This window comes from Sorghum bicolor, chromosome 8 (assembly GCF_000003195.3).
Source record: "Sorghum bicolor cultivar BTx623 chromosome 8, Sorghum_bicolor_NCBIv3, whole genome shotgun sequence".
Taxonomy (NCBI): Eukaryota; Viridiplantae; Streptophyta; class Magnoliopsida; order Poales; family Poaceae; genus Sorghum; species Sorghum bicolor.
The window spans coordinates 51,313,597-51,384,586 of record NC_012877.2 but is presented as its reverse complement, the minus strand read 5'-3'; the positions used below and the strand labels follow the sequence as shown (position 1 = coordinate 51,384,586).

Here is a 70,990-nt window from a genome sequence, read left to right as displayed (position 1 = left end):
ATGAAAATATGATGCATTAACCCCCAAGTCAGTACTTAACTAGCCACCTTAGAGTCCTTAACTGGGCATAAAGGATATGACCATGGCACACTAGATAATTTTCCCAAAACTTAGTTTAACACCTTGATCCTTATTAATTACCAAAATCCTTCATCAGACCGGTTTAGATTTTGTTTAGAACGTGCTTATGAACAGTAACTCGCTAAACCTTGCTCCGATGCCAGCTGTAACGGAACCGACCAAATTATAAGAGATTAAGCCTAATAGTGACCATTTGCATAGTCGAACTATCACGCTTAAGCCCATATAATCCCGGTAGTCCGTGAAATCTCGAAGGATTTCAAACCACACATCACATATACAGCCAAGATCGTAATAAGTTTAGCGGTCGCCATCCACAAGCACATCCAGATTACAACATTCATAAAATACATCGGAGTGCTTAATAGTTATTACAAACCAAGTTCTTCAAGTAGCGGAAGCTTCATAGTTCGAAAATACAACACACACGATAAGTCTGATACAGTGCCATAGTTCGGTCATTCCCACAAAAGCAAAAGAAGAGACGGAGTGACCATCGCCCTTGGTCTAGTCATCACCCATAGCTGGGTACAGACAGAGGATGCAATAACCATAGTACATTTGACCATCTGCAAAACAACATGGGAATAGAACCCTGAGTACGAGAAGGTACTCAGCTAGACTTACCCGTCATAAACTTAAAATAAAGACTCATCAAGGATCATGAAGGCTATTTAGTGGGGTAGCTGACAACCATTTTGCAAAGACCGCAAGGTTTTATTACCCGAACCTACATAATTCTTTTCTTCTTTTAATCTGCTCAAGTTGAAAGTATCATTGTCTATTATCTAGGTTTGCTCCTGTGCTATTACAAGCAAGTATGAGACTATGATAGTACCTCATCACAGCAGTCATAAACCCGTTTCATTATAACCCAAGTGTTCCATAGTCCTTACTACGAGGACGAAGCTCATGTCAAGTGCTCACTATCCAGGAGCGATGGCGATTCGAATCGATTTCTAACCAGCTGGCGAGGTATTCCCCACACAAACCACACTCACTGATCAAGCGAGCTACAGATCACCGTATTACACTATCCAGGACCAATTCGCGGGTTCGGCAGGCACCGCCAGTACCCGAGGACCGTTCCGGCGACTGAGGTATCCAAGGTATACCAAGGTTGCGCGCCGCGCCCTCGTCGTTCTCCTCAACCACCACCAATACAGCGCATGGCGGCTCGATTCCCGGCCCGGATAGTGTTCAGGCTTCGCGGTCGGAACGACTTATCCTTCCAGCTAAGTGTGGGGCATGCGTTCAACATGACAAGAGGGCCGTCAACGATCGGTCCTTAATCGACACAGGCAGGGGCACCATGGTCAACCCACCATAAGACCCTGCCCGGTCTCCAATTACATTCCACACTTGGTTATTTCTTTCCCCAAGCAACCACTGCTTAAACAAGCAGGTATCCACCTATATCTCGCAGGTGACAGGACATCACCCGACTTCTACCGGACTAAGCAAGCTAAGCATAGACTCCGCGCCTGTCTACATAGGACAAGGTAGATGAACGAGTAGGGATAACAAGGAGTACATATGCAGCAACGGTATCAGGCAACTCCTATCACTTAATATGCAATACAGTAGAACAGGTATAACACTTTATATAAGTTAGCGAGAATAGGGAGACTTAGAATGCTCCGGGGCTTGCCTTTCTCAAACGTGCTGGGTCGGTGATCCGGACACTCTTGCAATTCCTCTCCGGTTTCCTGTGCTTCCGGAGGTTCCTGCTCCTGTATCTCCTCGGGTTCCTCGGGTCCCACTTCGTTCTCCTGCGAGCCTGTATGATGCATATATGCTCATGAGTGGAGTGCGAGATGCCCGAGTGGATACTTATATGAGAGAGTACCAAAGGAGTCATGTTATGATGCATAGGTAATGCACTTGATCATGCTTATTACAAGGTAGTCAACATCATCCAAGAATAAACAATTGAATCAAACATGTATTACAATCTCTTCTATAATTATTTTTCAAATGAAATCAGCAACCTACATGATGCTTCAAAGATACACCAAACCCAACTTAGTCCATTCAACCCACATACACAACCATTCATAATTTTCTCTATTCATTTCTAAGCCCATTAAAAATCACATGCAATTCTGTTCATCAATAAATTCCAGAAAAATTACAGGAGACTACTAGCTAATCATAAAGTCTACTGTAAATTTTTCATAATTTTTGGTTACTTATTTTGAGCCACAAAAATCACAAGATTAATGGATAAGGCAAGTATAATCACCCTACTGTGATATAAGTGTCAAACAACAGATTTCATATTTTTACAATGTATCTAATATCATAAGAAATACCCACAAAATTTTCCAGATTTATTGCATGACCCATTTAATTATTAAAAATCATAAAGTACTGCCATGCAAGCATTTAAATTACCATAAATTCATTTATACACCAAATAATATGTAACAATATTTTCTCAGTGAGTAAACACACATGCAGAGCCAGCAAAACAAGTTTCACATTTTTTTGAGCCATATTTCATTTACTATGCATTTTCCAAGTTTAACAAAATCATGGATAAAATATATTCACACAGAAAAGTTGCTCCAACATGACATGCAATTACATCAAACTGTAGATCTGGAAATATAGAGCACACCAAAATTTATTTCATTCAATTTGGAGCTGTAGAACTCAAGATATAGATTTTACAAACTTTAAATCAATTTCTGGAAAACACTTTTTCAAGAAAACTGACGAAAAACGCTACGCTCACCCAGATCTACACCCACCGGGGTACCCCTGCGACTGACAGTGGGTCCCCGACCCCACCAGTCAGCGAGACCGAGAGGGAGCTCACCTCCGACGAGCGGATCTCGCCGGCGGTGAGGTCTCCGGCCACGGGGTGAGCACCAACGTGCTCCCCGCAGCAAGACGCACCCAGCGGTACCCTTGGATCGACCAGAGGACGGCCGGAACACCTCCGGCGAGCATGCATGGCGGCACGGCGGCGCTGCTCGCCGTGGCCAGGCTGCTCCGGCGCGGTAGAGCGTGCGCAAACGCCTCTCCGAGCTTCCTCACCTTCCTACCGACCTAGCGCAACAAAGAACGAGCGAAAAGACGCAGGGAAACGCTAGATCCGTCGCGGCGGAGTACTCCGGCGAGCTCGGGGTAACTCCGGCGAGCGATTCATGGCGCTCGACGGACTCTCACCTCGGTAGAACGTTCGCACGAGCTTACCCTAGCGACGGCGAGTGTCCTGGTGCTCTCGGCGTCGAGCTTGAGGCTCTGGTGTGGCCGGCGACGAGCGGCGGAGCTCTCTCCGGCAATGGCACGCGGAGGAGCGGCTGCTGCGGCGCGGTTTGAGCGGAGGAGGAAGGAGAAGGAGGGCGCGGGGGACAGAACGGGCGAAATGGTCTGGGAGCCAGCGCCGGCGTCCCGACTAGGGGGGTTGGAGGCCGGCCGCGGCGCGTCCAACGCCGGCGTACGGCCGCCACGTGGCCGGCGCCGGGTGGAGCGAGGCGCGTCCGCGCGCGGGAGAGAGGGGAGGGGGAGCGGGCCGCGCTGCCCAGCTGGGCCAGAAGGGAGGCGGGTCGGCCCAGCAGCGCCTGCCCCCTTTCCCTTTTTTTTTTGAAATTTCTTTTCTCCAAATTCTTTCTAAATTCATTTGGACCAATTTAAAATCATTTTCACCTCTTGCTCCCAAAAACAAAGTTGTTCCAAAACAAAAACTCTACCACTTTGCTTTAACAAGCAAGACCAAATTCCAAACAGAATTTGAATTACAAGTTAAAACTCAGCTCTAGGTTTTAAATAAATTCATTTTGGAAAAGTTTGTATAAACTCCATTTCTCAAATTCCATAGCTCCAAAAATTGCACAAAAATGTTCTTAATTCTTCTTACACCTAAAGCAACCTAATTTAAATATTTCACTATTTTAGAAACAAGTATCATATTTTTTTAACATATTTAAACTCATGAAGTGAAGCACATCAAATCATAATTTGAAAAGAGTGTCATGCTCATGATGCTTATGCTTGATGGAATGCTTATGCATGGCTTTGGTGAGACTAAGTGCATGCTTAACACCTAGGGTGTTACAGGCCGCGTGCGGGGCCGCCGGCGCGGCGTCCGGGAAATTAAACGGCGGCGCGGCTAGGCGGCGCATGCGTGGCGTCTAGGCGGCGCGCGCGCGGGGACGTCGCGCCGGGGCGGGGGAAGGAGGAGGCGGCTGCGGGGACGTCGCGCCGGGGCGGGGGAGGAGCGCGGGGCCGGAGGACGATGGCGGCGCGACGTACGGCAGGGCGAATACGAGGAGACGCGGCGGTGCTCTGCGAGAAGATCGAAGACGAGGAGACGCGGCGGCGATTAGGGCGTGGTGGAGGAGGAAGAAGGGCTCTGCCCTTTATAGGGCAGGGCACCTTTAGTCAAGGGTCGTGCCCCTGAACCGGGACTAAAGGTCTAGACCTTTAGTCCCGGTTCCAGCCTGGAACCGGGGCTAAAGACCCTTTAGTCCCGGTCGGGGGCACGACCCGGGACTAAATGTGTTTCATTCCCTTTACATTGCTAAATGCATTATAAATTAAACAAATCTGATAAAATTGTTCAAAAATACACATTAATTTTATTCTGCTCTACTCTTGAGTATAAAAATTCTTAACACAATTGCTTTTTAAATATTTCATATTATTCAAAATAAATATTATTCATAATGAATATTGTGTTAATGCAAAAATATAATGGCCAATTAAATTTTAAAAAATTGTTGGCTTTAGACAGATACTTTGTTTTTGGGTCATTTGGACGTTAAACTTTTGTTTCTTTAGTAATAATTATACAAATGCGCGACATTAATTCTATAAATTTGAAATTTAAATTTTCAAAAGTTGTAAGATATATTTTGGAACCCTGGATGGCCTCAAATGGAAAACTCATGAATACAAAGTTTGTTCCACTCATCAAGACCTACATTTTCTCTAATGGTCATATTTTCATTTGAAAAAGTTTAGACCACTCAATTTTGAAATTTGAAAGAATTCATAGCGAAACGCTAATTTTCAGAACCATGGATGGCCTCAAATGGAAAACTCATGAATACCAATATTGCTCCACTCATCAAGATCTACATTTCATATACAGACTATTTTTGCATTTGACAAAGTGCTGGCAAAGTGTAGTTCAAAATACACACTTCCCACGTATAGTTTCATATAGTTTGTGTGAGATTCAAGATTTGGTGAGTATTGTTTACATAAACTCTCCCAAATAGAAAAATGGTCTATATAAAAAGTTTGGATATTGATGAGCTCTAACAACTTGGTATTCAAAAGTTTTTCATTCCAAGTCATTTTCTCCGTCGTTTGACCAAGCCCGTCTTCGAAATTGAAAACATGTGCCTGGGACTCGATCAAATTTATCCGGATGAAAATATGATCCATGTATGAAATGTAGGTCTTGATGAGATCTAACAACTTTGTATTCAAAAGTTTTCCATCTGAAGTACTCAGATGGGTCATTTGACCAAGTTTGACCAAAGTCAAAATAGTGGGTTTCACAAACACACACTTTGACCGAGCCCTGGATGGCCTCAAATGGAAAACTCATGAATACAAATTTTGTTCCACCCATCAAGACCTACATTTTCTATAATGGTCACATTTTCATTTGAAAAATTTTGGACCACTCAATTTTAAAATTTGAAAGAATTCATAGCGAAACGCTAATTTTCAGAACCATGGATGGCCTCAAATGGAAAACTCATGAATACCAATATTGCTCCACTCATCAAGATCTACATTTCATATATAGACCATGTTGACACTGTTTTTGGGCACGTGTCCATGATCGGTAGAATGCAAGTTGGCAAGACAAGACTGTAGGGCTTGTCTATAAGATGAGTTGCCGATGAGGATGGTTGCCGATGAAGAGATAGCTGGATGTGGCTAAGTCCATGGGTGGTGATGTGCTCGTGCCGATTGCTAGTATTGATTGTTGCCGATGAGGGGTCTACCGTTGGCGTAGAAGGAAGACTTGGAGGTTACCAAGTGGTCCGTAGTGGTGTTCTAGCCTGTCACGGCAAGATAGTTTTGTGTTTTCCTTTGTTGTTTAAATCGTTTTGTACACAGATTCTGTCCAAATTTGGAATTCGAATTCTAGTCGTGTCTGGTTGTAGCTCTCAGAGCAGGGTATAAATGTAGACCCTAGGGCTTTGTAATCAGAGAATCAATCAACCAAACACACGTTTTACTCATATTCCAAGCACCTACTTTGTCGACGACTTCGTCATACTTTTTTCCTTTGACTACGAGTTCTTAGAAGTTCGTCGACTTAAGCTCGGCGTATTCTCAAGTTCCACGTGAATACCTCTTGGCCGTGGCATCCGGGCGCATCGCTGTTGTCAGGACCAAAGTATTCGAGTTATCACCCTTGCCGATAGTAAGGTCAAATCGGCTGGCACGCCTTAACGTTTAAATCGGGTATTAGCCCTTTATGTTTGTAGATCAGCTTTTGTATCAACACATCTTTTAGCACGCCCAGTGGGACAGATCAAGATCAACATGTCGACTTCTGAGTTTGATCAAGAGAATGTCATCCACGTGACGGAAGCCAATCTCAAGGATGAGCAGAAGCAAGCTATTGCTAAAGCCATGGAGGATTACAAGCAGCAATGCCTGAGCTCCTTCAGCATGAACAGGAGCGGCGAGGTGATCCAGAAGGATGCACTGCCGGCACCTCGGTAGGTTACTTTTGAAGCCAATCCTGGTAAACTTCAAGAGATGGTTGATAGTGCTATTAACCGTGCTTTGATTAACCAAGCTGGTGTACTGTCCAATACGGTTTTCAATGCCGTGGCTAGAACTTTCAAGGAAGGACAATTGCCACCAGATTATGTGGGCCCTTCTCATCATCAGCTAGGATCACCGGTGGTCATAGCTCCATCGGTTGCTACAGCCGCTGCGGGCCTGGAAATTCCTGTCCCTCCAAGCACTTTAGGAGTCACTAATGCACGATCTACGCCAATGACAAATCCACTGACTTCAGATGGGCAGATTAAACTCGCTACAGATCTGTTGGCATCGGTAATGTCGGGATCGATTCCTCTTCCTAACTGGTGGGGTTATGGTATGCCTCCAGAGTTAACACCGGGTACATCACAGACGACTGATGTGAGAGGCAAGGCTACTATGACATCGGCACCGCCAAGCATGCCGATGAATCAGAGTCCCCAGTATACCACAACTACTACTGCAAGACCTTACACTGGAAATTCTCAAGCTCTGGCGTTCCAGATGCCTAATGCATCGGCAGACTCAATGCTGATGCAACAGAGGTTTGTGACTCAGCCAGGGTATGTCAATCCAATGATCATGCCCAATTACCGGTCATCGGCAGGTCCTATGCCGATGGACGCTAATAATGGATGGCTTGGGCAGCAAGTCTTTCTACAAACACCCCAACAGAGTCATCAGGCCACAGGGTACCAGCAAGGCCAGATCTATCCCGGGTTCCAGAATCAGGGAATGCCCAACCAGCCGGTGAATTTTGGGCAGCAGATCGGCGGACAGCAGATTGGCGGGCAACAGCTTGGTGGTCCACATATTGGGGGCCAGATGATTAACCCGCTGTTCCATGGAGATCGTGCGCCGCATCGACACGTGGAAGCCTACCAGCAGGCGCCCGATCCGCAACCGCCTCATCGGCAAGAAGCCGATGCTTATTGGGCCGATAAGATCGCTGAAGTGAAGAGGGACCAATTTGGGATAAAACCCAAATTCAACACTTACTCTTATCGGACACCATATCCTCCCGCATATGATTTGATCCCGCTTCCAAATCGGTACAAGGTACCGGATTTTACTAAGTTTTCTAGGCAGGATGACACGTCAACCATGGAGCACGTCAACAGGTTCATCATCCAATGCGGGGAAGCTAGTAACAGGGATGAGTTAAGGGTTCGTTTATTCTCATCATCATTGTCTGGATCGGCTTTCACTTGGTTTATATCATTACCTCCCAACTCAGTGATTACCTGGGCCGATCTGGAGAAACAATTCCACAAGTACTTCTTTTCTGGGGTCCATGAGAAGAAGATCACCGATTTGGTTAAATTGAGGCAACGCAATGATGAATCGGTTGAAAGTTTTGTGCAGAGAATACGGGAAGTCAAGAACAAATGCTATAGCCTGGTTCTGGATGATCGGCAGCTAGCCGATTTGGCTTTCCAGGGTTTGTTGCCACACATCAGGGACAAGTATGCGTCTCAGGAGTTTGAAAGCTTAAGTCATTTGGTGCAGAGAATTTCTAACCAAGATATCAAGCCTTTCGAGCCCAAGAGAGCATGGAACAAAAAGGTGTCGTTCGTTGATGAAGCAACAAGCTCGGACTCTGATGAAGAACCAGTCATCGGCTTGGCAGAGTGGGCGAAAAACAAGAAGCAGATGTCTTGCCCTTTTGGGCATAAAGAGCCAGAGAAGTTCGCGTTTGATATCACTAAAGCCGATCGGATATTTGACTTTCTACTTCAGGAGGGTCAGATCAAACTATCGCCTAATCATGTGATCCCATCGGCTGAGGAGTTGAAGAAGATGAAGTATTGTAAATGGCACAATGCGACTTCTCACAGCACCAATGAGTGCAAAGTATTTAGGCAACAGCTGCAATCGGCTATAGAGTCAGGAAGGATCAAATTTGACAGCTCTAAAGCTCAGAAACCGATGAAAATTGATCAACATCCTTTCCCAACAAACATGCTAGATGCTAAGGGAAAGGCCAAGGTCTTGACGTCGGAGGCAGCTGAAAGAAGTGCATCCGTGGATCCTCAACATCAAATCACTACCGCCGATGCAAAAGGAAAAGGCCTAGTCCAGGAGGGAGTTAACTCAAGGAGGCCTCCCCGATCTGGTATTGTAATAACTCACAGAAGGCCTCGGGAGACTTGGCAGCAACGTGAAGATTGGTATCGGCGCCAGCAAGAGGACTATCACCGGGAAGAAGAAAGACGCCGGCAGGAGTGGAATCGGCATAGAGATCACTGGAATTGTCCGTTCTTCATTCATTGTTGGGAGGAGAATATCAAACTTCCCACTGTCGGAGATTGTCCTGAGTGCAACGGTTATGACCGGTACGACAGGTCTGATCGGCGCTATCATGATAATGGTAGGCAATTTAATGGGCCGATTAGAGGGAGGACATCCGTTCGTGATTGGCTGGGGGGCAGGCTCAGCGTGCATGACAGGCTTGGAGATCGTGTTGAGTATTTCCCCAGGAACCAGGAAGAACTTGAAAAGATGGCTAATTCACGGGTTCCCGATGAGTTCATATTTTGCGGGGATGCCAATACTTATCGAGTGGAATCAAAGGAAAATCGTCGTTCAGCGGTCAAGCAGCAGCAACTTCCTCCATGGTGTCCAGAAGGATTGACAGGACACAGAAAAGAAGACTGCAGCGCGAAAGGCAAGAAGAGTTAAGCAAGGGGGAGAACTCTAGGCAGTCTGGGGATCAGCAACAACCAGATCCTAAGGGGAAAGGTCCAACGGCAGATGTCAACATGGTCTTTATGTTGCCGATGGAGTTCCTTGTGCCATCCAGTGGTGATGAGTTGGAGTTTTCCGACCAGATAGCTCAGTTGGCTCTAGATCCGATGGCAGCCATCTTTGAGAAGCCTGACGATGATGAAAGACAACACCTTAAGGCTCTATTTGTCAAAGGAAGGGTTGATGGTCAGCCGATGACCAAGATTTTAATTAACGGTGGGGCTGCTATCAACATCATGCCTTATACAGTGTATCGGAAGCTTGGGAAAGGAGATCAGGACCTGACCAAGACCGATATGATGCTCAAAGACTTCGAGGGCAATGTGTCCCCAGTTAAAGGAGCTATCTGCGTAGAATTGACCATCGACAGCAAAACCTTGCCGACTACCTTCTTCGTGATCAGTGGAAAAGGTGCCTACAATCTGTTGCTGGGGAGAGATTGGATTCATGCCAATTGTTGCATCCCGTCTACAATGCACCAGTGTTTGGTCCAGTGGGTAGGTGACAAGATTGAGATTGTCCCGGGAGATTCTTCCTATGTTATTGCATCAGCAGAAGCAGACACCTATGAAAGGACTAGGTGTATTTCAGGAGAAACGTGGGAAAAGGATTTCCTCAAAGTTGCCGATTATGAAATACCACTGATCCAAGCAGTCGGTTCTGAAGATGGTTTTTAATGGATAGGTTCGCCGATGATGGAAAGTTAGGCCACGGGTTCACATCGGCCGATGATTTGGTAGAAGTAGATATAGGTAGTGGTGATAAGCCTAGACCTACTTTTATTAGTGCTAAGTGAAGTTCTGAGTGTAAGCAACAGTTAACTGATTTGTTGAAGGAATATAAAGATTGCTTTGCTTGGGATTATACTGAGATGCCTGGTTTGGACCGATCGATTGTTGAACATCGGTTGCCTATCAAGTCTGGATCTCGGCCACATCAGCAGCCAGCTCGCCGATGTAATCCTAATATTCTTCCTGACATCAAGGCCGAAATAACTAAACTTATTGAAGCCAAATTTATTCGGCAGTGTCGGTATGCCGAGTGGATTTCCAATGTTGTTCCGGTTTACAAGAAGAACGGGAAGCTTCGGGTCTGCATTGATTTCAGGAATCTTAACAAAGTTACACCGATGGATGGGTACCCAATGCCAGTTGTCGATCTGCTAGTTGACGCTGTGGCTGGGCATCGGATTATTAGCTTTATGGATGGCAATGCAGGATATAATCAAATATTCATGGCTGATGAAGATATTCCAAAGACCGCATTCAGGTGTCCTGGTCATGTTGGATTGTTTGAGTGGATAGTTATGACCTTCGGCTTAAATAATGCTGGTGCTACTTATCAAAGGGCCATGAATTTTATATTTCATGAGTTCATTGGCAAGCTGGTGGAAATTTACATTGATGATGTGGTGGTTAAGTCTGGGGACTTCACAAAGCATCTTGCCGATCTACGAAAGGTGTTGGAATGCACAAGGAAGCACGGTTTGAAAATGAATCCCAATAAGTGTGCATTTGGTGTATCGGCAGAGCAGTTTCTTGGTTTCATGGTGCATCAAAGGGGGATTGAAATCAGTCAAAGATCTATTGAAGCCATCAACAAAATAGTTGCCCCTACCAATAAGACTGAGCTCCAGTCCTTGATCGGCAAGGTAAATTTTATCAGGAGGTTTATATCTAATTTGTCTAGTAAAGTTCGTGCTTTCAGTCCTCTTCTTAAGCTAAAAGCCGATCAAGAATTTGTTTGGGGGAAAGAACAACAATTGGCTCTGGATGAAATCAAGAATTATTTAATAAATCCTCCAGTTCTAATTCCACCTCAGCAAGGGAAGCCCTTCAGATTGTATTTATCTACCGATGGGATGGTCATCGGTTCGGCTTTAATTCAAGAATTTGAAGAGAAAGAGCGTGTAATTTATTACTTAAGCAGGAGGTTGATTGATGCTGAGACTAGGTATTCGGCTATTGAGAAACTATGCTTGTGCTTGTATTTCTCTTGTATCAAGTTAAGGCATTACTTGTTATCGGCCGAATGCACTGTTATTTGCAAGGATGATGTGGTCCGGTACATGCTGTCCATGCCGATTATGAGTGGCCGGATCGGTAAATGGATTTTGGCGCTGTCAGAGTTCGATCTGCATTATGAATCGGCTAAGGCAGTTAAAGGGCAGATTATGGCTGATTTTGTAACTCAACATTGCGGTGCAGTAGAGGCTTTGGAAATTGTACCTTGGACGCTGTTCTTTGATGGATCCACATGTGACCGGGGGCAGGAATCGGTATAGTATTAATTTCCCCTCGGGGAAGGAAGTATGAGTTTTCCTTGCCGATTGCTACCACGTCGACGAATAATCAGGCTGAGTATCAAGCTTTAATAAAGGGATTAGAATTGTTCAGGGAAGTTCATGCTGATGCTGTTGAGGTCTTCGGGGATTATATGCTGGTTATAAATCAATTGGCTGGAAACTATGAATGCCGAAGTGAAGTTCTCATAACTTATTACGAGCGGAGTATGCAATTGTTAAAGGAATTCAAGGATTTCCGATTAGAGTATGTTCCTCGATTGCATAATGAAGAGGCCAATCGGTTGGCTCAGCATGCTTCGGGATATCAGCCTATGATTAATGCGATATCGGCAATTGGTGTCGATGATCGGAGAAAAGAAATTGCTGATTATTTGAAAGATCCATCTAAGAAAGTCGAAAGACGAGTTCGGTTTCAAGCAACCAAGTATGTGCTCCTCGAAGATGAATTGTATTATCAAACTATTGATGGGATTCTTCTCTGATGCTTAGGTGATGATGCAGCAAGGAGTTTGATGGGAGAAATCCATGAAGGGGTATGTGGAGCACATCAGTCGGCTTTCAAGATGAAGTGGATGATTAGGAGGAACGGGTATTATTGGCCGACCATACTTGAAGATTGCTTTAAATATTTCAAGGGATGTCAAGGATGTCAGAAATTTGGTAACGTTCAAAGAGCACCCGCATCGGCCATGAATCCCATTATCAAACCTTGGCCGTTCCGGGGATGGGCTATTGACTTAATCGGTCAGATTTATCCGCCATCTAGCAAAGGGCATAAGTTTATCTTGGTTGCCACCGATTATTTCACCAAATGGGTTGAGGCTATTCCTTTGAAGAAAGTTACCTCGGTTAACATGATTGATTTTGTGAAAGAGCACATTATTTACCGATTTGGGATCCCTCAAACAATTACTACCGATCAGGGTACTATGTTCACATCGGGGGAGTTTGATGAATTCGCAATCGGTATGGGAATTAAAGTGTTGAACTCTTCTCCTTACTATGCTCAAGCTAATGGGCAGGCCAAGGCATCTAACAAAGGAATTATTAAGCTTATTAAACGGAAGATTGAAGAAAATCCTAGAAGGTGGCACACGTTGCAAAATGAAGCTTTATGGTCATACCGGATGGCTTGTCATGGATCGACCAAGGTTTCACCCTATCAGTTGGTGTATGGGCAAGATGCAGTGTTACCTTGGGAGATTAAGGCTGGGTCTAGGAGGTTATCTTTTCAAGATCAGTTGGCTGCCGATGATTATGCTACTTTGATGACAGACGAGTTGGATGATCTAGCAGGACATCGGCTGAGGGCTTTGATGAGTATATAAGAGAATAAGAAAAGAGTTTCCAGATGGTATGATAAGAAGATAAAAGCTAAGGAGTCTGCCGATGGAGACTTAGTATGGAAATTAATTTTACCGATCGGGACTAAAAGTTCAAAGTTTGGGAAGTGGTCTCCCAATTGGGAGGGTCCCTATCGGATAAGTCGATCGGCTCCTGGTAATGCTTACATTTTAGAAACTCTTGAAGGGGTTGAATTTCCTAGAGCATTAAATAGCAAATATTTAAAGAAGTACTACCCCAGCATATGGGTCGATGCATAAAAGTTTAAATACCGATAACACTCCTATCGGTTGGATTAAAATGTGGTCGGACTTAATGTTTCAAAAGATGCCGATAACAGTCCTATCGGCTAGACTAAACATCAAGAAGGCTGGAAAGCAGGAAGAAGCGGGTATGTTGCCGATGAAGGGCTCACATGTTTAGCAGCGCTTGGATAGCCGATATGGCACGTAGGCGGATTTGGTTGGCTGCTTCTATCTCTTTGACGTCTTCATCGGCAGAACCTTCTATCGGCTTCAACTTCTTCTTCAACTGCAGTGCTTTGCGACCATGGGCATTTCGCTCTTGCTCGAAGAGCCTGATGGTCTCTGGCAGTTGACTCTCTTCCTGTTGGGCTTGGGATAGGGCATCCTCCACTTGCTTGAGTTCTGCCAACAGGGCTTCTCTTTTTGCCGACAGATCAGAGATCTTCTGCTTCAGTGCGTCTCCTGAGGACTTCAAGGAGCCGATGTTCTTGTGCTTCTCATCGGTCAGGAGCTTTTCTTTCATTATCTCCTCGGAAAGACGAGTCTGAGCGGCTCTGTCGGCAAGGCGCCGGGCAGCTCTCTGGTACTGCAGTTGACGGCTCTCCAGGTGTGCTGCTTGAAAGAGAACTTCTTCGGCATCGGCGGGGATTTAGCCTCTCAGGGTCTTGAATAATGCCTTGGCCGGATCAGAATCGTCGACTAGCTGGGCTGTGTCTTGGTGGAGGAGAGCTGATAATTCTTCCAGCTTTGCCCTGACTTCTGCCGATGTGATCCCAACTGCCCGAGAAGAGCTTGCTTCTTCACCCTCGTCTTCGGAGATGTCGATGGCGAAAGAGAACAAGCTGTCAGGAGAGTCCTGCTCCTAAAAAGGAAATAAAACGAGTTATTCTATGGTCAGGTATTGATAAATGATGCAAACAGAGGTTGGATAACTTACTTGTTTCAGGGCAATCTCCCGCATCTGACTTGAAGATGCCGATGGGGCCACGGGTTGATCGGCCAGAGTTGCCGATGGAACTATGTCAGCTGAAAAATTAACAGAAGTGGTTATGAGGCAGGAAAGACAAGTTCATCGGCAGTAATCTTATAAAAGTGTGTCACCTTGAGGAGGAGCAGTACTTGTCGGGATGGAAGAGACCACCGATGCTGTAATGGAACCCGCTGGATCGGTAGTTTGTTCATCCACATCAGCCGATGTATCTTCTGGCTGAGGTACTTCTGGTTGAGGTTCTTCTAGTTGGGGTTCTTCCACTTGTGGTGCTTCTTGCATTGGAGAGGGAGATGGTACTTGTTGTGTCTGTGTTTCTGGAGAAGAAGGATTCCACCGAGATTGGAGACACCAGAGGAGGAGGAGGAGTTGCTATTCTCTGGCGCTTTGTCTGTGCTCTGGTACTCTTAGTACCTTTTCTCTTCTGCTGGCTGGACTGGGGGCATCGGCACCTTTGCTTTTGGTCCTTGCCGATGCGCTGGAGTGCTGATACAGAAAGAAAGGCTCGTAAGTACAAGTTTGACAAATATAAGAATAAAATCGGTATAAAAATCGAAGGTATACCTTGAACGCCTGTGCCAAGGTAGAGGCAGCTACCGATGAGGACATCTGAGTCCTTTTGGTGGTAACTTTCTTGAGGCGAACACCTCGATGCATGATGGCGGCTAGGGTGGGAGCGTTGTTGCCGATTGAAGAGATTGGGCCTGATGGAAACAGGTCAATCCGCTTGCCACTCCTGCTAACCGATGGAGGAGTGTTGTCAACCTGCAAGATGATACAAAGGTGAATCACCGATGGAAATAAAATTGAGAAGATTGAAACATCGGTTTGAAGATACTTACAGTATTATCGGGAACTTCATACTCGGGGTCGATCATGCCGCGGTACGTAAGAGCCGATCTGCAGAACAGATGCTCTTTCCATTCTGCCCACCATTGCTTGTACGCCTGAGTGATGAAGGCGGCTGGAACCTACTCTGACAAATCTGCATCTGTATCGGCACTTGATGGCAGTTGGGCTACTCGGGTCCATTCAAGGAGGCTGGTGATGGTTTCCCTAGGTTTTATCACATCGGCATAACAGAGTGCAATCGGCAGCTGGCTGAAAGCTAATTGACGAGCTAGTGCCGATGGATTGTAAAATTCATAGGTCTGGACGGAGGTTTTCCCACTGCCAAAGAAATTCACTGGTATAGCTCTGGGAGTGATCAGTGCCATCATCACTTCATGATCCTTGTTGAGAGCGTCATTGAACGGATTGAAAACCAGAGGAAACATGGTGTCTGGGTCATCATAAGGCAACCATGCTCGCTCCTCTCTGGTCAAGCCTTCGTACAAAGTTTGGAAGAATCGGCTGACCTGATCTGGATTACCTCCTGTGCCAGGCAGAGCTATGGCAGCCTCACCGAAGTTTAGGGGAGGACGTGTTGCCGATTCTTCTTCATCCAGTTCATGGTCCTCGGCTATGTCCCTTGGGAAACGCTGTGCAAAAAGATCAAACTCGAGACGCTTGTGCATGTGGAGGCTGAGCCACATGTCGATGAACCATCAGGGACCTCCCAAGTTGCCGATGGGCTGGCCGAGTAGGAGTTTTCTGGTCACTTGGTGAAGGAGATGATAGGCTGCACCGAGTAGGTATCGGCCGAGGGGAAATCGGCCACCGTTAGCCAGTCTCTCTGCTGCCGATAGATAGACGGAGGTCGGGCCTGCCGATCGGCCACAGAATACGAACTTGTCCAGCCACATGTTCAGAAAGGTGGTTTGTTCCTTTATATCGACGGACCCCGTTTTGCGGTACTTCTGAATATACCCAGACCAGCCGCCGATGGAGCGGGTTTCTACCTTGGCACTAGGCGTGGTGTCAAAGAAATGGGTGCTATCGGCAGAAGATACATCTAGACCAGTGAGCATAACTACATCGGCAAGTGTAGGGGAAGCAGGGCCGTGGCCAAAGACGAAGGCATTGAGCGTGTACGACCAGAAGTATGATGCAGCTATCAGCAGTGATTCATTCTTATGCATATCGGCAATAGATAACCTGATGCATTGGTCTAGTTTTCTCTCGCCCCATCGGACTTCATTTGAGTGGCTGACCCTCAAGAACCAATCCTTCCATCCCACGGTGGGACTGGGCCAGGAACGGAAGGTATCCTTCCATAGATCCAAAGAGAAATTCTCGGCTCTAAAAGGGATCATGTTGGTTTCTGCGTTAATAAGGTCGGTTGGATCTGGATTCCCTAACGGACCAAGACATTGGAGGTGTGGTTGATCGGTGGGGATGACGATTTTGTTGGACAGATTCTAATGGTTTTGAAGGTAAAAAAATAAAGAAAGAAAAGAAGATGTTCAGTAAAACAGATTGCGGATGAACAGGGATGCGAGAAAAAGCACAAAAAGTGGAGTGAAGAATTGACCTCAGGAATGGAGAAGTTGATGGCCATCTCGCCACGAGGAGGATGATCGAGGGCTTCGAAGTTGGTGAAGAAGGACTTCGTCGGAGATCTTGGAGCTCTCGAACAGTGCCGCCGCCGGGAAAGTGGAGTTGGTGTTGTGGAATGATGGATGGGGAAGGAGTACCCGAGAAGGAACTATTTATAGGATAAAACAGGCAAGGGCAAATCTGACTTATCTCCTCGCCGTATCCGTGAAATCCGAGGGTACTCAGGTAGATATGGTAACTGTTCGCACGGTAATCAAGGGATTGTGCAGACGATTTGACAGGAAGCGGTCATTATCCATAGATATTTCACTGTGTGAGATCTTCTGGTTGGTCCATCGACAGCGCCTTGTAACGATCATATTACCGATGGGCGAATAAAGTGGAGATAGCCATTTGGCAGGATAAGGTATGGACGTCCATCGGCAAGTCCCTATAACGGTAATATTGCCGATGCGCGACTAAAGTGGAAATGTCCGTTTGGGGAGATCGAGGATTTCGAGGAATCTGCAGAGGAATAGGATCAGAGTTGTTCAGATTGAGGTTGTCGGTTACCAAATTGGGCGAATTGATTGCGGAAAGACATCATTACTGCGGAGAATTTCGGAGCATTAATGATTTCATACTCCGAAATTGGGGGCATGTGTTGACACCGTTTTTGGGCACGTGTCCATGATCGGTAGAATGCAGGTTGGCAAGACAAGACGGTAGGGCTTGGTCTACAAGATGAGTTGCCGATGAGGATGGTTGCCGATGAAGAGATAGCTGGATGTGGCTAAGTCCATGGGTGGTGATGTGCTCATGCCGATGGCTAGTATTGATCGTTGCCGATGAGGGGTCTACCGATGGCGTAGAAGGAAGACTTGGAGGTTACCAAGTGGTCCGTAGTGGTGTTCTAGCCTGTCACGGCAAGATAGTTTTGTGTTTTCCTTAGTTGTTTAAATCGTTTTGTACACGGATTCTGTCTAAATTTGGAATTCGAATTCTAGTCATGTCTGGTTCGGAGCAGGGTATAAATGTAGACCCTAGGGCTTTGTAATCAGAGAATCAATCAATCAAACACACGTTTTACTCATATTCCAAGCACCTACTTTTTCGACGACTTCGTCATACTTTTTCCTTTTACTACGAGTTCTTAGGAGTTCGTCGACTTAAGCTCGGAGTATTCTCAAGTTCCGCGTGAATACCTCTTGGCCGTGGCATCCGGGCGCATCGCTGTTGTCAGGACCAAAGTATTCGAGTTATCATCCTTGCCGATAGTAAGGTCAAATCGGCTCGCACGCCTTAACGTTTAAATCGGGTATTAGCCCTTTGTGTTTGCAGATCAGCTTTTGCATCAACAGACCATTTTTGCATTTGACAAAGTGCTGGCAAAGTGTAGTTCAAAATCCACACTTCCCACGTATAGTTTCATAAAGTTTGTGTGAGATTCAAGAATTGGTGAGTATTGTTTACATAAACTTTCCCAAATAGAAAAATGGTCTATATAAAAAGTTTGGATATTGATGAGCTCTAACAACTTGGTATTCAAAAGTTTTTCATTCCAAGTCATTTTCTCCGTCGTTTGACCAAAGCCCGTCTTCGAAATTGAAAACATGTGCCTGGGACTCGATCAAATTTATCCGGATGAAAATATGATCCAGGTATGAAATGTAGGTCTTGATGAGATCTAACAACTTTGTATTCAAAAGTTTTCCATTTGAAGTACTCAGATGGGTCATTTGACCAAGTTTGACCAAAGTCAAAATAGTGGGTTTCACAAACACACACTTTGACCGAGCCCTGGATGGCCTCAAATGGAAAACTCATGATTACAAATTTTGTTCCACCCATCAAGACCTACATTTTCTCTAATGGTCACATTTTCATTTGAAAAATTTTGGACCACTCAATTTTAAAATTTGAAAGAATTCATAGTGAAACGCTAATTTTCAGAACCATGGATGGCCTCAAATGGAAAACTCATGAATACCAATATTGCTCCACTCATCAAGATCTACATTTCATATATAGACCATTTTTGCATTTGACAAAGTGCTGGCAAAGTGTAGTTCAAAATCCACATCAAGATGTTACAATTATATTACACATAATGTTACAATTATATTACACAAGATGTCAAGTACAAATCACTACCATAATGCCCTTGGTTATGATCATTCCGTAACCATGGAGTGTCCTCTGCAGCGAGCATGATGCTTGGGTCTTTGGCCACACAAAAGGGTGGGATCCGTTCATCCTTTTCATAATCCTCTGACACGTCTGACTTGTCTTCAATTCCCACGATGTTTCTTTTCCCTGTAAGAACGATGTGTCGCTTTGGCTCGTTGGTGTTTTTCTCATCTTGTTTCCCTCTCTTAGGTTTTGTAGACATGTCTTACACATAGAACACCTGATTCACCTTAGTACCGAGGACGAATGGATCGTTTGTATATCCAATATTGTTGAGGTCCACTGTTGTCGTTCCGTACTCCTTATCAACTGATACCCCTCCTTTCATCTTCACCCATTGGCATCAGAATAAAGGGACTTTAAAATTATGTGCATAGTCTAGTTCCCAAATCTCCTTTATACGACCATAATATGTGTGTCTGTCCCCATTCGTGTCCGTGGCATCCACACGGACACCACTGTTTTGGTTGGTACTCTTTTTATCTTGTGATACAGTGTAAAATGTATTTCCATTTATCTCGTACCCTTTGTACGTGAGGACGTGCCACGCTGGTTGCCTAGCCAACAAATAAAGTTCATCTCCAATATCTTTATCACCCTGGCATTTTTTTCGCAACAGTCACCGAATGTTTCCATGTGATGACGTGTAACCCAAGTCTCATTCTTTCCAGGATTCTCGGACCGTACAAAATCCATGTGTTCCTCAATATAGGGTTCCACCACAATGGAGTTTCGAAGGACTATGTAGTGCGCTTTATTGAATAAATCATCACCCTGGCTGATATATGTTTTCTTTCCTAGTGTACCCTTTCCACCAAGTCTCCCCTCATACCTTGATTCAGGAAGACCAATCGGGTCAAGATCAGGAATAAAGTCCACACAGAACTCAATGACCTCCTCTATCCTGTATCCCTTGATGATGCTTCCTTCTGGCCGACCCCGCTGGTGAACATATTTTTTCAGTACACCCATAAATCTCTCTAAGGGAAACATGTTGTGTAGGAAGACAGGACCCAGAATATGAATCTCTTTGACCAGATGAACTAGGAGATGTGTCATGATATCAAAGAAAGATGGAGGAAACACCAACTCAAAGCTGACAAGACATTGAACCACATCGTTCTGTAGAGTAGCTAGATCAAGAGGATTGATTGCCTTCTGAGAAATTGCATTGAGGAATGCACACAACTTCACGGTGGCCAGACGTACATGTGGAGGTAGAATTCCTCTTAAGGCAACCGGAAGCAGTTGTGTCATAATCACGTGGCAGTCTTGCGATTTTAAGTTGACAAATTTTTTCTCTGGCACATTTATTATACGCTTTATGTTGGAGGAGAAACCAGATGGGACCTTGATGCTGCTTAGGCACTCAAACATGATTTCCTTCTCCTCATTGCTAAGAGTGTAGCTAGCAGGTCTTAAATACTGGCGTCCATCATCTGTCTGCTCTGGATGCAGGTTGTCACGTTCTTTCATGCGCTTTAAGTCCTCTCGAGCCTCAAGGGTATCCTTAGGCTTTCCAAACACACCCATAAACAATAGGAGATTGACACAAAGATTCTTCGTCAGGTGCATCACGTCGATGGAGTGGCGGACCTCAAGGTGTTTCCAATATGGTAGCTCCCAAAATATTGACTTTTTCTTCCACATTGGGGCACGCCCCGAAGCGTCTTTCGGAACAGGTTCGCTGCCTTCTCCCTTTCTAAACACTACTTTCAAATATTTGACCATCTCGAATACCTCTGCCCCATCTCGGTTGCCTGGCTTGGACCGGTGTTCTGCCGTACCTTTAAAATGTTTGCCTTTCTTTCTCAACTGGTGGTTCTTAGCAAGAAATCGACGATGGCCAAGGTACACGACCTTTCGGCATTTTTTCAAATAGATAGCTTGAAGGTCACCAAAGCAATGGGTGCAAGCATTATATCCCTTGTTTGTCTGTCCTGAAAGATTGCTTAGAGCTGGCCAATCATTGATTGTCACGAACAACAATGCTCGTAGGTCGAATGCTTCCTGTTTGTACTCATCCCACATACGCACACCTGGTTTGCTCCATAGAAGCTGGAGTTCCTCAACCAATGGCCTCAGGTAAGCATCGATGTCGTTGTCAGGTTGCTTCGGACCTTGGATGAGCACCGGCATCATAATAAACTTCCGCTTCATGCATAACCACGGAGGAAGGTTGTAGATACATAGAGTAACGGACCAAGTGCTATGACTAGAGCTCTGGTCCCCAAAAGGATTAAATCCATCAGTACTCAATGCGAACCTTAGGTTTCTTGCGTCCTCTGCAAAGTCCGGGAATTCTCTATCGATTCCTCTCCACTGAGAACCATCAGCAGGGTGTCTCAACATGTTGTCCACCTTACGGTCTTCTTTGTGCCATTGCAACAACTTTGCATGCTCCTTATTTTTGAACAAACATTTTAGGCGTGGAATTATTGGAGCATACCACATAACCTTGGCAGGGATTCTCTTTCTCGGACGTTCTTCATCCTCAACATCGCCAGGCAAACAAACAGGGCATTCATCTAATTTCTCGTGCTCGCCACGGTACAGGATGCAGTCATTAGGGCATGCATGTATCTTCTCGATTTGTAATCCCAAAGGGCAGATGATCTTTTTTGCTTCGTATGTAGTGGTGGGTAACTCATTAGGCTTCGAAAGCATCTTTTTTTGGATCTTCAGTAATTTTCCAAATGCCTTGTCAGAAATACAATTCTTTGCCTTCCACTGTAACAACTCCAGTGTCGTTCCTAGCTTTTTCTGTCCCTCTTCGGCCGACAGGTAGAGTAGCTTCTTGTGATCCTCTAGCATTAGGTCAAATTTAGCCTTCTCCTTTGCACTTTCGCAATCTCTCTGTACGTCGCGAATGACATCACCAAGAGCTCGTCATCATCAACGATACTGTTTCCTGCATCCCCGTCTTCTTCACCTTCGTCTTCTACTGCGAAGTCGCAGTATTGAGCAAAAACATCGTCAGGGTACGCTTGCTCTTCTTCACCTTCTTCCATCATAACCCCGGACTCTCCGTGTTTGGTCCAACAAATATAGTTTGGCATGAAACCATTCGTGAACAAGTGCAAGTGAATTTCTCTTGAGTTTGAAAATTCCTTCAAATTCTTACAAACGGCACATGGGCAGCACATAAAACCATCCCGCTTATTTTGCTCCGCCACTCTGCGGAATTCTCGCACGTCCTCAATAAACTCGTTGGAGCGGCGATCAGCATTGTACATCCAATGGCGTGCCATTATCTGCATTATCATGGAATTGTAATTTTTCTATTAAAAGCTATAATTTTATCAGTAAAGAAAATTAATTTCAAGAATTTTTAAAGTGAAAAACAATTTATTTAACAATTACAACAAAAATTATATTATTAATATTTTAAAATAAGAACATGAACATATTAAAGTAAAAAATATCTTATAATATCTATAATAGAACTTAACATGATTCGTGTATACATAGTAGTAATGATTTGTGTATACTAGTTAGCGGGCACACACTTAGCATCGTTCAAAAAAATTCAAACATGAGAAGACGATGATTGGAGAGATTGACAACATGAAATAATTAAAATAGACATATGTCCAAATGAAATTACATATGGTGGTGAGAAACATAGGAGGATGAAGCTAGCAACCTTTCAAACAAATCGACGACGGCGACGGCGTAGAAGCGTTGAAATGGATCGATCGCGGGAGATGAGAGCAATAACAAGAAAGAACAATGAAAGAACAAGCAAGAACAAAGGAGCTCAGGCTCGGGCAGGGAGAGGAAGAAGGGAGGAGGGTGATTCAATTTATAGCGGGGAGGGTTTCGTCCCGGTTGGTGTTGTCAACCGGGACTAAAAACCTACCTTTAGCCCCGATTGGTGCCAAAGACCGGGACAAAATGTTTAGTCCCGGTGTGTAGCATAAACCGAGGCTAAATGTAGGTCTTTAGTTCCGGTTCGTAACACACACCTGGACTAAAGGTCCCTCTCCGACAGCGCCTGACACCGGAGCCGTTGGGGAGGGACCGTTAGTCCCGGTTGGCTTCACCAACCAGGACTAAAGATCTCTTTTGTTTCGGGTGCCAAAAATATTGGGACTAAAGGTCATTTGGCATATCGACTCTAGTAGTGCCCGTCCGCGTGCAACCGGGAAAGATGGAGGACACGGTGAGCTGCTAGGTGGTAGCTGTGCTGTGGCTGGGGCGACAAGAGACACGGTGGTTGCTGCGCTCTGCACAACGCACGAAGGGGAAGCAAGCATGCTGTGGGGGGTGTGCAGCTATGGTTGACACCAGGGCCACTAGCACAATCGAGTTGGTGCCAAATTGCGATGGCGTCCAGCTCCTTCGCCTGCTGCTGCTCCAACCTCTCCATCGAGTTTATTTTCCAGGTTTGGCTGTTGCTCAAAAAACTGCTGATTTCCAGGTTTTCCAATGGACTGGAGCCAAATTGCTGCACCTCATCATAACTCTAGTGCGATCTCCAGTGCATCACCGGAGAGCATCAGTGTCACTTCTCTAGTGGCTTTCTTAGAGCAAGTATTATAAAAAGCTGGCTAAATCCCGAGGTGGATGAGAGAGAAGAAGCAGGTTGCAAGCTTACAGCCAACTTAGACACAGAAACCAAGAAACTCTGTGAGAGAGATAAGTGGGGCCATATATTAATAGTGAATAGCTAACTATTGTATGGGTGGGCTGAGAGAATGCTGCAAGAAACCTTAGAGCAAGTATTATAGTGGGCTGTAAGCTGGCTAGATACTGAGGTGGAGGAGAGAAGGGAGGAGAGAGAGGAGAAGCGGGCTGTAAGCTTACAGCCAGCCTGGGCACAGGAACCAAGAAACTTTGTGAGAGAGACAAGTGGACCATGTATTAATAGTGAATAGCTAACTATTGTATAGGTGGGCTGGGAGAAGCCTGCAAGAAACCTTAAAGCCAGCAAGTGGGCTGTATTATTAAACTTGCTCTTACAGCCAGCACGTGGTCTGTATTATTAAACTTACTCTTAGTTACAGTTACTCTTAGTTACAGCAGTATTTCTTCGTGTTCATTTGTCTGGGCTTCTATTGTATAATGCCTTGAGTTTCTCGCTTTTCCTCTAGGGTCTTCAATGCTCCTCTGTTATCTTCATTTGGACCTTGTTTAGTTCCCAACAAATTTTGCAGAATTTTTTAGATTTCTCGTCATATCAAATCTTGTGACACATGTATGAAGTATTAAATATAGATAGAAGAAATAACTAATTACACAGTTTACTTATAATTTACGAGACAAATCTTTTAAGCCTGGTTAGTCCATAATTAGACAATATTTGTCAAATACAAACGAAAGTGCTACATTGTCCATTTTGTAAAAAAATTTGGAACTAAACAAGGTCTGATGTGTTGATTCCTTCATCTTTACTGCAGCCTAGCTCAAGTGTTCATCTCTTGCGTCCACAAGACTAAGCACCTTGTATGCTAGTAGACTTTGTTAGTCCTAATAGTTATATTGTCAATTAACCACCAAAGTCACTAGACCCGCTCGCTAGCTAGGTTCTACGTTTCTTACTTACAAAATGCAATTGAATTTCTTAGGTTATTTGCTGAAAGCATCTCATACTAGTTTAAGCATCGAGACAAGAAAAATGCATGAAACATTTTAAGTATGTTCTCTGAGGGCCCGTTTAGAATCTCTAGGATTGGATTGAATTAATCATATTATCTGAGCAGCCTATTTTGATATGTTAGAACTAGAAATGGCAGTTCCATTCAGTTCTAGTGAAGTCGTGGCCTGAAAATGGAAAGGCTAATTCCATCTGCTCAAAAATGCTTCAAAGGCATTCCAATTCAAATGACCTAAACGGCGCGCAACATAGTTTATGATGCCATCTACGACTACAAAATTGAATCTTCGTACTTGGTACATGAGAAACAAAAAGGCTTACAGGCTGGAGTAGTTAAACAAGGTCAAATTTTATGCTACATGAGTCACGAGAAGTCAATTATTTGACATCATTAAAAAAAACCTTTCCCTTTGGTGCTTGTTGGCATGCAGCCCTACTAAATGTTAAAAAAGATAACTTTTATTCCCCATCCCCCAGGACAAGAGGCGTCAAAAAAGCATTTATGATGAGTGAAACAGCCATTGACATTGAGCATAATGTGTTTTGATTAAGCAGTTAAACTAGGAAGGATAGCATCATCCATAGCCTAAATGTAATTGAACACAGATCATGATTCATAGCACAATGTAATCATAGAACTCAAAGCATCATTCTAAGCACCAAGCTCGTTGAACTCACATTTAGATAACATTTGCAGACTATAGGGTAAGTATAAAAAATGTCCCTACTACATACACATACTGCTTGCGCTATAGAAAAACTTCATTTTGATAACATTCATAATACAAATCTGAATGTGTCACATGCTTCGTATAGTTAAGTACTTCAGTGTGGAAATCAATTTCACCACAAACATATCAATCAGTAAACTTTCTGTTAAGTCATCTGGCAGTGTGTCACTTTACCTTCAATCAGCCTTCGATTGTTTCAATGACAATTGGGGAAGGTTATACAGAATCAGGCCCATCAGCAATACCGCAGCACCAATGATGAAAGACGTACTTAATTCCGCGCCATGAGGAATGTAGGGCAAAGGAAGTGAAAGAATATAGATTGATATTGGCACTAAAATTGAAAACGAGCATAAATTAGTACCTTATGGTTATATTCCTTCCATTCAGTCTACTCACTGGCATAACAAGAAAGAAGATGAAAATGCAGGAGGAGTAATCAAGGGGCGAAAAAAACAATAAAGGACCTGCTGATGTTGCTGTAAGGGAAGCCACAAGGGCAGATGACATCTTCACCAAATTGAGGAGTGAGATATTGAATGCCATATTCACCACTATAAACAGCAAAGGCAGGAATGGAGCTCCTCCACAATCTGTAAGAAAAGTAGCAAGTGGGCAACATACACAAAGGTTAACCCAAAGAAAAAGAGAAAGCGGGGTCTACAATCAGAATGTCAGAAAGTTCAGTAGTTCATTAGACTGAAAGTTCCTTGAGATTTCCACAGAAGTCCAAAGAGAAATCTCTAGATTAGAATTCATAAGCATTAATGAGTTGCTAGTCAGCTAACAAAATTGCACATATTTAACAACAATAATACATATACAGTAATTGGAAACTATAATTCTGTGCAAGAACCATTACCAATTGGACTTTCTGCAACATTTAAGAAGCACTCAGCACCACCATTTAAATAAGCAGGAAGCTCAGCAAACTTAATTCCCCTCAAATTAGAAAGAAATGGAAGAAGAAGAAAGACAAAAAGAGCCTGAAAAAATATTACATTGTATACAATATTAAATCCAGGCTTAAAGACATGATAATGCGGTCAAGCATGAACCAAGAAAGTATGTAATAGAACAGCCCAACTCTTTCTAAAATCACCTGAAATCCAGATCCAAATGAATTGACTACAAAGATGTCCGGTCGCTTCCCCTGCACAAAAATATTTAATTTATGAACATTAAATCATGAGTTCATAAATAAATGTGTGCCAATGAACAAATAAAAGCACCACAGAGAAAAGATGCCTCAACCTTAAGACGTTTTGCACCATCAATGAAAACAGCTTCCTGTAATACGCAATTAACATATTTGATTTAAGTACTGATACCAGTAGCAAAAATGAACGATATGAGAGAAAGAAAGTGGCTATACCTTCAGAATAGATGCACCAGCTTGAAATGCTGATGAAGCGATCATCAATGCTGGCCAAATTAACTTGACTTCTGAAAGAAGCTGGCCCTCATTCGCCCCACTAAAAATGTAAAAAATCTTGTGATGACCAATCAATTAAAATTTGGCAATGTGGTAGTAATGACTTAGTACAATAATAGCACAATAATACTTCTGTAGCAAACTAGTAAAATGTTACTGATGTATAGGTGCATGTGTAGCATCGTTTTTCTCCAAACATATATGTTGTGCCACAAGAACCAGAAAAGTAAAGCAGATGTTTCAAATGGTATACCTTGCAACCGCAAGAATCACGCCAGAAATTACTAGGAAGCAACCAATGATTTGTCTGGCTGAATACGTCCTCCCTAAAAGCAGGGCAGAGAATATAAGCTGCCACACCAAGAATGACTGCAGCAGACATACAAAGGAATATCTAAGTTCTCATATAATTGTAGAACCATAGCAGGTCCAAACACTAGTAATCAAATGAAATTGGTAAGTGTAGGCATCAACCAAAACCTCCCAAAATCTTAGGGTGACTACAGAAATACTGTTACCTAAGTTGGCAGCAGAAACTACAGCACAAATGGAAAATTTATAATTCAGTAATAATTGAAATAACTCAGATCAAAGAACCATCATATATAACTGAACAGAGTTAAATAACGGATTGCAACAGAAACTAACCAAAGGGCATATATACCTGGGACAGTATAGGAATAGCAGGCCCTGGTAGCATAGCTGCAAGTTCCATAAACAACAGCCCATGAACAAAATTGAATTAGAACCTAGAACTGCATGAAACCAAACCATTTTGCCCCTTCTTTTCTGATCGAGCAAGAAACGCAACTTAATCTGCAAAAATCAATCACTCCAAATCTCAGAGTGAGCGTGAACAAAACTACCTCCAGCAGACATGCCAGAAGCGACTCCAAGTGCCTCCAGCAAACCGATCGCGACGAACCGGTGCTTGGGGAGCGCCAGCATGTCTCTAGTCACCACCCCCGAGCGGCACCTCGCGTAGAGTATGGAGAAGTAGACGGCGACGTATCTGCACGCGCAAACAACGACGAACCGCAATTCAGGATCCCAAAAAAAAAACTAGCTGGCACGTCAAGCGCACCGGAAAAAAATGGTTTCTTCACATATCGTCGAACACCAAGCCCGCGGCCGCCTGGAACAGCAGAGGAAGTAGAGGGCACGGTTTGGATTACTTACCCGAAGGTGGTGAGCTGGGCCAGGAAGAAAGGGTACGCCTTGAGCGGCACGAGCGCGAGCTTGTAGAGCACGCGGTTGGCGACGGCCAGCGCCACCACGGCCGCCGACGCGGCGGCGGTGGTCACCGGCGAGGAGCTCATCGCCCACGACAGGGTTACACCGCCAAGCTAATCAGTTGATCGACCGAGCGTTGGGCTGGGATGGGGCAAGGTCTCGAGAGGAGGAAGGACACTGAAATGGAATCGCCGGCTGGGAACCGAGCATGGAAATTGGAAAACCATGGGGATGACGGCGGCGGCGTTGGCGGCCGCCGCGTGGATTGCTTGTGTCGAGGTGCCGGAATCAAACGTCTTCGCTTTCACGATTAGACCCCTGGACTCTAACATTTTTGCCTTTTTGCAAAATATTCCACGCAGTACTATATGGAGCACATTTTTGTCTAGCAAAAGTTATGGTCGCATGGAAGGAATTTGAGCCGAATTTCTGTATCAAATAAGGGACTTGCTAAAGTACAGATGCCTGAATTTTAGTTTTTTTTAGAATTACACGGCACAACGTAGATATTTATAATGTAAATATACTCACCTCTATGGCATATATTTTATACTAAAATTAAAGATTCCGTTTACTGTAATTTTTGTAGACACAATCTACATTTTTTGATACCAAGAATAAAAAAATTCAGTAGATAAAACCACAAACTCGACAAAAGTCTGATTTATGTTGACACAAAAACAATTTACAATTATGTTTATAGGAGGACAAGGACTAAAATTTAACATCTTATGACACAAAGACAAATAATAAATTACAAAAGTAATAACTTCCTTGTATTAGCTAGTGATATAAGAGTGTTGCCTGAAATCATGTTAAAATTCAGGAACCTAGGAGAAGTGGCCAAGTAATCAAAACATCCATGATGTCGAAATTGATTGACGGTGAAAATCAAGACTATTATTGAAAGAGAGATAGAGAAACATGAAAAATTATCTAAGGTATGGCCAATCTCTTATACTTTTTTTTAATAAAGGCCAACAGACTCCCGTTTGGTTCTAGAAGAATTTTAAGAATCTAGATTAAAAAAATCTAATACTTATATTTTTATACCTTTTCAGATAAAGACCAACTGGAATTAGGTCTTGTTTGGTTCTAAAGGAATTTTAAGGATTATTAGAGCTAAACAATAATCTAATGTGTTTTGTTGGATTCTTTATTTGTATGTTAAAGTCTACTAGAATCTGCTCTCTTTAGATAGAATTTTGGAATAATGAGATCTTTTATGTAGATTCTTAAAATTAAGGATTTGTAAAGAGCAACTTTAAGAGACTTGGTAAAATTAGATGATAAATTGTGAGATTTAGCCAATGTAAAATAGAAAGCTCATCTAAAATGTAGAGTTTTGCACTAGCTAAATTAAAAAACACATATATAGAAAACAATAGAGACAAGTAAGACTCGCTAGCTAAATATGGTCATCGAGAATGATGGGATACCTAGCTGAGAAAAATAGAATATAGACAAGTTATTAAATACTTTTTAAGCACAATAGCTACATAATAGCTCATTTACCCAGTCTAGTCTATTGGAGGCCTTCCGCCTTCTTTGAAGTATATTAGACCAGTTTTAATGGAGTTTCATTAGAGTTTTATGGACATTAAATATGTTGATGTGACACTATATTAATGAAGAGAGAAATGATAAGAATTTCAGGGGAGTAGAGAAAGTTTCGTGAAGATAAAACTCTTCTTAACTGTTTTCAAAAAAATATTAGTGTATTAAAAACTGGGTCATGAAACTCCCATTGAAAATTATCTTACCGAGCAAGCTCGCACCGTTGAACTAGCGGCAGCGAAAGTACTACTACCTAGATAGAATCTCTAGGATAGTCCATCTGTGTCAAAATAAAATTTCAATCTTGTATTTCAAGAGAGTCAATCAATGCTAACTTTGACCAAAACTATATATAAAATTATAACATAATTAATCTAATGATATTTATTTAATATCATAAATATTAATAAATTAAGTAAAATGTTGTCGCCTAAATATATTTTTTGCTCGTTAAACTTGTAACGGTTCCCTCCACATTCCAATGTACGGTTATCTAATCCGATATCCTATGTGGCATGGATCAGATAGAAGGAACCCACATGTCAGTTACAAGGGTTCACATTAGAAAAATTGTATCAATATCATATGATTTTGGATGGAGATGAAGAAATCTATAATTTTCTAGTTTTAAGTTATTTCATTTTAGATCGTTAATATGCTAAGAAACAATAAAAAATCTAAGTAGCATAGTAACCGTGTACTAAGGGCTTTGTTTGTTTAAACTTATCTCGGCTTTGTACCTTTTAAAAGCCAAAAGGCTTCCAAAAGAGCTTTTGGACTTTTGGTTTATGAGAGCAGATTGACTTTTAAAAAGTTCAAAAGCTAGTAGTGTAAAAGTGGCTAAAAGCTTAAACAAACACGGGTAAGGCTTGTCGTCTTAGAAAAATTATATCCTTTTTATATGATGTTGGATAAATATATTTTGTATAATTATAGATTTCAATGACACTTACAACTTTATAGTTTTGAGTTTTGTTATTTGAGATTTTTGAGATACTCAAAAATAATATAAACTTTCAATAACATATTAATCGCGTACCAGGGCTTGTCGTTTTTGAAAAATCATATCTTTCTTTGTTGATGATGAATAAAGATACTGGTATATGAAAATTGTAGTTCTCAATGAGATCTACAAATTATAGTTATGAGTTTTGCCATTTAAGGTTATTAAGATACTCAGAAATAACATAAAGTTTTAGTGACGAATTAATCGTGTACCATGGCTTGTCAAGTTAGAAAAATCACATTTTTCTTGTGTTGTGACAAATAAAGAAATTTTGTATGACAAAAATGTAACTCTCAAAGAGATTATAACTTCTAGTTTTGAGTTTATTCATTTGATGTCATTAAGATTCTCAAAAAATAGTAAAAATTTTTGGTACCATATTAATCAAGTATCAGTGTTTGTCGTCTTAAAAAACAATATCTTTCTTGTAAGGTGTATAATAAAGATGCTTTGTATATAAAATTGTAAAAAAAATGTAGCACTCAATTAGATCTACAAATGACTAGTTTTGTGTTTTGTTATCTTAGGTCATTATAAGATGCTCAAAGGAATAGTATAATGTTTCAGCCACATATTAGTCGTTTTTTGTATCAACTTTTAAGGAAATCTAAACAACTTCAAATAAGAAACTCAAAACTAAAAAGTTGCAGATTAGCACACTACAACTTTGACATTGTCTCAGAGAAAGGTTTGCAGAGATTTGCATTGTCTGTTTCAGACAATGACTCAATCCCATCCCAAATGCTACAATCTAGGTGAATACTAAACTCAGAGAAGGGCCAAATAGCTCTGAGTAGTACTAAGTGCCATGCTTCAACAAATTTTCATCACCTTCAATAATGGATCCATCTTTTTCCAAACTGATAATTGTGTTTTTACTTCTCTTTCCACGCAAATTTGTGAAACTAACTGGTATTTAAGTCTCTTTTTAATAACCAATTCTCATGGCATCTATTATACCAATATGTTTCCTCTTACTCCAATAATTTTAAATTTTCACTTAGAAGCCAAGCTTTTTCTTCTCCACTGGTTATTAGAAAGGTAAGAAGATTCTTCTCATGGAGATTTATGTTTAATACTACTCCCGTGCCAAAAAGAATGTAACTATGAGCACATGCTACTTAGAGTGGTTCACGTTTGACTAAGCTTCAAGTGAATAATATTCACATTTATAGCTTTGGATTAATTATTTATCAAAATATATTCCATAATTAATCTAATGATATTTATTTGGTATCATATATTTGGTCAAACTTAAGATACTAAAACATGACACTACGTTAGAACTACATTCCTTCTAGGACGGAAGGAGAATTAGTTAGTAAGACGCACGAAGTGAATTTAGGGTAAAATTCAAGCATTTAATATTATTTTGATGGAATGGATGATGTAAAATATAGGAGAAGTGAATTAAAATTGTCTCACATCTATGACACAAAGATAGGGGACGAAAAGACATTTAGGACCTGTTCGTTTAGCAGGGAACCAACCCCTGGATCCATTCCTACCAGGAATAATTCAATACTAGTTTTGATCCGCTGGAAGGGTTCTTGGTTGGATTTCACCCAACCGAACGAGCCCTTATTTGATGGAAGATGTGCCGTGACGGTCCAGATTCAACATCTAAGTCACGCGACACAAGAGACCTGATCAAACTAATTGTTGTCTTCACTTTCTAAGCCTCTGGGAATTCTAGGGGGGAGGGGATGCATCGGTAGCGCCACAACAAGCAGTCGATGCCGTAGTGAGTGCACTTTTGAGGCACCGACACGGTGAGCGTGACGAGGTGTGCCGGCGAGACGGCGGTGACAGGAAGCTGGGCGCAACAAGGTGCACGGCGAAGCTGCAGGGGCGGTACAAGTAGTGCATGCCCGTGCGTGATCGACGCGCCGCAGAGATCACAGCTGCGCGGGTTCGCCTCGAGGAACACGGCGGCCCTCAGCCTCAAACTCCACCGCGTGCTGCGCGTGGAAAGGGACAGAAGCGTGGGCGGAGCACGTCGCGCAGTGCTCGTGCAGGTCGAAGTCGCACTCGCCCCAGCCGTAGCAGAGGCCGAAGCCATCGCAGCTACAGCCGTCGTAGCGGAAGCCGGAACTGCCGGTGTGACGAAGAACCAGCTAGTACACGCTAGTTTGGCTAAAAAATCACGACTAAAAATATTGTTCGCTGATTTATTTATTATAAAAGAAAAAATATTGTTGTCTAGTAGAAAAAGTAACAGACTCTTTGGCCTATTGCTTCATTGACGCCTTGAGAGTTATTTTTTTTTTATTTGGAACATTTTCATATAAACCTTAACATGCGGATCCAAACGGACGGGATATATCTTGGAAATTTATCTCGAATTTAAGGTATGGTGCCAAGTAATCTGCCGGGCGTGAGCGTGATATAGCAAATCTATACATTTATATCCTTATATTTTTTTTCTTATCAAAAAATAATACTATATTTTAATTTTGCACAAAAAAAGAAGCAAAAGAATATTGTTGCTTCTATCGATGCCTCTCATCGCTAATGTATTAGTTTTTGTGTTTTAAATTATAATATATTTTAACTTTTCTAGATATATATATTATTTTTACTATATATATCTAAGTAAGCCAAAAACATCTTATAATTTGGAATAAAGAAAGCAGTACATTTGAAGCAGACTGCGTGGCAGGATTGAACGAAAGTATTGTTACATAAATTATATCTACTAGTAAAAAACGCAAGTACCATATTTTCAATAGTTCAGCGTTGGAAAGCACGAGTCATAACATAATGCGTTTACTACGCATCAAAAATTCACAAACAATTTACACACGATTCAAGCCTGGTCCAGTTCGTGAAAACTTTTGGATTTTGCTACTGTAGCACTTTCGTTTATTTGTGGTAAATATTGTCCAATTATAGACTAACTATGGTCAAAAGATTCGTCTCGCGATTTACAAACAAACTGTATAATTAATTTTTGTTTTCGTCTATATTTAATGCTTCATACATGTGCCGCAAGATTCGATGTGACAGAAAATCTTAAAAAAATTTGGGACCTAAACAAGGCCTCACGCAAGAATATTATTGTCTTCTCTTGTTAAGGGCGTGGCAATTGTCAAGCATTACGAATTGGTGCAGTTAATCGGCAGAGAAACAATGCATGTCATGAAATATGTGTCCCTAGTTAGACCCAATTGCAAAGAAGACAGTCTTGATATTTTCTTGTCACCGTACAACAATACAAAAGCATCGGTGATGATCATGTCAGTTAATCCATTTTATACAGCCATACAGGAACTAATGCCTTAATGACGGTATCGCCATCTGTCAGTCAACTGGAAAGCCAAGAAATCTGTTTATCAGGGTGACAACTGGTTTGGCGTCCCCTGGCTCATAAGGAACTAGTGTCTCTAGGTCCATTGCCCGGATGGTCTCTCCCAAAGTTTGTGGGCGTGCACAGAAGAGATGCTTCCTTTCAGCCAATTCTTCTGCTAATTCACTCTGGTGGTTGTCCATCAAATCTTCATTTACAACAACGATTAGGGGTTTGCCAAGCCGTAACGTCTCAAATATGCTTCCTGAACCTGCCAGAGCTAAATCTTGAGAAACTAAACAATAAATAACACAAACAGAGAAGATATTTCAAACAAAAACTTAGTCAATCGGAAGGTCTGGCTTTTGAGTGCAGTTTCATTGATTCAGATATGCAGACCTGCTCGAGTTGCAACAGAGCAACCATGCTGATCATTTTTTTCTCGAAAACACAGGAGAACTGCGCTTCATTATATTAAGAAGAAAAGGGGGAGAGACCCCAGATACAGCACACACCATCACGAACTAAAAACAAAACTGATACTGCCTGGAACTTGTGATACATTGCTGCAGAATAGTCCTTACGCAAATTATTCAATGATATGCAAACAGAAAACTTCTAATAGTAACAAAAGATGGAGCGCATCCCAAACAGTAAAAAGGTTAAAATATATTGTGGTTGCAGTTAACAAACGTACTTTTAAAAAGCCTTGGTACTGTCCTGGATTCTAGCATAACCCAGCAATCTTTCATGATCATAGAGGCATGATTCTTAACACTAGAGGTTGTAGTCCTTAATCATTTACTGGTTTTCTTCCATCAATTAAGGATGGAAGGTTCTCAAATCTCAATCACTTCATCAGATGAATAAGGAAGTGGGGCAGGGTGAAAATAGCTCAGATCGAAAGCATATGATAAATTGGTACGTATATTGGAAGATTTTACTAGCTCATCATTCTTAAATAGAAAAAAGAACAAGCTAAAAGAAAGTATGTTGTTCCACATTTTATGGTCTAAAATAAAATTACTGGAAAATTCAACCACACATCAAATTCAAGCTAGCAATTTCAAGATTTAGCCAAGAAAAGATACGATACCATGGAAGATATTCCAACATCTTTCTGTTTTTCACCATTTGAAAACACCATATTTACCTGCATGGCTAATAACTAGGGAAGCTGTTCTCATATTATCAGCTATGCTTGGTGAAAATGTGAAATGATCAACTTGAAGGGTAGCATCTCCTGAGACCTGTAGTCCCAAATAGATAAATACTATTAACTTCACTGTATAATTAAAAACAGGGGACTAGAGAACTACATGAATATTTTAAAAAGGAAAGCAAGGTTAATACAATTAAAGTAAAAGTTGGGCATATGAATAAGGAATGAACAGGACTGTCAAACAAATATAGGTTTGCTTTCTCAAACATAAAGTAAGAACTGTGCTCAGAAAACATCAGTTCTCACACACCCTGTTTACTTAAAGCAACATTTGTTCAGGAAAAGTCTTCATCATAAAGCATCTGAATCCTTATTTGCATGAAACAATTTGCATGGCATCCGTTTGCAAGAAAAAAAAAGTGGTGTGTTTCCAGTTGGTTTTTCATTTAGGATGACTTGAATTACTGGTTATGAAGATTCCTATAAGAAAGAGTGGATAATGTCATAAGGCAAACTAGAGAGGAATTAAATGGTTGATAATTTACTACAGAGGTATAAGCATACTAACCTTTGATGGAACATATGTTCCTCGGCCCATTTGAATAAGAAGATTACTATAACCTTTTTGCAATAAAGCCATCTTCACTTCTGGAGAATCTACCGCCATGACAAGAGCATCAAAACATGTGGTCCCCACCGTGACAAACACTGTTCGATGCTCACTATCTGCCATCGATCCTAACAAGCAGTGAGTTGTGTGCAAGTATATTTCTTATGCTGCAAAACTGTAGGTAAAGAAAACATAAAATTAGATAATACTGCAATGTTAGGTAAACATATAACAAAGATAAATGCAACATAAGAACAGACCAAACTGTTTGTTCCAACCATGTACTAGTTTCTTGGTAGCTAGGACCATGGGAGCAAATCTTATGCAAAAAAGTAGCGAAAGGCAGTTTCTTACTGTGGTGGAAAACATATGATAACTGGTCTCTTTCAAAATTGAATTGAGACTGAAATAGCTTTCATAACCACAAGGATCACATAAACGTCCACATGAAGAGTAGTAGAAGACCATGGAAAAGTTTCCATGGCTCGGCTCGTTAAGCTTGTGGACCATGACAATAGCATACATGTATATAACAGCAAGTCTGCAATACATCAATTCTGTACTTAATTCAAACCAGTTACAGTAACGAGAAATCACACAGATCTTGGAAGACTCAGGAGGATACATTGGTTGATATAGGAGCTTTAGTGCCACATTGGTTCTAGCGTCCCCTGATGGAAGAGAATGATGAGCAAGATGCCATAGGAAGACCCAAACCTTGGCTGGCACTTGCACTTTCCACAGAGCCAGAGCAGCCCATTCTTTATGAAAAGTGGCTTTCATTTTGCCCAATTGATAATCAAAGGCAAATTGATGCTGGAATTTTCTCTTTCAAGTTGTTACTGTTGAATATTGTTAATTTACGATTAAATCATTTTTATGTCTATATACTCCATCTCATTGGGATCCCAATTTCCATAAAAGAAGGGCACTGAAACAGTTATAAACCTGCATACTAGCATTTAGCTGATAAGGCATCTATTTGCTCAAAAACTATATATGGGTCGCTGTATATACACTGCTAGTCTCTCTCAAGTATGGAGTACCTAGCATCAGCGGACCCAGAAATGGCGCACACGATTTGCTAAACAATCAAAGGTTAGAAATCGTACTTCCAGCAAACTAAAAGACATAATACTAAAAATAGATATAGTAAAGAGCACAAAAAACGACATCTCATTGAAACTGCTTCAGCGTCATGTAGAACAACATTGCATCGTTATCACCGGTTTCGCCAAATTGCCATTAGGATCACAATTCATAAACTCAGACGGGTCCATGTATCGTTCACTCAGTGGCAATCATAACCAAGGAGGCAGCAACGTATTGAGAGGCAAATTTCAAATTATTTGCTTAACCAAAAGAGCAAAATAGCATGCGTTGATGCAACGACAATTATCACTAATAAACAGAAAAAATTACTCACTGTCTGGCTCACTGTGCAGCAGCAGGGGAGCCCGCCTGGCGCCTGACGGCGTGGCCGGCTGGGCCACTGCTGGCCAGTGGCCACTGGCGGGCTGGGGGTTGACCGGCCAGGCAGGCGGCAGATCCGGGTGGCCTGCTCCCAGTGGCGGGATCTGAGCTGGGGCGGCGGGAGCCGGCCGGCCGGACGGGCGCTAGGTGGCTAGCCCTAGCCGAGGAGGTGAGGTCGGCCGGACGGGTTCGGGTGGCAGGAGCAGGAGGCGCCGCCACGGAATGGAAGACGGAGGCGGAGGCGGAGGCGGAGTTGGGAGCGCAGAAGGGAGCTGGGCCGAAGGAGACCGACCTCTTTCGTGTGGGCTGCAGCTAGCTGGGCTATAAACTGAAGAGGGCCAGTTGACATTTCCTTTTGGGGCTTGAGCATCTCCAAGAGATTAGCCAAAAACAATAGCTAAATTTATTGATTTAGCTACTCTCTAAAATAGATTTGACAAAAAAATATTAGAGTACTCCAACAGACTCTGTAAAGGATGGCTAGTGAGGTAGGCTATCCAAAAGTAGAGAGCGAATAAAGTGGGATGGAGAACTACTAAATTTGAAGAGTCGTTTACACAGTCTGTTGGAAACGTTTTTCCTTCAACAATAACTAAATTTACCTTTAGAAAATGATTTGGCTAATCTCTTGGAGATGCTCTAAGTCTGCTGCCTTCGCCCCGGGTGTCTGTTCGTTTGAGCTTATCTATTAAATTTATCGATCATTTAATAATATTTTTTTATAATAAATCAACAAATAATATTTTTAACCATAGTTTATTAGTCAAGCAAACAGACTAGAGCGTGTTTAGTTGGAGGTGTTAAAATTTAACAGATACCGTAGCATTTTTTTTATTTACCAATTGATGTTCAATCATGAACTAATTAAGCTTAAAAATTCGTCTCGTAAATTATTCTCTAGCTGTGTTTTTTATTTCGTAAATAATCTATATTTAACAGGGCCTTAGAACAACGAAAATATGAGTTGCATTGCAAGTGAGTTTTGATCCATCTGCAGTAGTGCAGGGTGTTTGGTTTGACGCATAGGTCCAACTCTGTCTAGCACCAAATCATCATTCCACTAGTAGCAGGCTAAAGTCACGGACCAATTGATTCCCTTTTTAAACCATCGGGCAAGCGCATCGGCTCACTCGGTTCCATACCATCCAAAACACAATGAAAGCATCATCCAAACCTGGTTACCAGGATTGGTGAAGGAATACAGGATCCAAGTGTTTGGTGATCCTTGCAGGCTTGCAGCGCGGGAGTCTGCATTCATTGAGCAATTTTGGAGTAATGGGATGTGAGTTTCTTAGGACCAACAGTCCTACCATGGAACTCGTCCATGAAGCCCATCGCTGCGTCCTTAGTCAAATCGATCCCAATCGCATGGCAGAAGCAGAAACCTCATCAAAGGCTACACTAACGAGTTTTCTTCGATCTGGATCTGATTGGTTGCCTTTGCCTCCATAGCCCCTTCTCCAAATTACTATAGTGTAAACTACTGAGTCTGTTTGGTTACCTGCAATATAGAGCCTTATGCAAGCCAGCGCTATCCCCAAGCAAGTCCTCCGCCTCTCCGCGAGCGAGTTAGCATATTCGTGGCAGAAAATATTGTTCGTTGATTTATTGTGAGAAAAGTACGGCTTATATATCATCTGTGAACTCATCTGTGAACTGAAAGAGAGTGGTTGAAGCTGCACAGAAGAGGCAATTGTGTCTCAAGAGTTGCTGCCATGGGTGAGCGTGCTCCCCTCATTGTCCTTTAATTTGTCTCGTCGTCGCGAGCCACCGCCCGATCCAAATATGGCAAGGAGGAGCACGACGTCAAGTTCAAATGACTAGAGAAGGAGGTGGCAGTGGGAGCCACTGCCACTGTTAGGCGAGGAGAGCGCCAAGAGGAGCAAGGAGCGGGGGGAGCAAAGAAGGACGAACTTGTGCAAGGTGTTGAATGGAATCTTGGTACTTTATCTCACACGGCGCAACACAACTGAACACATACTTGATACCTACTACACCCAACCAAACACAAACAATGCAACAGACTAATAAAGCCCAACCAAATAATACCAAATTGCATTCACTTGTGCAAAGCATAGGGCCTATATTCCGCATGTCACTAGCAATCTAAGGCCTTGTTTAGTTCACTTCAAAAACTAAAAAGTTTCTAAGATTCTCCGTCACATCGAATCTTTCGACACATACATGAAACGTTAAATATAGACGAAATACTACAATTGACAAGTTTCCCTAGAGTTAGTATTCCTAGGGAAACACCGAAAAACGGTAGGGAAACATGTTCCCGAGGGTATTTCGTAGGGAAAGACCCCTAGGGAGGAATTCGACGGGAAAGGGAGCGTTTCCCTACGGTTTTGGCAAAAACCGTAGGGAAACATTCTTTCCCTACGGCCTCGACCTCCTAGGAAATTTTCTTAGAAGGCACAGCCAAATCTGACGTGGAAAGGTAGCCAAGGTGTAAAGTAGTTTCCTTAGAAGTCTTTCCCTATGAATTAGAACTGTAGGGAAAGATTATATGAGAGCAGTTTCATATTTGAATTTAAATACATATTTATATTCAAATTCAAATATACAAATATTTCAAATTTAAATTTACACATGAACACATAATGAAGCACTTATTTCATCCAATCCACGGCCACAAATCCATACATTTAGAGTTATAATATTATCACAAATCCACAAATGCATAACCTCAAATCCATACATTTAGAGTTATAATATTATCACAAATCCATAAATCTAGAGGCAAACGAGCTGATGAACTACAACTCATGGTTTGACAACAATCAAAAGAACGGGAATTGTTCTTCCTCCAAAGGAGGAGAGTATGTCCCTCCACCACTTGTAGTTCCATTCACTCCACTTGTAGTCTCATTCGCAGCACTTGTCCCACTTGGATGGCCACGAAATACTCCACAAGCGATCCTACTTATTGTTTCATCCGGAGTTTCCGCTCTAATAGATGAGCCAAAGGTACCAGCCTATGACATTAAGCAAGTCCCAAGTTAGAAAAATGTTGAAATAATTGCATACAAGGGCCATGAAGTGTGTTGTGTGATGAAGCAAACATAAAAAACGACTTACATATAAATCTATATGCTTCCTTGTAAAAATAGCATGCAAGGGCCATGAAGTGTGTCTAATCGACATATTTATTCACATATATTGCCCACTTAGTAACTCTGAACAGAAGGTGTTTTCCATTGTACTGTCACAAATCATTGATCTAATATGTAGGACACTGAAACTTTTTATTAGGTAGTTGACAACAGAAACTTCTAAATGGACAACAGAAACTTTTCCATTGTACTGTCACAAATCATTGCTGGAAGTGGCTATCTAGAGCATGCAGTCTGTTGATGTTTTGAACTAACATTGTTGAGAAGCTGACAACGTGAGATGCTTGAACAGTCCCTCTACAATGGACTTGGGCAAACACTGAAACTATCATCTCTATCCGTTGCTATCCAATGGTAGTTTGCAACTTATTTAGAATCAACACATGTACATGTTGCAAACAACTTCAACATATAGGAAGATCAGGGAAAAATCGGAGTCTGGTATGAAACTTACATTGTCATCATCATGAGAGGGGTTTGGAGTTGTCAAAACAGCATATATTGGAGGGTCAGGTGGGGGAGACATAGGAGCCGGAACTGCTGTGGCTGGCATACCAGTGTGGAAAGCACTAGATAATCAAACCCACATATATATGAGCTATTTTCTACTAATTTCTCATAGACATGCAATAGTATTAGCTTATTGAATTTTCTGCATCATAGAATGAGATCAGCAACAAGATATCTAAACAAAGAGAATTACCCAAAACCCTTCACCAACAACGTCAGCTTTGGATTTTCCAGATGAGTCCTTTGCTGCTTGGTAATGTTTCCATGTCGATGCCACCAGAGTCTTGCCATTGTACTCAACCAAACCAGGATGATTCCGCTTTAGTAAGACTGTTAACACACTGGAAGGAGTCCTTCCCTGCACATGAGTCCAGGACCTTGCAATATAATTGAACATATCAATTAACATATGTCACGAGTATTGATTTGCATAAATAACAATGTAAGTTCACAATACTCACGATTTCCCTTCTGGCTCAATCAATGGACGATTTTGCTCAATGGGAATAGTGGGGGGGGAGGTCTGCACCACCTCGCAAGTAGAAATCTCCTACTTGCTGATCTTCGACCTCAATATCAGGAGCATTCTCACTCAAAACTGTGTCCTGTCTAGCAGCAGAACTATTGGAAGATCGACTACGTGTCGCTCTATGTGTGATTGGCATCCCTGAAAACAAAAGGCAACATCCATTAGCTATAGTATTCGAAAAGGTTGACAGAAAATGATAGAAAACATTGTTGTAATTTAAGACTAAATAGGAGTATTACTTCTCCAACTAAAAATCATCAGGATCATGGTATTCCACTTCTATGGCATCAAGAAAATATTCTGTATTATATCCCTCATGTTCTTCAACTGGTGTTTCATCTTCTGATGTCACACCATTTCGTTGTTTGATCAACATGGGAATGTCTTTTGGATCATTAACCTCATCAAAGCCATCAATAATCGTCATATCATCTAAGCCAAGTCCAATGTCTATGATGAATTCACCTTCTAAGCCATCTTATTGAAAGGTATCCATACATGGTGGTTCTTCATTATATCATATTCATCCATTGATGGAATAGACAGATTTGCAAGGGGGCTGACCTTGTGTGCAACCCACCAGCCATTTAGGCTTTGATCAGACTTACACGCATATGGAAGAAAATACACCTGCTTTACTTGGCTAGCAAGAACAAAAGGCTCATTCGCTGGATTACATGAAGCATGGGCAACTTTGACTAGTCCAAACCTTTCTAAGTGCCTCACTCCATTAGTTGGGTGGAACCAATGACAGTCAAATAAAACAAGGCTTAATTCACTACCCCCATCAAACTTCAACTCAATTATGTCTTTAATAATTCCATAATACTCAAGCTCATTGTTGCCGCTGTCATCAACACCAACAACAAGCACAGTGTGTTGGTGGTAGTTAGGTTCCCTTTAGATTTTTCATACCTCTCAGATCTAAACCTATATCCATTAACTTCATAAATATCATATGACTTGACCTTGAGGCCACAACCACGTGATAAACGACGTAGGTCACTAGGTATGCTTGCATCAATGTCACACTGCAATGTTATAATTGAAACTAACATGTACTTCATGTTTTATTAGAATGTATGAACCAGTATAAAAAAGATAGATAAAAGCTAGTACCAGTTTGCTAAACCATTCTAACAAATTTGGTTTGCCATTGCCAGCACCATTCATGCGTAAATTATCTAGTTGTTTCGAAGTAGGTGGTCTTACACGTCTCCATTGCTCTTGTTCAAATTTTCTACGGATGTAAACACAGACTAAATTATGGTCATGATAAAGGTCAGCAAGTGTATTTCACAAATGTAGTATACTTACTGCACAAATTCATCCATTTCAGCCATATTTGTGAAGATAAAAATCATTGTTGTCTTGTACTCTTCAATAGTTAGAAACCTGCTCACTCCTCTACCGCTTTTCCATCCACGCACTTGAAACAAGCTAAGGGTACAATCAGATGGAGGACCATTTGGAGCATAACGTTGTGGACGATTACGAGAGCTCGATATGAGTTGAGGCAAGTATAATGATGTGAAGTGAGATATCTCCTCAACAAGGCAACCTTCTACTATTGAGGCTTCAACATGAGCCTTGTTACGGACTTTTGCCCTAACTTTTTTTAATAGCCTACAAGAATTTAAGTTAGATTAGTTTGTTGCTGCCTATGATAAGGCACAATATTGAAGAACAGAACTAGAACGGAAGGTCACCTCTCAACTCCATACATCCATGTATACTTGACAGGGCCTCCTACCCTAACTTGATATGGAAGGTGCAATATAAGATGCTCTATTGAATTGAAGAAACCTGGTGGAAATATTTTCTCCAATTTAAAAAGTATAATAGGTATGTTTGCTTCTAGTTGACGTATCTGGGCACGATCAACCTCCTTGGCACAAAGCACTCTAAAAAAGTAGCTTAGATCAGCTAACGCTTCCCATATGTCATTCTTGACAAAACCTCGCATCATCGAAGGCAGCAAACGCTCAATGAATATATGGAAGTCATGACTCTTCATACCATTTATTCTTAGTGTACTCATGGTTACCCCTTTCCTTAAGTTTGCTGCATAGCCGTCCGGGAATTTTATGTCCATAAACCACTGCATAACAACCTTTTTCTAGTCTCTCATTAGGGAAAAAGGTGCTCTAGGTCTTTCCCACCTATCATTTGGCTTCTCAACTAGATTGAGATGTCTTCTATTGCACATCAAAGCTTGGTCAAGGCGAGCCTTGGGATTATCCTTTGTTTTATCAGCAAGTCAAGACATGTATAAAAAATAGCTTCTGCTACATTTGTTTTGTATGCATAACACCAATGTTATGTGGGCGCAAAAGTTGAGGGAAATATGGAAACTCCCATAGGAATGGGATGTGAGTCCAATTGTGGGTTTTCCCATAACCATCAAAAGATTTTTCTTTTACTGCATTCATGTATGCTTGCACCTCTTGCCCAGTTAATTGGTGTGGAGGTGGGTCATGCACTGCTACACCCTTTCTGAATGCATTCTTTTGGTTCCTAAAAGCATGGTCAGGTGGTAGAAATCTTCTATGGCAATCAAACCAACTAAACTTGCGACTATTTGGTAGCCAAGTGCTATCCACATCTGCCATACAGTCAATACAGGCCAACCCACCATGTGTTGACCATCCAGAGAACATGCCTAATCCAGGATAGTCATGAATGGAATTATGGTATGAAACCCTCATTGTAAAATTCCTCTTTAAGAAACTATCATATGTTTGTACTCCTGCCCAACCTTTCATCATCTCATCAATTAGTGGTCGCATGAACACATTCATATTCTTCCCCGGATGCTCTGGTCCAGGAATCACTAGACTAAGAAATATATTTTCCTCCTTCATACAAAGAGCCGGAGGCAAGTTCAAAAGAATCACAAAAACAGGCCAGCAAGAATATTGGGCTTTTCCAAAGCCAAATGGGTTGAAGCCATCTGTAGCCATAGCAACACGAACATTTCTAGCATCTATATTGAAATCTGGAAATACCACATTGAAATGTGTCCATGCTTCAACATCAGAGGGGTGGACCATAACATTCGGGTTAGCACATCTACCCTCCTTGTGCCACCGCATGTGTTTTGCAGTTTCTGGCGCCATATACAGCCGCTGCAACCTTGGTATGATTGGGAGATAACGCAAAACCTTGTGTGGAATTGGCTTCCGTTTACGGCCTTGTGATGGTTCAACATCTACATATCGGCTTTCCCCACAGAAATCACATTTTTCCTTTTTTCATCTTCTGTTCCATAGTATATCATACAATTGTTTTTACAGGCATCTATCTTAACATATGGCATTTTTAGACCTTTAAGAAGACTCATGCACTCATACAATGTCTTTGGCATTTTATGGTTCTCAGGCAAGATATCATCAAACAGACTCAGTAATTTATTAATGCATTCTACGCTAAGGTTGTGTTGTGACTTAACTACCATCAAGCGCGGTTAGTCGAGCAACACTAGTGGAACCAAGGAGTGGCTCTTGTGAAGCTTCCAACATGGCATAAAATGCCTTTGCATCAGCTGTTGGTTCATCTTCTATATCATCTGTGTGCATTGCATCACCTAAGTCAGCTAACATTTCATCTAAACCATCAAGGGTATCATTGGCATGTTCCAATGTAGGCTCTCTATAAGGTTGTTCCCCATGTTTGGTCCATAAAGTGTACCCAGCCGTAAATCCTCTTTTACACAGATGCATGGTCATGACAGGTCTTCTCCGTCTAACTCTATTTCCACACTCAGAACATGGACAAAGTACTCCACATTTTTCAGAATTAGGCACAACATTGAAAGCACGATCTATGAAAGCATTTGTGTTTCGGACCCACTCCTCTGAATGACAGCCATTGTCATCCCAGCCTTGGTACATCCAACTACGGTCTTCTACTGACATGTCTAGTTAATGTAACAACAAACCCCTGTTCAATATCTACAAACCTTAGCAAATCCCAATATAACAGTGTGGTACTACAAACAGGACAATGTACAGAGGAGAAGAAGTAAGAAAAAATTAATTTCTCACCTTCAAGCTTTGCTTGCACAACAGCACAAATGCAGATCCGAGCCTTTTTCTATCCCTCTCCAACCTTCCTTGCAAAAATCAAGATCCTTCCACACTTGAATCTAAAATGTGCAAATCAATAATGCTAATTTATCACATTGTGCTAGTACAAACAACATAATGCACTAAAGAGATGACATAGGATAAATTGGATTCGTATAAGCATGCCACAAATTTTGGGTACCCACAAATTTAACCTAGATCTATAATATCAAGAACTCTAGCCCAAAACCCATGTGAGCAGGCCACGACACTTACTAGATGGAGCCCTCGGAGTTAAGAAGAAGCAGCAACGGGACTTGTGCGTGCGTCGTCCTCGCCTCGGAGTAGGAGTAGAGGCAAGCTGCGCCTCTGTGGGTGTGGCCACGCGTGCTGGACGGAGTGCGGCGTGGAGGATGGAGGGAGCTGCACGGCGCCCGCAGTGGCATAAGGATGGAGGGAGCTACGGTGTCCGTAGTGGCACGGTGTGGGGGTATAAACCCCTATACCCTCATGGGCCGACATGGGCCGCACCATCAGAGGTGGCTCGGCCCATGAGATGAAGACGTGAGGCGCACGACGCTGGTCGACATGCATCGTAAGGTTACAAAATATTGTACCAAATAGGATACTTTGCTTGTAACTCTGTCCCTTCAGGATATATAAGGAGGGGCAGGGGTCCCCTAGAGGACAGGTCATACACACCACATCTCAACTCAACACAATCCACAACAATACAATCAGACACAGGACATAGGTATTACGCCCACACGGCGGCCGAACCTGGATAAAAACCTTGTCCGTGTCTTGTGTCACCATCGAGTTCGTAGCTTGCGCACCTGTCTACCGATAAACTACTACCGTGGGTATACCCCAAGGTAGACTGCCGACTAGCTTTCGTCGACAGTGGCGCACCAGGTAGGGGGTGTGCGTACAGCTCTCCCGACGAACAAGATGGTCATCATCCCCGACTTCGCGGCCATGTGAAAGGTCCTAATATGGCTAGAGGGGGGTGAATAGCCTATTTAAAAATTCTACAAACTCACTAGAGCAAGAGGTTAGTAAATAACAAAGCGAAGCTTTTTGCTCTAGCTCTAATGGGGTGTATGCAAGCCACCTACCCAACAATTCTAGTTGCTATGATCACTATGCGCACAAGAACTAAGTCACTACTTACACTAGAAAGCTACCTAAAGTTTCTATACAAGTAAGTAAGCTACTCTAGTTTGCGGGAATGTAAAAGCGATGGTTTGAACTTTATACCGCCGCGTAGAGGGGATGAACCAATCAATAATATGAAGTCCAATCACCGGAAGAAATCCAATGAACAATCACAATGGAGACACACAATTTTTCTCCCGAGGTTCACGTGCTTGCCGGCACGCTACGTCCCCGTTGTGTCGACCAACACTTGGTGGTTCGGTGGCTAAGAGGTGTAGCACGAACCTCGTCCTCACTAGGACACCACAAGAACCTACCCACAAGTGAGGTAACTCAATGACACGAGCAATCCACTAGAGTTACCTTTCGGCTCTCCGCCGGGGAAGGTACAATACCCCTCACAATCACCGGGAGATGGCCACGAACAATCACCAACTCGTGTCAATCCTCCTCCGCTGCTCCAAGCCGTCTAGGTGGCGGCAACCACCAAGAGTAACAAGAAAACCGCAGCTAAAACGATCCCCAAGTGCCACTAGATGCAATCACTCAAGCAAATGCACTTGGAATCACTCCCAATCTGACAAAGATGTTTAATCTATGGAGGAGATGAGTGGGAGGTGTTTGCTTAGGCTCACAAGAATGTTATGTCTGTTAGAATGCCAAGAGAGTAAGCCCCAAGCCGGCCAAACACGTATTTATAGCCCCTCAAACAAATAGAGCCGTTGGCTCTTTCACTAGGCGAAAAACGGGGTCACCGGACGCTCTTAAAGGGGCACCGGACGCTCAACACCTGCGTCCGGTGCTCCAACGTCAGTCACGTGTCAGAGTCTAACGGTCACTTGCAGTGCACCGGACGCTTGAGCAAGTTAGCACCGGACGCGTCCGGTGCTAACTTGCTCAAGCGTCCGGTGCACTGCAAGTGACCGTTAGACTCCCGCCTCGCAAGCTCGGCGGGAGGGAGAGAGGAACCCATCCTCTCTCTACCCTTCAAACTCCACCTCCTTCTCAAAGTGTGCCAACACCACAACGTGTGTACCAACAAGTGCACGTGTGTTAGCATTTTCACAATCATTTTCTTTGAAGGAGTTAAGTTAGCTTACTAGGTTCTAAATGCATGCCCATGAACAATGACACCTAGTGGCACTTGATAACCGTTTAGCCAAAGAATTCCCCTCTTTATAGTACGGCTATCTATCCTAAATGTGATCACACCCTCTATGGTGTCTTGATCACCAAAACCAAAACCCTAAGCAATACCTTTGCCTTGATCTCCATAGGGTTTTGTTTTTCTCTTTCTTCTTTTCCAAGTTGATCACTTGATCATCTTGTGGTCATCACCATCATCACCATGATCATCACTTTCTCCATCACTTGGCATGTACCAACCTCATTAAGTCTACACACACTTAGCATAGAGGTTAGTACTAGGGTTTCATCAATTATCCAAAACCAAACTAGGGCTTTCACCATGGCGGGTGACTTCACGTTCACCGTCAGCTTCAACAGCTTCACCACCATGACCACAGAGGAGGCGTAGATCCGATCTGCGCCAATCACTTCTTCATCGACGTCGGTCGCGACTCCAACCACGCTGGCTACGACTTTGACTACTCCAGCAACGTTTCCGACCACGCCGACAACGCGTCACCCGCTTCCCTGCTACAAAGGGAGGCAGATCGACAACACCGACCTGCTCGGACCATCGACCAAATTGTTTGGCCTACTTGCTCTGACCACCAGTCGCAATAATAATCGTCGCGAAGAACGGCGCTATGACAACAACGACCACCGTCATGACAAGTCGAAAAGCTCGAGGGCCGGACAATTTTGTTGTCACCGACTAGACTTTCTTCCAAAGATAAGTACACTTCTAATATTTTATTTATTCATAGCATAATATTTTTAACATTATTATCCTTAAAACAACTTTTTGGTTAGCCGACTAGTTTTTTCTCCTACACGAGTTTTCCAGAGCCGGCACTATCTCCGACTCCTCCCTACACGTGCACACATCCGCCCTCTGCGTTCTGGGTGGTCAGCAGTAGCTCTCTGGCGAGGCTGACAATCCTGCGCATGTCTAGGTTCCGCACCTCATGCTGATTGTTGACTAGACCAGAGCTAGTACAAGCTCTAGGATAAATTAACAACTCGTGCTAATTTTAAAAAAATCTAAAACTTATTTTAGTGCTGTTTTTTTATCTAGAGTTTATTTATACATCATATACTACCTATTCTCTATATTTATTTTTCAGGAGTTTAGCCCAGTCAACAAGCTACGTTCGGGGACTCGTCGACTATTCCCTACGCTGTGTCCGGAAACTGCTCCGATCACCGAACACGTTTACGTTCCCAACCACGCTCGGGGACTTGTCGACTACTCTCTACGCTGTGCTTGAAGACTGTGCCGACCACCGAGCACGTTTACGTTCCCAACCACGCTCGAGGACTTGTCCACCAGTCTCTACGCCGTGCTCGGGGACTGTGCCAACCACCGAGCACGTTTACGCTCCCAACCATGCTCGAGGACTTGTCGACTAGTCTCTACATTGTGCTCGAAGACTGTGTCGACCACCGAGCATGTTTATGTTTCCAACCATCCTCGGGGACTGGTCGACCAGTCTCTATGCCGTGCTCGAGGACTGTGCTAGCCACCGAGCATGATTACATTCCCAACCGTGCTTGGGGACTCATCAATCACTCCCTGCATTGTGCTCGGAACTTGCTTCGATTACTCTCCGACCACAATTTGGGGACTGCCTTTCTCAGTTACATATGAATCGGACTTATATACAACTGAGGGGTGATTTTAATTTTTTAGACCTTGCTACAAGGCTTATACTTCGCCTTCTACCAAGCTCGGGGACTACATCAGTATGATGCATCTGGCGATGCATCTCAGTATCAGAAATTTTAAGATGATTTTTTTAGACCCTGGCACCACCTGCCTATGTCACCTACTACCAGACTCGGGGACTAAGTGGGCACACTTCACCTTGCGGTGAATATGCTTACTTTTTGAAAGTCTATACTTTTCAGAAAAGTAAAGTGGGCACACTACATCAGGAAAGAAATATTTTTTGATTAAAAGCACCATGCATTCTTCGAACAACTTGCTTCTTCTATGTCAATGTTAATCAACTGTCTTTTGAGTTGGTCAAAATACCGTTGCAACTGTTTGGGCGACTTTTGTGCTAATCGAAGATGTCAAGCCTCACTGGTCGAAGAAGCTCAAGACAGCGTGTTACATCACAATACATGGTGCTCGGGGACTAGCTGTGGGGGTATAAACCCCTATACCCTCATGGGCTGACATGGGCCGCACCATCAGAGGTGGCTCGGCCCATAAGATGAAGACGTGAGGTGCACGACGCTGGTCGGCGTGCATCGCAAGGCTACAAAATATTGTACCAAATAGGATACTTTGCTTGTAACTCTGTCCCTTCAGGATATATAAGGAGGGGCAGAGGTCCCCTAGAGGACAGGTCATACACACCACATCTCAACTCAACACAATCCACAGCAATACAATCAGACGCAGGACATAGGTATTACGCCCACACGGCGGCCGAACCTGGATAAAAACCTTGTCCGTGTCTTGCGTCACCATCGAGTTCGTAGCTTGCGCACCTGTCTGCCGATAAACTACTACCGTGGGTATACCCCAAGGTAGACTGCCGACTAGCTTTCGTCGACACACGGCGGCGCGCACAGAGGGAGGCGTGGCGGCGTGCGGCGCACTAGGCGCTAAGGCACTGCGCGACGGCGGTGTGGCGTGGCGGGCGGCTGCGCGGCGGTGGTGGGCACGGCGGGCGGCTGGAATCGCACGGCGGCCGGTGGATTCGCGCGGACGGGCGGCTGGAGGCGCGCGTCGCGGTTTCGGTGGCGGCGGCGCGTCGCGGGTGCTGGAGATAGGGTTGGGGGCGGGAAGATTTCTGGGATTTTTGGGAGAGGGCTTAAGTTAGTAGTTTTCCTAGAATTTTTATTTTTTCTTTAGGGAAAGATGACACGCGGGCTCTAAAGTGGGTTCTAATGGGTTCATTCCTTAGGCTCTCTCCGACGAAAGCGCAAGGGCCCTAGGGAAAGATTTGTTTTCCTAGGGTTTTGCTAACTAACCCTAGGGAAACATACGTTCCCTTGGGTTCCCATGAAACTGTAGGGAAACAAAAATATCCTAGGGAAACTCGTCAATTCTAGTAGTGAAAATAAAAACTAATTACATAGTTTACTTGTAAATCGCGAGACGAATCTTTTGATTCTAGTTAGTCCATAATTGGACAATATTTGTCACAAACAAACGAAAATACTACAGTAGCAAAAATCCAAAATCTTTTCGCATCTAAACAAGGCCTAAAAATATTTCTATATCTCTTGACTTGAAGTCTGAAGATGAACACTGTCATCTCATGTTCAGCCAGCTGGTAATAGATATGAGACACATACATTAATTTGTTTACACCCATTGATCTCAATCAGTCCACAAAAAGGAATAATCAAAATAGTGTCTACACTACCTTCTTTTTAAAATCGTCTACTACTACTAATTAGGTACACGGCATAATCTTTCTCTAGCCAAACCTCTTGATGAACTTCTGCGACCAACCATGCATATATCGGCCGGGCCCACCTGTCACTCTGTCACAGTTTCACCAATCTCTTCTCAAGGCCGCAGCATGTGTACAGTACAGCAGCATTGCTTATTTGCTTACGTGCTTGCTGACATGATTCAGCGTGTACACCGCGCCCTCGCGCATGGCGCCGCCACGCCACGGCAATCAGCAGCCAGCTAGCTAGCATTTGTCGACGTCCCTCCACTTGAGGTACTCGACTCCGGCGAGGTAGTGCGCGTAGGCGCCGGCGATGACGAAGAGGTGGAACAGCTGGTGGCTGTGTCCGACGAGGTCGAACCTGCCCGGCGCCCACCGCTCCGGGACGCGCGCGGCGTACACGGCGACGCCGAGCGCGTAGAGCGCGCCCATGAGCGCCTCGTAGCCCGCCGACGCCACGGCGCCCGGCGCGGTGCCGCCGTAGAGGAGCAGCTTGTGCGCGATGGGGACGACGCCCGACGCGCCCATGCAGGAGAAGAGCGCGGCGCGGAGCGGGCGCAGCTCGGGCGCCTGGAACGCCGGCACCAGCGACGCCGTCACGGCGGCGGCCCCCAGCGCCGTGATGGAGCCCATGTACAGCCGCTGCAGCGCCGGCGCGCAGAGGAAGGAGTAGTAGGCCAGCGGGTAGAAGGAGGTGACGATCAGCGCGGCGATGCCGGCGTAGTCCAGCCGCAGCGTCACGTACGCCGTGCGCTCCGAGTGGCACAGGATCAGGTGGCACGCGCTGCTCGTCAGCAGGCACACCATCGCGCCGCCCAGGTACGCGAATAGCGGCCACCGCGTGATGGGGTCGGCAGCCGCGGTGGCGATGGCGGCGCCGGCGTCCTTGGTGACCGACGTATTACCAGTGCTGCCCTGCATGCAGGCACAGACATCACGTACAGATCATCAGTTGCAGTTCTTATGGGATTTAATTTTATTTATTTACTGCAGTAAAGAAGTATCTAGTCAGCGAAGCAGGAATTAATTGAGGTCAGTTCTTGTCAGATCAAAGGTTTACTGCAGTGAAATACTTGATTAAGCGAATAATTACACTTGGTATATGCGAATATGCGATTACAGCACAGTGGATCTGAATGTGTGGTCCGGTGTGAGGTGAAACAGCATCCAATTACTCTTCGTTTGCATGTCTGCTTTTCTGTGTGAAATTCCCAAACACAAACAGAACAGAGATCCAGAAGGAACAGGCAGGCATGGATACTCTGTCACCATCTACAAATGCATTACCAGTCATGTACAGTACTACAGTAACGTGTTTGTGCTTCTTATTTGTTGCTCGATCAAAATCAAAATGTTATGCTTGGGATGGGATCGGACCTGCTGGTTTGAAGCAATCTGTTAACTGCCATCCTCACACCTCACTACTGTCTTTGTTTTTATCAATATGCACGCACCCTATATTTGATTATATGAAAGTTAGGAAACAAATATACTATATGGTATACGCTCGCGTGTTCAGTTGCAAATGCAAGTGTCGCTGTCTCATTGCACTTATCATGCATAGCAATCATGGTTATAACTGCTGCTGACCAAAACAAATCCAAGCTTAGTCTGGTTGTTGCCCATCACAATCACATCAACAAAAAAGTATAGCTAATGGTTGCACTGTTTTTGCTGAAACCGTTACATATACACATCTATCATATTACTCCAAGCTTAGCAGCCAAATCTGACAGCTATTCAGTAGAGTGTTTTTCTCTCATAATAAATTAGCAAATAGTACTTTCTGCCATAGTTTTTAGCTATGCGAACAGATGACAAGTAGTGCTGATAAGTTCAAACAAACGGATTCGGCTGGCCACAACTAACTTCACTGTGTTGGCAAGAATCATAACTATTCTAGCACAGTACTACATTCAACGCTTACTGGCACAAACATGAAGAGGATTGATTGAAGTAAATAAATTAACAAACCAACCAAAATTGTACTGCTGCTTGTGCCAACCTTGATGAGATTTTGAAAAGCAGAACACAACAACTAAAGGCTAATAAAGCAGATTAAAGGATGCATCATCAGTAAGGCTGTTTAGAACCGTAGCTAGCAGGGAAAGTAGAAAGGACCCTGCTGTGTGTAAATGCAATGCAATGCAGATGCAGCCTGCCAGCAGCTAGCTAGCTAGCACTAGCAGCCCATTAAACACATGCCAACTACTAAACTCAGAAGTTAATATGGAAGCCACCTACCTGAGATCAGTACCCTGACAGGGCCCATTAACAACAGCACATAACCACATGACACTGTTAGTTCCGAAATTTTCTTAGTTTTGAGTATTGTAGCACTTTCATTTTTATTTCGCAATTATTGTTCAATCATGGACTAATTAGACTCAAAAGATTCATTTCGCGATTTACAAGTAAACTATACAATTAGTTTTTATTTTCGTCTATATTTGGTGCTTTATGCGTATGCCGCAAGATTTGATGTGATAGAGAATCTTGAAAAGTTTTTGGTTTTTGAGGTAAACTAAACAAGCCCTACTCCTACTATTCTATTCTCTAACATAACCACATGACGACACTAATAGTTCACAAAAGAATGTAATTATGGGAATTGTACTAGTCAAATTAACTTAAGTTTGAATAAATGTATAGTAAATAATATAAGCATTTATGTCTCCAAATAAATTTATTATGAAAATATATTCTATAACTAATCTAATAATACTTATTTTGTCTCATGAATTTTAACACCTTTTTATATATTTTAGTCAAAGTTTAAATTGTTTGACTCCTCGACATGTGATAATTACATTTTTTTTGTGGACGGATGTAGTACTCCTCTACTATTTGCTAATAAGGTCAAACACTAAGAACAAAATAACACTTAAAATTTTACAAAAAAAAAATCGGTCGAGATATTTAGAAAGGATATTGATGACCAAAGTTTTTAAATGTGATGTATATGCAACCAAAACGACACACAATTGTGACTAGAGAGAGGATACATACTACTGGTAAACAAAGAGAGAAACAAATAGCAGTAATTTAGTACCTGGATCTGGATGGCATGATGATGGGAGGAGGAGGAGGAAGTGTTGGGTGGACAGCTGGTTGGGATCTGCTGACCATCTTCAGACAAAGCAGCTGAAGCAGCAGCAGCAGATGGTGGCAGCAGGAAACACGCTGCAAGTGCCTCATGCCTCAGCGCTACCGTCATGTTGGCCCTGGCCATCTCCACCAGATCTCCCAGCTGGTATGCAGTGCTGCTCCTGCTGCTGCTGCCGCTCCTTGGGATCACCATTGCTGTGAAGATTGTCAGGCACAGGAACAGCAGGAACCCGATCAAATGCCTGCCAGCCAGCAGAATATAGATTGATGTCAGGTCAGGTAAATATACTCTACGTCCAGTGCAGGAATTGTTGTCTGAAGAATATATCATCAACAGTTAGGGAAAATTAAATTAAATTGCAGAAATCCTGATGAGGGGAATGGAGTATAATGAGGGACTTACGACCAAACATTGAGGGTCTCGTTGTGGATGGAGAAGATGCTGAGGATGGTCTCCTTCATCGGCCACTCGCAGCGGTAGTAGCCATGGATGAACTCGTTGTCCTTGAGCCACTCCGGCAGTGCTTCGTACCTGATGAGCTCACACTTGTGCTTCTCCTCCTTCGCATCAGCGCTGCCGCCATTGCAAGCTATGCAGGAAGCAGCAGCAGCCATGGGTTCCTCCTCCTCCAAGCTCACCCTCACCACCAAAGGTCTTCTAGCTAGCTTGGACCTTGGAGATGTATAATTCCAGCACCTTTTGGTGTTGTAGCTAGCCTTGGCTGGTGCAGCAGTGGCCCTGGCCCTGGCCTTTCTTGCATAAGACCACAACAATGTGGTTGTGTTGTGAAGCTGGTCAAGACAAGGAACCATGCATTAGAAGCAAGCTAGCTATGCTGCTGCCTGCCAATGGTGGTTATTAGGTTGTGTAAAGGTATGTAAGGTATGTATAGACTGAAGTTTTGTGCTGCCTCTCTCTATATACACATGCATATAACTCTCTCTCTCTCTCTCTCTCTCTCTCTCTCTCTCTCTCTCTCCTAGCAGTCTTCTCTTATGCTTGGAGCCATGTTGCTCTATGGAGCCAAACAAGGAGTGCAAGAAAATTGGGATCTCTGAGACCATATACTAATAATATTCCAATTTGAGTGGTTGAATCCCTCCACGTAGATGCGAAGATTCCCATTGGCTATGTGGACTAGTAGTTGGGTTTGACGTGAGGGAGAGAGAAGTGGTTTAAATTGCTTGTCCCATACCCCATGTGTGTGTTCACGAGAGAGGAGAAATAAAATCTGTCCCATGTGTCCCTTTTCTGTTCTTTATTAAGTATAGGAGTATATTGTATATATTTATGGCTTTCTTGCAGGGATTTAATTGATTTATTTGCATGGAGTACGTACTGAGCATTGACAATGTGGGGTGGTTTATTTCGTCCAAGAAATCAATTAAGGAACCAATTCAGATCAACTTTTGTTTATTGTTGTTGGTTTGTTACTCGATGATGGTTGCTTATCGTCTGAACACTGTTTTTTAGGGAAAGAAATCATGTCAGATTAGGTGGACAATTCAGCAAGAAAGCCTAGTCTCAAATCACACGTAACAAACGAACAAGAATTAGCGTTAGGAGAATTACCAAAACTTTTTCTCCAGTTGTCGGTAAATCTCTGAGTGATACACATCCATATGCTGAAACTTTAGCATTTTCACGCTGTGAAAAGCTCCAAATATTCAGTTTCAGTAAAACATTCCAGCAACTTGGAGAATAACATTCTCTCTTCGTCTTCAATGTCTGTACAGAAGTGAGCAGGGATGTCTTAACTCAGATCGATTGGCAGGATAGATCAGGATGGAAGGGCGAACGATCAGAATGGTTCAGATCTACAGATCGCAGTAAAAATTTTTAGCTGTAAAATAATTATAAGACGTTTGACTTTTTTTACTCTAAGTTTGACCACTTGTTTTATTTAAAAAAATTTATGCAAACATAGTCAAATTTAAGTTATTCTTGAAGAACTTTTATTAATAAACCAAGCCACAATAAAAAAATGATATTTTACACAAATTTTTAAATAAGACGAATGATTAAATTTAATATCAAAAGAGTCAAACGTCTTATAATTTAGGAGAATCAGTATCAAGCATGTGAGAGGAAATCATGCGCGGTTTTTTATTTAGAATAATTGGTATGCTTTGTCTGCCGACAAGCTAGGCTACTATAGATTTGCTCCACAGTAGTTTTAATGTATCTTGTTAGGAATGAACGCATCATTGTTTGACAAGCTATATAACTTGTTAGTGGGTACATGTGGTCTTGAGTCTGTTCACTTGAATTCTATGAAATCAGTAGCTATCTTTCTTCTAGTCTGTGCGCATGGTATGTCCATAAGTGTATGGTATATTCAAGCATTCTACATAGACAATTAGTCGAAAATTTGATGATATCTTGATTTATTTGGTCTCCATGTGTGAGGGCTACATAAGGCCCATTGATCCTAGCTTCTCTAATAAAATGCATTCTAAGATTGGTAATTATAGTAGGATGAGGTCTCATTTTAAAGATTACATTGGATAGTAGAGATAGTACTCATAACATGGCAACCCTGCCTCCAAATGAGCTTATTAGATACATTGGTCAAAGTGACAAAGCGATGCGAAATGTGCTTGATATTGTTGATTTTGACATGTGGTTCGCATATACATCTATTGGGCAGCCCCGGTTCTATGCATGACATAAGTGTGCTCATCCACTTGATCTGATCATGAAAAAAATCCCACACCCAACCGTAGGTATATACATATAAAGCATCCCCAACCGTTTTGCATAATTGATTTGGCAAATGAGAGAGTTTGCCAAGTTTCAAAAAAATATGACAAAGGTGAAAAGAAGCAATCTCCAATGGTTTGGCATTAATCACTTGGTAAAAAAGAAAATTATGGACTCGCACAATCTTTTTGCCGAGCTTTTCTCCTCCCCGCGCGTCGGGTGAATGTTCGCGGCAAATTTATTTCTGCTGAGGCGCTGAAGGGTCGAGATGGCGGACTAGAGGGGGGGTGAATAGTCCTTTCTAAAAAATAAAGCGTCGGCTAACCGAAATAAGTGCGGAATTAAAACTATCGGTCTAGCCAAGACTATACCCCTCTATATAAGTTCTCTAGCACCTTAAAAAGATCCTAAACAAGCAAGCAAGGTGCTACCTTACCAAGAGCTCACCTAACCAATTCTAGGAGCAAGGTCACACAAACCTATGCCACTAGTACTTTGCAAGACGGGGGAGCTCCTACACAACTAGTAAGCAAAAGCACAAAGCCTAAGCTCACTAGCAAGCTCAATAACAAGGCAACTAATGCCAAATTAGTTACGCAAACTAAGTAATGTGACTAACAAGGTTACATAAACCAAATTAGTCACGCAAGGGAACTACTTCTAGCTACACAAGCAAGAAGGTAACTAGAAAGCTACACAAGCTAACTAATTACAAGAGCAACTACACAAGCACAATTATATGAATATAAGAACAAGCTTATGTTAGGGACTTGCAAACCAACGGGAAGAACAATGTTGACACGATGATTTTCTCCCGAGGATCACTTGGTTGCCACCAAGCTACGTCCTCGTTGAGACAAGCTCCAAGGTTGCCGCCGGTCCTCTTGCTAGTGGTGACCCGCAAGTCACACTCTCCCACGTGGAGTGCTTACCACAAGCTCTAGCACTTGACCCGACCGAACCACTTGTCGCTCTTCACGTCTCGCTCATCTAGAGTTGCTCTTCGCGAACCCCGCGGGGTGAGCACCGTACCCCTCACAATCTCTTCTCCAAAGCACCGCACAATCTCCTTGCGTGCTTCGACGGAGTCACAAGCCACCAAGCCGTCTAGGAGGTGGCAACCTCCAAGAGTAACAAGCACCATCGGCTTGCAACACGAACACCTAGTGCCACTCGATGCAATCTCTCAATGCAACGCACTAGAATCGCCCACTCACACAATCGGATGATCACTATCAAGCATATGTGAGTTAGAGGCTTTACTAGCACTCCCCAAGCATGGACACTAAGTCCCAAGGGTGCTCAGCACAAGCCAAGGCCGGCCACCACTTTTATTTATAGCCCCAAGGGCTAAACTAGCCGTTAACCCTTCGCTGGGCAAAACACGTGGGCACCGGACGCTCACAGGGAGCCACCGGACGCTCAACCCCCAGCGTCCGGTGCTCAGGGGTCAGCCACGTGTCACTAGCCGTTTGAACTCGACCGTTGCCGCCAACAGCTATTGCGCACGCGCGCCTGCACAGCACCACCGGACGCTTTACTGCGTCACACCGGATACGTCCGGTGCACACCGGACCCGTACGCAGAGAGCTCGGCAAACTCGCAGGGTCACCGGACGCGAGCCACCGGACGCACCCTGAGCGTCCGGTGCTCACCGGACTCATGCGCAGAGAGGGTCGCCAAACCGCCCGCACACCAGACTCACTCCGATGCGTCTGGTGCACTCTGGACAGACCCAACAATACACTAGACGCTAAAGGCCAGCGTCCGGTGCCTCCATGCAGAGCGTCCGGTGAGAGAAACACTCCCGCGACTTTTCTAAACTTCCCACGGGCGCAATAGAAAAAACTGCACTTAATTTTCTCAAAAGCGCCGAATCCCGCCTCGCAAGCTCGGCGGGAGGGAGAGAGGAACCCACACGCCTCTCAACTCTAGGAACTCCACCTCTTTTGTAAAGTGTGCCAACACCAACAAGTGTACACCCCATGTGCATGTGTGTTAGCATTTTCACAAACATTTTTCCAAAGGAGTTAGTCTCTCAACTTGCCACGCCACTCGATCCTAACACGTATGCAAAGTTAGATCGCTCAAGTGGCACTAGATGACCAATATGCAAACAAGTTTGCCCCTCTTGATAGTACGACCATCTATCCTAAATCCGGTCATAAACTTCTCTACACACCTATGACCGGTGAAATGGAAATGCCCTAGGTTATACCTTTGCCTTGCGCTTTCCATTCCATCTCCTCCATTATTGATGCAACACATGCACCAACCAATCAAAAAATGATATGATCCACTTCATATCATCAGTGACTGTATTGGTTCATCGATCTTGACCTCACTTGCTCTTCACCGTTGCCTCGGTCCATCGGCGCCAAGTCTTGCCCAAGCTTCAACCGTCACACGCGGTCCCTCGCTTCAAAGCCTCCGACTTGCCCTTCACTCTTGCAATCGGTCCATCAAGCCAAGCCTCATCTTGATCTTCTCCACCTTGGTCACATGACTCCATGTCATGTCTCATATGCAATGAGCTCCTCCATCATCACATCATCACCTGTGGACTAATCTCCTATGTATCTCACATAAATACTATTAGTCCACCTAAGTTGTCACTCAATTACTAAAACCAAACAAGGACCTTTCCGGCGCTGAGGTCGCGCCGCTCAGAGTTTGGAGGCTGGAGTCTTTGCCGACAAAAATGATCCGAAGGGTATCGATGGAGTACCTGGCGTTGATAGAAGACCGATAGGCAAAAACACAAACAATTGGGAGGGCATCGATGGAGTACCTGTTGTTGATGGAAGACCGATAGATGGTTCGTAGGAAAGTCTGGCGGCTGGATGTCGCCAAACTCACGCGACCTTAACCCATAGCCGCACGCGGACTTCACGCCAGTTTCCCAATGCCAAATGTGAACAGGCTTGGCATATATGTCAATCCTTCTCCTCTTTTTGCCAAGGCCTTGTTTAGTTCCGAAAAGATTTCGGATTTCGGCACTGTAGCATTTTCGTTTTAATTTGACAAATATTATCCAATCATAGACTAACTAGGTTCAAAAGATTCATCTCGTGATTTACAGGCAAACTGTGTAATTAGTTTTTGTTTTCATCTATATTTAGTGCTCCACGCATGTGCCGCAAGATTTGATGTGATAGGGAATCTTGAAAAAATTTTGGATTTCGGTGGGAACTAAACAAGGCCCAAGTTAACAAAATTGCAAAGTCCAAATGCCAAACCGTTGGATAGGTGTTTTTAAGATTTTTTTGCAAACACATGAATGCAAAGCCTATTTGCAAAACGGTTGGGGATGCTCTAAACAATATTTTGCGCCAAGTATGTCGCTCAACTTTTTTTACATGCATCTCATTTAACCATCATTTTCTATACTCAGGGAAATAATATCATGTTGATGTTGGATACCCAAATAGACCTAGGTCCTTGGCAACATATAAGGGAACAAGAGCTATTTAACCGACTTGGCATGCATATAAGGGAACATCACAATCCATTTTTCTAGATCATCATAAGCATGATATGCGATGTTGGCATGCATACTTTTGTTAAAGGACCATGATAGTTACGGACGCAGACGCTTACTTACACATGCATACACTCACCCTCACCCTTATGAACGCATGCATGCACACCCTACCTTTATGAGCACCTTCAAATAATCGAGTTGGACCGACAAATCTTGAGATCGACGAAGTCACCATAGGCATCTCGCTATCGATGCGTACGTCGCCTACCACTGAAAGCATAACACCGTTAAATACTAGAATAAACTTAGGAAAATATGAGCACCCCGCATCCGTGTCAAGTCGGAACTTAAATCCAAGTGTACAGGTTCTACCACAAAGAATCGAATCAGCTGATTTATGATCAATTCGCTAAAGGACCGTGACTATGCAACATAAACAAGGCATTAATATTGCTTGCTTTATTTTATATGAACTCAAATATAAAACCATAACCGTATGCAAACATACAACTCCAAATGTTAGAACTAAGTCAGATAGATATATAGGGGCATCTTCGACATTTGTCCTCTCTCAGCATACATGACAAAATAGGTAAAATTGTTTTGCCATTTTTTTTTGAGAGCATGCTTAAGCGCGTATTTCAAATTGTTTTGCCAAATAATTTACCAAACACAGCAAGTGAAACTGAACAAAAAAAAAATAAACTGCTTAGCTAGAACATTATTTTCATTTATCTTTTTTTTCTTTATACATTGAAAAACTATCTGGTGGCCCATCCAAGTCCGAACCTGGCCCAAAATATGAAGCCCGAACCTGTACTCTAGGCTGGGCCTGTCCAAAACCACTCGGACTTTTTGCACATTTGCCCCGAAGCCCGGCCCGAGAAGGTCTAGCCGGCAGGCGCCATGTGCACGTGCTTTGGTCGCCGACCTCAGCCACGTCAAAGGACGCCGCCGGCGCCACGTGACGCCGACGCCGTCCACAACGAAACTGGGCCCCACCCTCCTCCGCACTTCGCCCGACCGGCGAGAAAAAACTACACGCACGCGCCTCCTTCAACGACACCATCAAATACCCACAGACAAGTGGGCCACTCCAACGCCCACCGTCATCTGGCCCCACGTGTCGGTGTGACGCATCCGCAGCGTTTGCCCACCGCAGAATCTACACCCCGAATATTCCACTCGCTTCCCATCCCAACCTTCCTCTCCTCCGCTCCGCTCTTGGTTCTCTTCTCCCACGCCTCCGGCCACCCACCACCGCCCACTCCCAAACATTCCCAAGGCAAGGCACGCACGCATCGAGATCTCGCGAGGCCACAGCTGCTCGCCTTCGACGCGCACAATCCCCCTAGCCTTAGATCACAGCACCACTATGGGGAGCATACCGGCGGCGGCGGCGGGGCCAGGCACGGCGCTGGAGGACCTGCCGGAGGACGCGCTGCTGTGCATCCTCGCCCTCCTCGCGCCGCCCGACGCCGCCGCCGCCGCATGCGCCTGCCGCCGCCTCGCCGCCGCCGCGTCCTCCCCGGCGCTCCCGCTCGCTCTCGCGCTCCGCCTCGGCCTGCCCCCGCCACCGCTGCTCCCCGCCGCCCCCTGCCCCGCCGCCGCCCGCAGGCTCATCCGGTCGCTCCACCGCCTCCGCCGCCTCCTCGGGCTCTGGCGCCGCCTCCCCTCCGGCTCCGGCTACGCCTCCCCGTCCCTCGCCGCGTTCGAGTGGGCCCCGCGCGCCACGCTCGCGGCGTCGCTCCTCGCCCCCTCCGCGGACGGCGGCGTCGGCGTCTCCAAGTCCCCCTTCGTGACGCTCTCCATCGACGAGTCCGGCGACACGGTGGCGGTCGTCGGGGAAGTGCCGGTGTGCGTGAATTTCGTCGGGAACAACCACATTGTGGTGGAGGCGGCAGCGGCGGGTGAAGATGAGGAGGTGGAAATGGTGAGCGGTTCTCCGCCGGAGGAGATGTACGCGCACTTTGCCAACAGGAGGAGCCCTGGGGCCGGTAGGAGGAGGAGGGGCAAGCAGGGGAAGAGAGGAGGCGGGATGGAGGCAGAGCACTTTGTGAGGATTGCGGACACTGAGCCGACGAAGGCACGGCCGCTGCAGGGGCTGTGGAAGGTGCTTGTTCTGTGCACACTGCACACTCTTCTTCGTTGTTGTACCACTGTGCTGTTTTCAATTGGAAAGTTTGATTGTTTCCGTATTTAACTGCTACACGCCGTTGAATGTCATTGCTAGTTTGTGCAATTACCCATAAACCAGATGTCTGGTACTGCACCCATTCCCTGATTCCCATGAAGATGCCTCATTCACTCGGGGAACCTTACACCCTTGGTGGGATGGGATCGAAAACCCTGCATCCTCTAAATATTGAGGAGGAAAGTGCCTTCCGGATTGACAGCTTCTCCTTTTTGAGGATTTTGGTTCACATTGGTTGTCACACACTACTAGAACCGTTGTTGGAGATTGACCTGAAAACTGTATGCATTTGTTTGAGTTCAGTTTCACTTGCTATTACAGAGGAATTACATGCTCATTGCAGGTGTCCACTCAGGTTGAAATTTTGCACATTCAGCACATATGCTTAGAGCATACCATGCATTAGGGTGACATGTTTAAAGTTGTGTGCTTGCTATGGTGAACTACATCTAGAATTTCAGGGATGATTGTTTTAGTTGGGCTCAGTTGAATACATTTAGGAGAACATGAAGCTGCTTCTTTAGAGTTGGCTATTGGTATAGTTGCTAGCTTTGGCCTTTTAATCTTTATGGTGTATTTAATTACTGCCTTATAGGTTGTATTTTATCTGACATAATTTTCCTGCTGGTGTTTATGTAGATTTTGAACCCTTAACTGTTATCAGAACTACCAGTCCATGTCGCAATTGGGTTAATCAAATGGCAAGTTTTCTTGGCAGCAAGCAAAGCTGTATGTTTCATGGTTTGGTGCCTTCCGTTGCATAGTCCCTTGTGCAACTTGATTCTCATAGTTTTATGGCATTGTTGATTAAGAGCCATCAACTGTAGTGCACTAGTGCTTTAGCCTTACTGTGACTAAAGCACTGAACTGATGTCAGCAGGAAGCATTCTAGTGTTGAATTGCATGCAAATGGGTACCCAAAATAACCCCAAGATTTGTTTTAGTTTCATCAGATCTTGATACTTCAAAAGCTTGGACAAATCTCATTCAATCATCCCAAAACATTTCTAGACACAGAAACTACACTATGCTTGGTTAGATGCAAATGCTATTTGTATGTGTCAAATAATCACAGTTTTCTGGATTATTTTGTTATTACAAGCTGGGGCATTGTCAGTTAAGTTTTTCCAGATTCCAATATCGGTATGTTGTTATCAACTATATTAGCTGTGCCTGTAGCTGCACATTATTGGGGTGAATTAGTTGTGGTTTAGCTAATCATGATCCTCGAATCCTACAACATTTTGCAGTTAATGCCATCTTGTTTAGCATTTTGCATCTTACCTCTGATTTGGAGAAAGAAAATGCCATTTTTAGGGTTTGAAAAGTACAAGCTAATTCGTGTAACCTTGCAGCAATTGTGGTTTTCTAGATGTGAGATTCAAAAAAGCTTGTATATTTTCGTTGAAATGTATTGTAATTTTTAAATTTTATCTCATCAATGATGAATGCCCACAATTTATATTTTTCATATTCATTTTTCTGTTTCTTCAAAAAAATTGTTTTCCTGTTGTATAATTGATCATTTGGCATGCACACAACACATAGAATGATGTTACCATTTTTTTAATTGGAGGATTACTATGCACTTGTTTGTATGCTTTATACCTATTTTTTAATAGTTGAGCTTTGCCATGCACAATACGTTAACTTCCATGTTCTCAAACAGGGTATATGCGAGGATAGGTCTCTGGAATTTTACCTTGTCACCTATGATAACATTGGTGGAGTAACTTGTCGACGATTTAGGGATTCACGGAGCCAAAGTTCTGGCTACTCTCCTGTCTTTTGGACAACAGATACTACATTTCTTGAACCACCATTCTCTGAGCAAGAGCTGGATAATTATACCAACCGCGATCGTATCCAATGTGTTACTTCCAACCATGCTGGCACTGAGAACAGGGTTATCTCAAGGATATTGTGCATCAATTCCAGTTATGATGTGGTTGATCCTCATCTCTCGACTCCCTTTGATGATGGAAGGAGTGTGGAGGGAAGGATTTGGCTATACGAGGATGGAACCTTCGGTTTTGGATTTGTTGGCAGTAATTCAATTATAGATCTGAGGCACGTCTCATCAGCTGGTTGTATTCTTGATACTTAACATTAGATCTGGATCTTGCTGGCACATAATTTTTTGCCAGCGAGCCCCTTGTACAGTACTTTTAGGAAAATTCAATAGTTGGTGTGAGGCATGTTGCCTCCGATTGTTGTACTATTGATGATAAGGTCAGTAAATACGGGTCCCTTCTGGCACATAACTGTTGCTAGAATACCCTTGTAAACCAAACTTTGGTTCCTTTGGGCATGTACTTGTTGATAGAATACCGATGTATACTACTATTTGTTCATTGAATTCCAATAAATTACAACTGTTACTTCCTCATGAGGGCTGGTACGTTCTTACTATGTCCTTGCTGCCAACTTCACAATCTGGTAGTAAAGAGCTGTTTTTTTGACTTTCCAACTTGTCATATGTCCTTGTCTAGTTACATTCTCCAAAGAGTACAATTTTGCAGGGACCCACAAACTTGCAAGGTGGGTTCCTGGATTCCAGAAATGCATGTTTATGCCCATGAAGTGTAGGAGGTTTGTTCTTGGTTCACTTGTGTCCTATGCTTCAATTTGTGCTCATGAAAGTTTAGTAAGTTGCTCAATCAATTTATGCTACCTGAACAGCATCTATTTCTCTGTGCAACCATTGCTTAGGTTTTTGTTGTTAAATTTCCCGGCAATGTGTTGTCTGATCTTCAAATTATTTAGATCTGTAATTTGGGTTCACTGATAAAAGTTGTAACCTAGAACCCAATGTAATGCATCATTGTGTGGTACTGTGTTTTTTTTTGCGAGCTGGTACTGTGGTAATTTTAACTGTTTAGGTTTTCAATTTATTGTATACTTTGTACACTGATGCCATTGGCATGTTCTGTCTTTCTAATAAGGCCATTTTCTGCATTATTAGGTGGAGATCTGATTACCAAAGCTATTTTCTACAATCTTGTGGCAGCCTAATGTTAGCCTGAAGACAGTGATTTTTGCTTATAACGAGTTATACATCTTAGTTGAGCAAAGTAAGACCATTCTTTGTCGTGATTGCCACTTCACTGGTAGAACGGGGTACTTCCATACTCCTGTATAAATTGAAAACTCATCTGGGAACTACTGATTAAGCAAACAATAATATTGTACTCTCTCCGTCCCAAATGATAAGTCTTTCCAACTTTCTTGGAGAGTCAAAGCATACCAAGTTTAACCAAAATTATAGAGAAAATTACAAAGATTTATGGAAGTATACAGCTAAGAACAGCTTAAATCAAGTGCATATGTGATACAGGTTTAATCATTTGTCTGCACGATCCACAATGATCTAATGAAGAGCCAAGAGCCAGATTCCTTTATCTGTTTCTATATTTGTAGGCATAACAATATCTAATCAAGGCCTTATATCTGTTCCATTGGTGTTACTGATTTGAATATCCTGAAATCTTTTGGTTACAGCGTGGTGGTGATGGTATTCTTCTCCAGAGTGCATATGTAACCAAATTACGTCTTCTCAGTATAAATTGACTGGCTTTCACATTACGCTGAATGTTCCTTTTCATTTTCACTGGTATCTAGTTGCATATTTCACTGTACTGTACCATTATTCATGCATTCTGTACACTAGTAGTTATAATTGTCCCAGAACATGCTTTAATTTGGTACTACCAATGGGCAAATTCCTTACTTTGTTGCCATTATTATTTCCAACTTTGACATGTGGTCCAATTATGTCCGTCACAATAATTGTTACTGTCCTGCTTGCAAGAAAACAAACAAAAATGGTTGATGGATAGAAATTGTCATGTTAGTTGATCAAAGGGACATCTAGTGAAGAAAATATATGTCAGGATATTCAAGCTGGTGCCTGGGGATCTCAGCGGCTGGGCAGTGACTGTCATGATTCATCTCTTAGAACTCCTCACACTTTTTTTTTCTTGGGACAGGTCTAACCTCTTTGGGATCCAGAATCACCATGTGTATTTTGGGCTGGCAATGAGATTTTGGAGCAGAATTGGTAGGACTGAACGAAGGTGTACCCCTTTTGATTCCCTGTTATGGAATCAATTCGTGCATATTTTCCGTTGCATAAATTTGTTATATCATCAGAAACAATACAAATCGATGGTTATGGCAAGTTTGAGTTCAGTGAGGTAATTAAACACAAAAGGTGTACTTGTTGAGTACTTATGTGATATGTGGTATTATGCAACGCTCTGAATTGTCATAATGGACTTGTTGACTTGCTTTACACCTGCACGAAAGCTCTTTCTCTACCTTCCGGCATAAAATAATATTTGCTTTACAGCTTGTATGCTCTATTTGGTACTGATAGTTAATTCGATTTGTATCTGTACCTTGTCCTGTTGTTAGGTGCCAGCAGCCAGTTTACTGATATTTTCATTGAAAGGTTTCGGGGGCCTTTACAGGGGATAAGTCTAATTTCACAGGAAAAGTGTAGCAACATGAAAAGTTCCCCCGTTCCAAACAGGGTCTAGATTGTTTGGAGTTTGTGTGTTTCCTTATTTTTGTTTGGATTCGTTATTTTTCTATTGTTATGCATCCATTTGCCAAATATCATTTTAAACAAAATATGGACCAAGAGCTTGCAGTTCTGTGTCTTCTTGGTGCAGACTGCAGAGGCATCTTCTGATCAATGAAAATGGTGAAACAGGTAGAGTATTTGACTCAAAGATAACAAAGGTTTACATGCAGATACAAGACGATAATTTCATTGTTCTCTGAACGCACATGAGCTCCATTGGTAAAATTGAAATCGAACCATGCCACAGAAATATATAGTGCTCTAAGCAAATGCAAGAAGATTAATTATTCATCTGTGATAGTGCTCAGTGATTAATACTCTTCTTCATCCTCCAGTGACCCAGCCTGTGACGTCTTCTCGTGATCATTCTCAAGCTGGCTGAAGTTTCCCTTCTCTTTGATCAGCTGAATGTGGTGGTGCTTGCAGTAGAGCTTCCCCTCGTGCGCAATGTAGTTAGAAGGGCTGATGGTGCATCCTCCATGGCAGCACTTGAAGCAGCTCTTGTGATACATAGTGTTGTTGACAGTAACCTGGATGCTTAATCGGTGAGTTGCAATCAGCATACTGATAATCACGCAAATTAACTCTCAAAAGGTACAATATACCTGTCACCTTTTCTTATCTCTAGGCAAAAATATCAATAATTGAACTTTCAACTTGAGAATGCAGCAATCGCTGTCTTCATGGATATAACGTTTTTTATCTGGGAATCTTATATGATGTGATTCACTGATTCTTGAATGAGAATTCAGTGACGGGTTGTCAAGTGAAGAAGACTCAAACTACTGACGAATGATTGAGATAGTTGAACATAGAATCTTACCCTCTCAATTGGATAGACTGTCTTGCTGCATCCAACACATTTCTCTCTGGTGCCAGCAAAGGCGCTTGAGACTTTAACAGCATTCTGCCAATTATGCTATCATGATGAGCATCATCTAGTGCCAGTTGTTGATAAATAAAGAATAAAAGATGAATAGTGCCAACTGGATGATATGAAGCATTAAAACAATACAACACTGATCTAGTCATCTGCCTCATGAAGATCAAAGGTTTTATCAATAATTTTCTTGTGATCTGATAAATATCTGATCTTTTTATTGGACTAGATTTACTCTGTTCTGATCCAAGCATCACACTTAAGTTTTGAGTGGCTATTTATCTCAGTCTCTTCCTCTCTAACAGATGGGGATATTCAAAATCCATGCATCTCACATCATGCTTTAGGAGTTGTTTGTGCATCAATGATTGAATGCATTTCTTTTCCTGTGCTACTCGGCACTGAAGTGAAAATGCAGCTTTGTAGGTACTGAGAGAAAAAAAAAGAAAAATTCTCTTCTGCATAACATGAATCCTAAGTTGTTGCATACCTCATTCCCAACGTTTCTTTCTGGCTTGACAACCTTTGGAGTTCCTGAAGCATTTGTAGGTGAGGACATGCAAGAACCACTGGATCTATTTTGTATTGCGAAAGGGGAGGGGGAAAAAAAACTGATGATACCTTCGAAGCTCTTGTCCAAACTCCCGGTCCTCTTGAACAGCTGGTCGAAGTGAGGCCTGCAGTAGAGCACTCCCTCGAAGGAGTTGTAGTTGGCAAGCTGCGGCAGAGAACATCCTCACTCAGACAAAACAAATCAATGCCGGTAAACTTTCACCGCCTAATCACTACTATCATCTCACTCGACTCAGCTTTTTACATACAGATCGATCGATCAACTGAAGCATGCAGGTTTGTGGCTACCTTGAGGGTGCCCTTGCAGTGGTGGCAGCGGAAGCAGGCCTTGTGGTAGATGCGGTTGTCGGCGGTGAGCTTGTCGACGAGGTACACCGTCTTGTCGCAGGCGGTGCACTTGGTGGTCGTCCCCTGGAAGGAGGTCGCCATGGCTGGTCCTCTTCCCTCCTCTGCAACGACACACTGATCTGCCTACAGAGGTATACTATGGTGTAGCCGCACTCTGAACTTCCCCAGCCAGCCTTGAGTTGCTGCTGATCAGTGGTTATATGGGAGCTGGGAACTCTGGTGTGGTGTGGTTGGTGGGTGGTGAGCTGCAGCCAGGTATTGATACCGCTAGGCAGGACACAGCTAGGGAGGGAGGGAGGAGGGGGGGCAGGGAATGTTGGGGGTGTCAGGAAGGGAGGGAGGGAGGAGATAGAAAGAGCATACGAGGTGGGGGGTCGGTCCTGCATGAATGGGAATGGGGAGGAGGAAAGGAAATGTTGTGGTGTGGTGGTTGTGGAAATTTGCGGAGTGGCGAAGCAAAATCAGGTGCAAGTGAGGACTGACGGTGACAAAAAAGGGAGGCAGAAAACAGTTTGCGACAATTATTAGAGAGGAGAGAGAGAGAATGAGAGATGTGTGATGTGTCTCATGTTTTCAGAGCATGCAGTGCAGGTGTGTGAAATGTGAAAGTGAAAACCAGAGGGCAGCTTGGTTTGTTGCATTGCATCTTCGGATTCTACTCTAGAGGTGAGGTGGAGTAGGTAAATCTTGACGAGCCCTCCTCGAGCGGAACCGGTTCTGGGGATCTCTGCTCCGCTTGATTGATTGGAACATGGTTGCCATACGGCCATACCATGATGCCACAGCATGTGCAGTGAACCAGAGATTTATGTGATTCTTCACAGCCTGGTTGCTTCTAGTGCAGTGAAACCCAAAACTGGTATTTCTTTTTTGCTCTTTTTCTGTCATTCAAGAGGGGTTGCTTCTCACCAAAGTACTAGGAGAAAAATAAGGAATAGAGATTCTTTGATGATCAGTTGTGCAGGCAGTATCTGTTTTTCGTAGTTACTTAAAAATTCATGCGCAAAGAAACAAACAAATGGTAGAGGTCTCTGGGCTTCTCCTGTTTCCTAAAAAAAAAAGAAACAAACAAAATCCATGAATTTCAATTAACTAAGCATGGCTTAACTTTTTACTCATATTCCATGAATTATATAAAATCCATGAATTTTATATGTATAGAGCTAACATATTCCACTCCTTTGCTCTTCTTGATTGAGGAACATAAGCTACTGATATCAAGATGAGTGCATGAAAAAGAAAGTGTCAGCAATTTGTGCATATTCATCGCATGTAAAAAGATTTTATTTCTGTCATGACCCTCTAAAATACTGTGGGTGCAGGATTTAGTGACATCTCATCTTTTCTAAAGCTTCGGAACTCAGCCTGATATTCTGGCTTCATGAATTTGTCGGTTGTTTCCTTAGGGTGTCGGCAAGCTTAGCACAGGACAAATCTCACAGCTAATATTGAGAACAGATGTCCTAGTTAGGTCAAACATAGCATTTTTTTTTGTTACTTATCTTTCATCCTGTTTGCTTCAACTTATCAGCACTACTTTCAGTAATAGAACAATATTTTTTGCTTATGGTCTATAATATGTTGCAAGCATAGCTATCTGCGATGCCCTACTCGCTTGGCTCAAAAGTGATGGCTAAAATACTGAATAACTTACAGATTCGGTAGATAAACTCAAGCCAACAACCCTAATTGGCAATTAAGTTGATATTTTCTATTAAAAGAAGAGGAGCGAGCCGATCTCAACGACAAGGCCACCCGAGCAGACTTGAAAAAAGTGAGACTGCATCAGGCCCCTGTCAGGTCAGATCGTTCTGTTACAACCTTCAGCCTTACTCATTGCTCATGATTTGCTCTTGCAAAGACAAGTACTAATCCCACCGATTAATAAAGATGGATGTTGCATGTCTGGTGGCATGTAGATCTCCGTGTGTGTGGGTCCCAGCTTGCTAATTTCATCTCGTATATGTTGTGCTCTGCCTTCAGGTCGATCGTGCCAGTGCCACGCGCATCATGCATATCC

General features: G+C 43.2%; 5 protein-coding genes across 10 annotated transcripts; 1 reads left to right on the top strand and 4 right to left on the bottom strand.

The window, feature by feature from the left end:
* LOC110437699 (protein CLT2, chloroplastic-like) lies at nt 22,158-28,387 on the bottom strand. Of its 3 annotated transcripts, none has more exons than XM_021466283.1 (11): nt 28,014-28,387; nt 27,701-27,846; nt 27,499-27,536; nt 27,088-27,203; nt 26,775-26,874; nt 26,654-26,689; nt 26,502-26,552; nt 26,262-26,385; nt 25,867-25,992; nt 25,574-25,733; nt 22,158-22,323 (listed from the first exon to the last, which is right to left on the bottom strand). In XM_021466283.1, the coding sequence occupies exons 1-10, from the start codon at nt 28,151-28,153 to the stop codon at nt 25,576-25,578; spliced, it is 1,035 nt and encodes a 344-aa protein (XP_021321958.1). In that variant the 5' UTR covers nt 28,154-28,387; the 3' UTR covers nt 22,158-22,323; nt 25,574-25,575. The 3 variants fall into 3 exon arrangements, with proteins under 3 accessions (XP_021321958.1, XP_021321957.1, XP_021321956.1); XM_021466282.1 differs by lacking the exon at nt 22,158-22,323 and adding an exon at nt 23,994-24,200; XM_021466281.1 differs by lacking the exon at nt 22,158-22,323 and having other exon boundaries at nt 25,278-25,733.
* Nucleotides 33,791-37,459, bottom strand: LOC8064605 (UDP-N-acetylglucosamine transferase subunit ALG13 homolog). Its single transcript, XM_002442175.2, has 4 exons — nt 37,118-37,459; nt 35,650-35,866; nt 35,073-35,169; nt 33,791-34,190 (listed from the first exon to the last, which is right to left on the bottom strand). Exons 2-4 carry the CDS (start codon nt 35,812-35,814, stop codon nt 33,934-33,936), a joined length of 519 nt encoding a protein of 172 aa, XP_002442220.2. The 5' UTR covers nt 35,815-35,866; nt 37,118-37,459; the 3' UTR covers nt 33,791-33,933.
* LOC8067204 (heptahelical transmembrane protein 4) lies at nt 50,875-55,220 on the bottom strand. The gene is made up of 3 exons (XM_002442173.2): nt 54,603-55,220; nt 54,144-54,441; nt 50,875-52,006 (listed from the first exon to the last, which is right to left on the bottom strand). The coding sequence occupies exons 1-3, from the start codon at nt 55,010-55,012 to the stop codon at nt 51,335-51,337; spliced, it is 1,380 nt and encodes a 459-aa protein (XP_002442218.2). The 5' UTR covers nt 55,013-55,220; the 3' UTR covers nt 50,875-51,334.
* Nucleotides 61,557-64,970, top strand: LOC8064603 (F-box protein At3g12350). Of its 3 annotated transcripts, none has more exons than XM_021446039.1 (3): nt 61,557-62,500; nt 63,221-63,282; nt 64,251-64,970. In XM_021446039.1, exons 1-2 carry the CDS (start codon nt 61,763-61,765, stop codon nt 63,233-63,235), a joined length of 753 nt encoding a protein of 250 aa, XP_021301714.1. In that variant the 5' UTR covers nt 61,557-61,762; the 3' UTR covers nt 63,236-63,282; nt 64,251-64,970. The 3 variants fall into 3 exon arrangements, 2 of the variants coding, with proteins under 2 accessions (XP_021301714.1, XP_002443257.2); XR_002446812.1 differs by having other exon boundaries at nt 61,558-62,500; nt 63,221-63,310; nt 64,251-64,389; XM_002443212.2 differs by lacking the exon at nt 63,221-63,282 and having other exon boundaries at nt 61,573-62,500.
* Nucleotides 67,288-69,365, bottom strand: LOC8067203 (LIM domain-containing protein WLIM1). Of its 2 annotated transcripts, XM_002442172.2 has the most exons (5): nt 68,911-69,365; nt 68,671-68,767; nt 68,540-68,583; nt 67,993-68,076; nt 67,288-67,699 (listed from the first exon to the last, which is right to left on the bottom strand). In XM_002442172.2, the coding sequence occupies exons 1-5, from the start codon at nt 69,049-69,051 to the stop codon at nt 67,481-67,483; spliced, it is 585 nt and encodes a 194-aa protein (XP_002442217.1). In that variant the 5' UTR covers nt 69,052-69,365; the 3' UTR covers nt 67,288-67,480. The 2 variants fall into 2 exon arrangements, with proteins under 2 accessions (XP_002442217.1, XP_021301715.1); XM_021446040.1 differs by having other exon boundaries at nt 68,540-68,767; nt 68,911-69,300.

Bases quoted from the DNA above. Each gene is read 5' to 3' on its own strand.
- LOC8064605 (XM_002442175.2), bottom strand. From the start codon at position 35,814: ATGGCAGATAGTGAGCATCGAACAGTGTTTGTCACGGTGGGGACCACA. The intron at 35,170-35,649 runs GTTAGTATGCTT...TTGGGACTACAG, and splicing joins GAACATATGTTCCATCAAAG to GTCTCAGGAGATGCTACCCT. The intron at 34,191-35,072 runs GTAAATATGGTG...TAGCTCTGGCAG, and splicing joins CCTAGTTATTAGCCATGCAG to GTTCAGGAAGCATATTTGAG.
- LOC8064603 (XM_002443212.2), top strand. From the start codon at position 61,763: ATGGGGAGCATACCGGCGGCGGCGGCGGGGCCAGGCACGGCGCTGGAG. The intron at 62,501-64,250 runs GTGCTTGTTCTG...GTTCTCAAACAG, and splicing joins CGCTGCAGGGGCTGTGGAAG to GGTATATGCGAGGATAGGTC.
- LOC110437699 (XM_021466283.1), bottom strand. From the start codon at position 28,153: ATGAGCTCCTCGCCGGTGACCACCGCCGCCGCGTCGGCGGCCGTGGTG. The intron at 26,875-27,087 runs GTATACCATTTG...TTACATTTTTAG, and splicing joins GTGATTCTTGCGGTTGCAAG to TGGGGCGAATGAGGGCCAGC. The intron at 26,386-26,501 runs GTGATTTTAGAA...ATATTTTTTCAG, and splicing joins CATTTGGATCTGGATTTCAG to GCTCTTTTTGTCTTTCTTCT.
- LOC8067203 (XM_021446040.1), bottom strand. From the start codon at position 69,051: ATGGCGACCTCCTTCCAGGGGACGACCACCAAGTGCACCGCCTGCGAC. The intron at 68,768-68,910 runs GTAGCCACAAAC...TCTCTGCCGCAG, and splicing joins ACTGCAAGGGCACCCTCAAG to CTTGCCAACTACAACTCCTT. The intron at 67,700-67,992 runs GTAAGATTCTAT...TTAAGCATCCAG, and splicing joins CAGTCTATCCAATTGAGAGG to GTTACTGTCAACAACACTAT.
- LOC8067204 (XM_002442173.2), bottom strand. From the start codon at position 55,012: ATGGTTCCTTGTCTTGACCAGCTTCACAACACAACCACATTGTTGTGG. The intron at 54,442-54,602 runs GTAAGTCCCTCA...GCTGGCTGGCAG, and splicing joins GAGACCCTCAATGTTTGGTC to GCATTTGATCGGGTTCCTGC. The intron at 52,007-54,143 runs GTACTAAATTAC...GCCTGCATGCAG, and splicing joins ATCATGCCATCCAGATCCAG to GGCAGCACTGGTAATACGTC.